The 57,183-nt window shown below is 38.2% G+C and overlaps 2 protein-coding genes across 4 annotated transcripts; both read right to left on the reverse strand.

The window, feature by feature from the left end:
* Positions 1-6,780: 6,780 nt before the first annotated feature.
* LOC106890997 (chromosome unknown open reading frame, human C3orf38) lies at positions 6,781-13,777 on the reverse strand. Its single transcript, XM_014947146.1, has 3 exons — positions 13,572-13,777; positions 11,163-11,377; positions 6,781-7,542 (listed from the first exon to the last, which is right to left on the reverse strand). The coding sequence occupies exons 1-3, from the start codon at positions 13,711-13,713 to the stop codon at positions 6,967-6,969; spliced, it is 933 nt and encodes a 310-aa protein (XP_014802632.1). The 5' UTR covers positions 13,714-13,777; the 3' UTR covers positions 6,781-6,966.
* Positions 13,778-22,181: 8,404 nt separating this feature from the next.
* ZNF654 (zinc finger protein 654) lies at positions 22,182-45,933 on the reverse strand. 3 transcript variants are annotated; one of them, XM_014947392.1, is made up of 8 exons: positions 45,792-45,933; positions 41,069-41,150; positions 38,329-38,464; positions 34,031-34,233; positions 33,109-33,248; positions 28,266-28,407; positions 24,246-26,559; positions 22,182-23,881 (listed from the first exon to the last, which is right to left on the reverse strand). In XM_014947392.1, the coding sequence occupies exons 3-8, from the start codon at positions 38,429-38,431 to the stop codon at positions 23,874-23,876; spliced, it is 2,910 nt and encodes a 969-aa protein (XP_014802878.1). In that variant the 5' UTR covers positions 38,432-38,464; positions 41,069-41,150; positions 45,792-45,933; the 3' UTR covers positions 22,182-23,873. The 3 variants fall into 3 exon arrangements, with proteins under 3 accessions (XP_014802878.1, XP_014802876.1, XP_014802877.1); XM_014947390.1 differs by having other exon boundaries at positions 34,022-34,233; positions 45,792-45,931; XM_014947391.1 differs by lacking the exon at positions 41,069-41,150 and having other exon boundaries at positions 34,022-34,233; positions 45,792-45,931.
* Between the last annotated feature and the right edge of the window lie 11,250 nt (positions 45,934-57,183).

Genomic DNA, 57,183 nt, shown 5'->3' on the forward strand with positions numbered 1-57,183 from the left:
GCCAGCGGGAATTAGAAGCCCGAGGGAGTTGTTTTTTTTTTTAAAAAAGGACATTGGATGCTTTTATTAAAGGATCCTTTTTAACAAGAACAAAATAAAAAAAAAAAAAAAAAAAAAAAGAGGATTCTTTGCAATCGACCGGTATCACTGCGCATTCCAGGTTTACTTACATGGCATGCAGGCTAATTTAAACTCTCCAGAGAAAGGCTTAATTTAACTGAAACTCAAAATCTCAGATTAAGGATTTTAACACCGGTGGAAATGTTGCCTGTATACATAAAATTCTGCTCTTTAACGTCTTTGCCTCCTTGATTACCGAGGCACTCCAGCAACCGCTGCTGTGGTCACAGCTATCAGCTCCAACTGCTTGTCCTCCAACCTTCTCGCACATGAGCCCACATAAATTGCCTTACTTACCCATTTTTCATTAGCCTTTACTGACGGGCAGACTAAATGAATCTATCTCTTTCCTGTCTCTGGCTACGTTGCTGCTAGTACTGCTGTCTGCATTGCCAGCTGCACTGTGAGTATGTCAGCATTGTACAGAGGGTAGGAGAGCCTGATGTTTTGTATCGGCGAATACGTCAGACTCTAACCAGAGCCTGAGGGTTTATAATGAAATACATCTGGAAAAATAGTTGTTGCCACCAAACCCTGTTAATTCCAAGCTGTGGGAAAAATATCACATTTAATTCAATATTTATACTTTGTTTCCTGAAAAAAGAAACTTTCAATCTGCGTAAGTCTTTCCTAACAAAATCCTTTGAACACTGAAGAACACTGCATGAGCTAAGGGCCAAATCCTATGATTTTTGCTCTCTTTATTGAAGGCCTGTATTTACCTTTTTACAGAACTTGATCACCTTGCAGAATTTATCCTTCTCAAACACTTAGGGGAAAAAGAACAAGTTATCAAGATAGATAAGGGATTGCAAGAAACAGCAAGCAATACAAAAAGCAGCGGAAATATCTCATGACAAGGGAACATGGAAAATATCCTGACATAATGAAGACAATTAGAACAGGAAAAAAATAAAAGCAGAACAATAAAGAAATACTAAAGTTCGTGACCTAGAATGCCTTATTTAGCTGCTTATGTCATTCACAGTCTTGGAAGTGCTTCAACGCTGAATTTCAAATATGGGCATGCAGTAAACAACTAACAAGAATGGGACATCACTTATCTGTCTTTAGACTCTAATAAATATCTGTAACTCTAAAACCAATTTGTCAAAAGTATGTGACATTTACCCAAAACAACTGGGAACTAGAGAAAAATCAGTATTTCAAGCAAACATTCTTCTCCTCCAGTTCTTCACACGTAACAGTTAAACCTGTTGAGTTCTCTTGGTTTAGTTTGAAGAGATCAAGAAATCAGTCACAAGCTAAAAAAATAATATTGCAGCAGGTGGTGCTTGAAGACTGGTACAAGAAAGCACTGCAGTTCCAAGTAATGTCATGCTGGCAAAGTAGCTGCATTTGCACATTTTATGTAATATTAGATCTTCACATTAAATAAAACACACAGAGAGGATAAAGATACAGTACCCTGCAATGATACAGTCCTGTTACGATCAGCTTTCACATTTTCTGACAATAGGATTTCTTCTGCCACCAGTTACTGCACACCATCACTCTGTAGGATGAACTTACTGTACCCATTCCATCTTTAGATCTGTTGCTCACTTTAAACAATTATATAACTCATCACAGAATCAAAGAATAGCTTGGGTTGGAAGGGACCTTAAAAGATCATCTAGGTCCAACCCCCTACCATGGGGTACAGGGACACTTCCCTCTAGACCAGGTTGCTCAAAGCCCCATCCAGGCTGGCCTTGAACACTCCTCACCACCCTCACAGCAGAGAATTTCTTCCTAATATCTAATCTAAATCTACCCTCTTTCAGTTGAAAACCATTACCCCTTGTCCTATCACTCCACTCTCTCACAAAGAGTCCCTCCCCATCTTTCCTGTAGGCCCCGTGGAAGTACTGGAAGGGGCTATAAGGTGTCGCTGGAGCCTTCTGTTCTCCAGACTGAACTCCAACTCTCTCAGCCTGTCTTCAGAGAAGTGGTGCTCCAGCCCTCTGATCATCTTTGTGGGCCTCCTCTGGACCTGCTCCAACAGGTCCATATACTTCTGATGTTGGGGGCCCCAGAGCTGGACACAGTACTCCAGGTGGGGGTCTCATGACAGCAGAGGGACAGAATCACCTCCCTCGGCCTGCTGCCCACGCTTCTTTTGGTGCAGCTGGCTTTCTGGGGGATAAAGTTGGCTTTCTGGTAACGAATCAAGTTTTCAGCCACAGGCCACAAAAAGCTTTTGACTTATGCAAATTAATACAACTGCAAAAACAAGTTAGTAAAGATTTTACAAATAAAGTAAAATTATTACTATTTGAAAAGCACATAAAATCCACACCTACGAGGTGTACCACATTAAGACAGTTTCCTACAGCCTGTTCTGAAAAAAACCCAGCACACACCTGCTCAAACAAGGGAACTGATTCTCCTGCAGGCATCTGCCTGCTCCTGCCTCCTACAGCAGGCTTAATTCGGATCTGCAATGCCAGTATGACCCTCAGCTTGAAGAAGTGTCCTTAGCAGCATTTAGTTTCCAATGTACTGTTAGCTTCCCATTTCAAAATAACAAGTACTGATCAGGAGATCTATATGCTTCTGAAGGCACCCAGACTCTCTACAGAACTAAGAGCCTGCACTTTCACAGAGTGCTTGGCAGGGAAAGTGCCATTTCTAACCTGTCTAACGTCTATTAAGACAGGTGAAGAGGGCTGTTGGTACTCTGCAGCCAGCGGGAGACACACTATTGCTTGGAAGCATTTCAGGTGAGAAAACCGTCACAATTGCAAACAAATTGCTTTCCTCAATCCAGTGGTTTAACAGCTGAGCTACTTCTGCAGCCACCACCGGAGCACATTACAACAAATCTGTGAAATAAAATCACAGCTAATCTGAGATCTGAAGTAGTACCTGAAATAAGCTTTGGGGGTTTTAAGTTCAGGGAACTGGATGTAGGAAAGAGAGTCAAACTAACATCTTGCTTAACGGCACATGCATTATGAAACATTGAGAAAAAGATGCTGCAAAGGAAACATTCATCTACCTTGGCAATTTATGAGGGGAAAAAAATACAAGCTATCAAGTGTTTTGATGAAGTCAAGTCATCAACCTTAAGATTTCCTCCTCTGATTATTAAGCAAGCATGACATACGTGAAGAATATTTAACAGCTTTTACAAGTTCCTAAATACATTTTAAAAGCATCCAAAAGAAAAAACATTTTTTTCACTACTATTACAAGCTCGATAAAATAACATGTGATTGAGCACTGCTGGATATTTAGACCGCAGCCACAAGTCAGAATTCGTGTAATCCTCTGTGGAAGGTCTCCTTGCAGTTAAGTTTCCTGTTCCACGTAAGGCAAGTAAGCACAGCCAAAGCAACACAGCATAACCTGCAGTAAGGTACCTGGCTTGCATGATCACAGAGGTTCTGCTCATATATTGCTTTAAGACATTCAAGCTTCCTACTTCAGAGATAAAAACATTAAATACGTCTGATGTGGCTGATCAGAACACAGGGCTATGATTTCCACCCTTTAACATTTACACAGTTCAGCAGGTTCCAGACACCTTGTTGCAAGTCACCGTTTTGCTTACTATCAAATTGCTTTCCAGAGACAGCATTTCAGCTTAAGTAGTAGCAATACACATAAGAAATTGTTAGTCAAAGCTCAAGACAAATATTTTCAGTAAACAGTGCTATGAAGGAAAATTGATGAAAATAGTTTTAAAGAAGTTTCATTTAATTTTTCTGAATCTCCTAAATGCCATTGTTTCCTAAGGTAAACCAACTAGAAGTTACTTCAGCTCTGCACAGCAGCATCTAGAGGAAGTGATTATAATAAATATATACTTTGTATATAATATAGTAAGGTGTTTTGGCTGTACTCCATTTAAACAAGTCCTAACTTTTTCCTTAAAGTCAGGGTTAAACTAAAAGTACCTTCTCAAATTTACTCTGCAGTTATTGCTTTTCTACTCTTAAAAAAATCTGAAGGTAATAATGATTTGAAAATTGAATTCTAAACTCCCAGTTAGGATCTATATTACAAACAATAATCAGAACACAGGAAAAATACCTGTGACATCCTGTGGAATAGTACTACAAATACAACCTCACGACTCTCACATGGCACAAAACAAGCATGCTTCTACATACGTGAAATGTCAAAGAGCAGAGGCCTCACCACCTTCTCTGCCTCCCCTACAACTGATTGCAAACAGGCAGCAGCTTTCAAAAGCCAGTTCTGCCTCCTTGCAAGACAGAGAGCTGGAAGAACCATTATAAAACTGGAATCCTTTCTCCCAAGTGGAAATAAAAGGCATTTAGGAGGGCTAAGTATGCTTTTGAAAGAGGGAATGCCTGCCTCTCAGAAAAAGGAAAAGGTGTATCATGGGATAAAAAGTCATACCAGTTAATAACTGCAAAACCACAGTTAGTCAGCATTAGCTGACTGTCAGAGCCTACCAAATATGCAGGTGCTGAGACTGTAAAAAGCAAATACTGTATGTTTCCTGCATTTTGCAGCAGCACCTTCTCATCAGCAGCCACCAATTGCTGATACCAGCTGCGCCTTGGTAACTACAATTTTAAGGAACCCACAAGCAAACACCAAAATTAGCTGCTGCAAAAATCAGTTATCATTCAGCAGCTGAAGAGCACAGACTAATGTATACAAATTCTTTACAGCCTGATCAACAATGCAAGAGCAGCAACTGCACCATCATACAGAACCTACTCACCCTGGAAGACAACGGATTTACACAGAGGTCACAAGGCTGTGACAATTGAACATTTTCTTGCATACTTTGTGTAGGAGAACTGAAGGAGTAAGAAAAGTTCATTAGCTACCTACCTTAGTAAAAAGATGATATACCACAAGGCTCCTTACATTCAGTATTGTGAGGTTATCAAGCATAAACATATGAATGTAAAAGCTGATCACTTGCTTAATCTCACAGAACTTCAGGTTGTCACTAAACAAGCAAAGTCTCGTGTTGGTCCCTCAAGCTGCCCCTAGTACTTGTATGGCCAGCCTTCTTACAGAGCTAATCGCCTGAAGGGTTTCTGGCAATGAGTTAGTTTCCACTGGGGTCAGTCCCCACTCCCTCTTGTTCAGAGTTAGCAACAAGCATCGCTGCTGATGCAAGAAAGAAGCAAGGACAGGTACCCCAATGGAGGAAGGGGAACACCTGCACCACAACAGCTTAAAGCAGCAATGAAAACTACACCATTACTCATGTTTAGATGTAACATACTACAGTAATAGCTATGCTCCACTTAAAAAGCACAGTTCTGCAAACCACAAAATATGTAGTTCAATTACACACTGTCATATTGAATGTTGAAAAGGTACCTGTTAAACCTTTAGGTAGGCTTTTGTCCTCACGTGAGGAGGAATGCAATTCCCAACACACATGAGGAAACTGCTTCTCCTGAACTTTAAGTTCAGGTTGATTTTTATTTAGTATACATCAGTAGCTGAAGAAGCCACAACTTAACTGTTCGTTGGAAAAGCTCATTCCAACACAGCGTTTGACTTTTTCATTAGAAAAGACATAATTTTAGACATTCTTAAAGTGAACTCAAGATTCAGACTGTTCATAAAAATCAGTTCTGTGCATACCCTAATCTTCTTGTTTCCCCTCACCCAGCAATAATTCCACGATTTGTCATCTTTGACAAGCACATCAAAACCAGAAGAACTGTTCCCATGCCATGGGGAGTGTTTCCATTTTGACAACTTGTATTGGTGAAGCTATAAAATGAAAACAAAACTCACAAGCAATGCAAACAAGCTGTGGAAAAAGAACTTTTCATCTCTTTTCACCTCTAATAACTTATAAATTAAAAAAAAAAAGAAAAAATAAAGTTCTACAATGGCAATAATTTCAGTTAAGTAGTAACTGGATTATTTATTTATATAATTTGTCATTTTAACTGCCCAGAGTTAACAAACTGACTTGTAGTCAATGTAATAAAGCAGCTCAGCATAGACAAAATTCTTTTCGAGAAAACATACAAAAATCACAACTTTTATATTAAAAACTCTGCCATAAGTATATACAAAATAATTATCAAAGCATTTGGCTCATACAGCGCTGCTGCAAGTCATTAAATCAACTACGTGATCCAAGGGTCAGTGCTAGAAATGGATGCCTGGGCAACCATCTCAAATTTGTCTGCTTTGGGACACAGGACAACAGAAAGCTTGTATTCATTACAAAGTTGGAACCATAAGGTACCCGTAAAAAGAAAGGAAGCTATTAACCCAGAGAGAAAAAGACTTACACCATGTCAAGTTCCCTGCATTGGCCCATTAAACTACTTCTATTGTTCAGTAGCAAAATATAATTCAGAATATAAATGGCAGCAGTCTCTATTCACATTATTTTGTCTCTTCTCTCCAAAAACTCCTGAAGTGGCAGACAGTTTTCTTATGAGTTAGATGTGCATTTACACATTCACCCATCCCAGTTTCAAAAAGCCAGAAGCAATAACTTCCTGTTACAATTCAGAGAAGAGTTTGAACTGATGTCCTGAAGAGAAGTAACCTGAAGTTTGTGAACCTCAAGTCATCTAGCTTATTTATACTGCCAACCTATATTTAAATGTAACCATGTTTTGTAACCAACAACTAAACTAACTCCATTTCTAACTACAGTACAAAATGTGAAGTAATACTCTGAAATAGTTGTTAGCTCTTGGAAAAGTGCCTAAAAGCATCACCTTTATTAATATTTCAGACTCTGTATCTCAGTTCATCATCCAGCAAATTTGACTCAAAAAAGAGACAACATCACGTGGCTGCAGCCATTTCAGTATTCAGCTGTGCACTACAAGGGTGTATGTTCTCCCCCTCACTCAGTTGTGAAAGAATTGCTCAGAATTTCTGAGGTTCAAACACAGTCAGTTCTTTCCCATCATACAACTCTTGCAGCTGGTTTGACTCATATCTTAGGGAGGGTTTTTCAACTTGCATCCCAGGCTCCAGAGCGTTCTGTCCAACAATTTTAAGATTCACGACTTTTATTTTCCATGTATTCTCTCTAAGAGGACAGCTAATGAGTCCAAAAATTTGTTCAAAGATGCCCAAACAAGCGTTGTCTCTATGCACTGTGCCAGCTACTCCTACCAGTACTAACCCGTGTCGAGACATGGTACATTTCAGTCCACTAGAATGCAAATTAGGATTGAACAGAAGATACTCTTCTTTAACCAACGAGAGCAGACGAAGGCTCACCATTTCTGCACCGACGTATTCTTCCATGTTTTTTTCTAATGTGTTGTAAGAGAACTTCATTTTAGCATCCTCCCAAAAATGCTGTGGTCCCCAACTCTCTTCAGATTTTACTCCCAAGGGATGTTGTGAATTCAGGAGTTCAAAGAACCATTGACAGAATTCTTCTCCTAGATCACGAATGGCATCTTGTGACGACTTTTGACCCCCTCCACGACTCTGCAATCAAGCACAAGCACATTTTTTTCTTAGAACTATTTAGCCTTAACATGCAAGATTACCACCTAGAAGAACATATAATCACGTAAATACTTATTTTAAACATTCTAAGTCTTCTTCAAGTGAGACAGAATGCCTGAAGAAAAACATCAAAGTAAAATCTCATTTGTTTTTAAGATCATGATTATTTTACCTAGAGAATCAGAGTAGGTTCTTTGACTTAGAGTTGGAATAGTCCTTCAGTTTTGTCTGGGTCTACAATTTATAAACAAAGAAGAAAATCCTGGTTCTACTAAAAAAGAGCAGGGAATGATTTTTTAACAACTTCCACGAGACCACGATTCTCACACTGAGAGACAACATTTTGCTGAGTAAAAAGTATCTGGGTTAGTAACTTTTCACTGCCGTTTACATTACATCACATAAAGACTCAACCTGAGAAGGTATTCCAATATTAAGGCATATCAATTTACTGAAAAGCGCTTGTAAATAAGCAATTATGTTGACATGTTCTTCCTGTTTCCTTTCACGTTGCCTTCAGTCTCTTTGGTACCTTTTAATTTGGTGAATTGTGGCAGTCTTTGCATCTTCGTATAGCTGATAAGAACAAGTAGGACTTATTGGGAAGCCACCTTTTGAATATGCACATCCTAATACCTGAAGCTGACAGAATATTTCTGGTTTATGAGGGTATATCAGTAGAATACGCTAGCAAAATGCACAACTAATCCAAGAAGAACTGCAACTCAAAGAATTAATGTGTTCCAGAATTAATTCCAGATCACGTGCCTGAATTGAGCCCTGTTTGGCAGTAAGACTGCCAAAAATAATCCAAAAGATGTTTGGGCATTTTCTTGAGTGATGTTTGTAGTCTTCACCATATTTCTAATAGGAAAATAGCCCAATCAAAAAAACCCCCATAAGTTATGTTATCTTTGCTCCTCCAAAATATACAAAAGTCTTGAGGAATCTCAGTTACTTTTCTAATTGTAAAACTGATCACTTTAAACAGACTGAGACAATATGACACCAGGACAGGAGGACTGCAGGGACTTTCACATAGCAGCACGGGATTATTCTGGGAATAAAGGCAACTCCTTTAAGGCTGTCATAAAATCCTTCCATCAGACTGTCATAAAATCCTTTGCTCAATACTGAATCTGCTAAGAAAGTATTTTTAAGTGGTGAGACAAAGTCAACGCTGCTAACAGACAGCCAAACTTTCAAAGAATAATTTGAGAAGGCTCAGTCAAAGATTCCTGTCTTGTCTAGAAGCCTTAGAAACTGCTCAAAACACATCTTCCACTAGTTCCTCATAGGTTATGAAGGCGGCACTTGTGCCTTTTTTTTTAACTTATTTTACAGAAAATGACAAAAACACACTCCTAATATACATCTAAAATGTAGAGGTATAAAAAATATTGTAAAAAATGCTTATGTTTAATGATGGATTGCTGAGACTGACAACAGAGTGGTGGGTATAAAGTATTGAAGCCAAATTCACCATAAGTAGAAAAAGCAAGTATCAGTGAGGAGCCAAGGGTCACATTATTAAAAGCGTATCAGAAGACGGTGACAGACCACTCCATGTGTTGTTATCACTAAACAGGTGCTGCAACAAAGTAAGCAGTAAAAGCAGTGAGATATTTTTAAGCACTATTATGGGTCAAGCTAAGAAAAAAATAAAATCTATTCCTTGCAGTTGAATTCTTGGTACGTCTACAACTGTGTAAAAAGATAGCAAAATTTAAGCACAAACATTGAGGAAACAAGTTGCTTAGCAATTAAAGACAGATTTTTCAGTTGATTATAAAACCACATTTGGTTTAGAGGACACTTCTTTCTAAAGGAAGCATCACTGTAAAAGCAACAGTTTGTTGCTGAAGTAACAGTGCTGTGAGCCTATTTGAATGTACGTAGCTTGTTTATCCTCTCCTTTCTCTTAGAATAGGTAAATTTTTTTTACTTACGAATAATCATCCAAACTTTACACTGGAAAGATACATGACCTCCAACTGCAAGGTGATGCGTTCTTTGAAGAAGAACTAAATGTACAGTTATTTTGTAGGGCTTCTCAGTATTTGCAACTTCAAAGCAAGACTTCTAAAAGTACAGCAAGTGTCAATTTTGCTAACATTAAAGTCTACTTAAAACATACTTAATTGAATACTTACTAATTATCAAGTAATAAAGTACTACAAGTTTGGAAACTCCTATATAGATATGCTGTGTTTGTTTCACAATAAACTGTAATTAATTTATAATTCTGTTATGTAGGTCCATGTTAACTATTTCTTCAAAACAGTGAGGGCCACAAGAAATAGAAGAAAACAAAGGCAAAGAAAGATGCATGTGATAAACAAACCAGATTAATTTCTCATCCTTTGTGAATGTGTTTTAAGTATGTTGGAGAATTGAATTTACTTATCTTCAGTCATAAAACTTTGCTATGGGGTAACACTTGGGAAGTGATCTTGCAAGGGTAACTTTTTTTTTTTTCCAAAGTATGCACACAAAAATCTGTTTTGAAACAGTCTCAGCTAAATCATAATTCTCATCAATTAATCCCTGACAGAAAGTTCAACCCAGTAGATTATCAACAGCTACAGAGCTCCGACAGTCCAGCTGGTGGGGCTGTTGCCCATTAGGTCTCAGAAGTACAACACTTGAATGAGCAAGGTGGCTATTTAGAGCTACATGATAAAGATCCTAGACAAATAAACCACTGAAAGCTCATTACACCACGAGGATTTGCTAAATGTCAAAACTTCAAAATAGCCTGTATTTGCCAAAACACATTTAGTTGCATTAAGTGTTACTACTAATAATATCAAGGGGAAAAATGACGCTGACCTGGCGCTGCTACAAACTTTACATTTCAGCAATACAAAAATTTGCTAAAATCCATTCTGTGCTCTAACGGCAAGAAGTAACAAGAAAACCAGTTTAGAGACAGTGCTCCTTTGACTGCACTGTAGTCTGCACTGACTACAAGCAGATCAAGGCCACACAAAAAGGCAGTTTTCTCTCCATGCTCTCCCTCACCCACAACATTTTAGACCACAGTCTGACAGACATTTTTTGCCCGATGATCTACTATCAACAGCATCTCTACCAACGGTATCGCTAGTGCCTGGTGTGGCTGGAGGATGACCAGAAATCCTGGATCTATACCAAAAGTTTAAGAAGATCCACCACATTAAAAAATGACAAGGGGCTCTGCAGGGTTTCTGTACCATTAACGCTGGTTTTAGTTGTCCTCGAATCCACAGAATTTTTTGTGAATACCCTCTATTTTAGCTTACAATACAACTTAAAAATTAAAAGCATGGTAAAGATCCCACACAGAGCTCAAATGCACTAATATACTTTGCAAGACAGAGGAGAAGACTGTGCTCTGCAAGTGATATGCTGGCACACCTTTAAGTGATATCATTAAAAAAAGCCCAAAAAACCAAACCAAAACACCCAACTAAAACCAAACAAGAGTTAAAGAGAATCAGTACCTTCCTAAATACAGGTAAAGAGACACATTTTGGATGCACATTCAAACATTTACACTGGTTATCCTGCAAAAGCAATGCTAAGCATTCTCAGGTCTTTCAGAAAGCAGCACTCACCTCTGCGTGTGGTTTTCTTCCCTCTGACTCTACGGTTCCAAGCTGCTCACTCCAATACTGCTTTACACGATCAATAAGTAGTTGTTTCTCAGAAGAAGGAGGCACTGGAATTCCTTGTGCTGCCAAATACTTAAAAATTATTTCTCGATAGACTTTTCTGCGTCTCAAAAGTTCTTCTACGCTTTGGCTGTAAACCAAAATGGCATGAATGGCCTCTGCAAGTAAAGAAATTTAAATTAGCAGTTGCTTCTTTCACAATTAAACTCCAAACATACACCATTTCTTAAAGTCCTCCAAACACAGTACAAGCCTAAATGAAATGCAAACTGAAATCTGACCTAATCATATAAGACACAGAAGATACCCAAAGATTTAGGAACACGTTTTAAAAATGGTGCCGTTTTTATTGAAGACCTTGCTACCTTGCAATACTTCCAGTATCGATGACTGCTTAGAACTTATTACGTGTTATTTGAACTCGATGAAAGGGATGCAACTTTTTCTTCCAAATGAAATCACTAATATTCTTCAAGTATTTTCAAGCTGTTTAGAAACTTCAAGTGCTTCACAAAGTATAAACATTCTTGCATGGAATGCATTTCACCTATACTTCCCAAGATGCAGCTAGTCTTAACTTCAAAATAAGTCCATTGAACATGAAATAATTTAGGGCTTCCTGCTTCAAGACACCATACAGCACCTTCACTTAGCAAAAGCTGAGCTTGGTTTCATTCTCCATTTGAAAAGCTCTGGGTTATTTCAAAATAAGCCATCCGCCTGTCTTCTTGGAAACAAGATTACACAGAGAAAGAACCAGACAAATCTCTTATGGTTCTTCTGAATATGGAACACGAATCTTAATTTCTGCATCAAATGGGTAGTTCAGGTGAGCTCTGAATGAGTCAGAGAACACGTTGCTATTTTGAAGAACATGCAAGTTTTCAAACATTTCCTGTGAAGAGAAAATTGACAGAAATGCAGACAGAAAGATAATTGAGGTAATTTCCGATTCCTCATATGCTGAACAAGAATTCTACTACCAGAAATTTGTGGTTTTTCAGACAATACACAGTACGTTGTGAAAGTGAGGTTTCACCTAGGTTTCTGAAGACTGATGGAAATGGAATTAATTCCGTTTTATTTGCACGCTAATTTTCTATAAGAAAACACCACGCATCGTAGCACAGTGACAGTACATTGAAATGTAACATTCAAAAAAACTCGGCTACAAGGCTCTGTGGCAAAATTAGGAAACAGGAAAACTGAAATACATTTTTAAAGTAGTTGTAGCCAGTTCTCACCTGAACTGAGGCTGGGTACTTAACGTGTTACCTGTAAAAACTGTTAAGTTTAAACATAAAGAGATAATAGCTGAAGTAAAAAAACCAAACAACCTAGAAGCATAGGATCATCTAGGTTGGAAGGGACCTTTAATATCTTTTAATCTAACTGACAACAAATGCAAAAAGTAAATAAAAAAAGCAAGAAGAAAAACTACAGGCATAAGGCCTTTTTAAAGAATGTGTTTGGCAAATCTTACAGGTCAGAGTTATAACAAATGAACACATTCAAGGTTTTTGGATGTGTATATTTCAGGGCAATATGCTGAGTGGCCTCGGTTAACTCACATACAAAATTAAGTTGTACGAAACAAAGCTCAACATCTAAAAGTGATAGAAGATGGTCACACCTGGAACAGCTCCACTCTAAGAAATAAGTTGAACATTTGATTTGTGTTTTTCCCTTTTAAAACCTGAAAGCAAATGTCATTAACACAAACAGCAAGAGCCACTTGAGTTCTAAACACTTTTCCAAACCCTACCAGGGCACAGCAGGGGCACAGCAGTGCATGAAGCTCATCAGGCTGGGAGAGGTGGAGGGGGTGGTCTACATGAGAAAAGGAAGTGCTTGAGATCTGAAAACCTGCCACAAGCAACGAGCAGCTGCAAGTTTCTTGGCCACAGCAAACCGCAAGCCCCCGGCAGCCAGACCGGGCGTACATGGGCCCACGGGAGCAGAAGGCTGGATGGGGCCTTGAGCAACCTGCTCTAGCGGGAGGTGCCCCTGCCCAGGTCAGGGGGCGTTGGAACTCCATGATCGTTAAGGTCCCTTCCAACTCTAACCGTTCTGTGATTCTAAGGCTCCCAACCGCTACACCCGCACATGTCGAGCCCAGCCCTGAACCGGGCAGGGCACTGACAACACCCCCGACCAGCTCCAGCACACCGGCCCGGCCCGGCCCGGCCTCAAACCGGGGGCGGCGGAGCAGGGACACGCCCGTAGCCCCCGGCCTCGCCTCCACAGCCGGCCCGACTGCACGGGCCCACCCCTACCACCGGCCGGGGAAGGGGAGGCCGGCTGCAGCACCCCCGCCGCAGGGCCCGGAAGGCGGCCGCAGTCTCCGCGCACCTTGGCGGTTCTCCGGATGCACCAGGCGGTTGGTGACGGTGTCGGTCAGCGCCATCAACTCCTCGGTCTCCAGAAGCTCCAGCAGCTGGCGGCACCCGGCCTGCTCCCGCTCGTTCAGCCCCACCGACGCCACCGACGCCATCGCCCGGCCCGGCCCGGCGGGACCGGAGCGGGAGACGCTGCGGCTTCCCCCAGCGCAGCCCCTAGCAACGGCAACTTCCCGTGCGGCTCTCCAAACGCCCGCCACCGCCCACAGGCACCGGGTGGAAACAGCGGCCGGCACTGAGGTTCCGACCCGGAGCCGGCAGGAGCGGCGAGGCCGGGCCGCCGGTATCTGCCCGACAGCGAGAGGGAGAGCGGCCCCGGGTTGCGGGCCCGGGCCCCGGCCCCGGGCGGCTGTCCCGCCGCCCTCCGTGGAGAGCAAGAGCCAGGCGGGGGAGGACCCGACGGCTGCAGCCCGGTCCATGGTGGGGGAAACCCACCAGAGAGTGAACTTGAATCATAGGAGGTTGGAAGGGACCTCTGGAGATCATCAAGTCCAACCCCCCCGACTGGAGCGGGTCTACCTAGAGCAGGTTGCACAGGATCTTGTCCAGGCGGTTTTTGAATGTCTCCGGAGAAGGCGGCTCCACCACCTCTCTGGGCAGCCTCTTCCAGTGCTCTGCCACCCTCACAGTAAAGAAGTTCCTCCTCATGTTTAGGTGGAACTTCTTATACTCAAGTTTGTGCCCATTTCCTCTTGTCCTGTCACTGGGCACCATTGAGAAAAGACCAGCCCCGTCCTCCTGACTCCCTCACTTTAAGTATTTATAAGCATTGATCAGATCCAAATGTATATATTTGTATATATATATTTGTACCAAATGTATATATTCCATGTATGATAAGTTTATAATTATCACCCTTCTCTTCCATCAGATGGGGAGTTTGGCCCATTAATTCTCCTCCCCCGTCCCCTCAGTGCAGGGTTGACACAAGGTGTAGGGGCTGTGTAGGCCACCCCCGCTCCCTCCCCCGCCTCAGCAGCAGAGGAGAGCAGAAACCAACCCCACCCCCGAATCTCCCCCAACTGTTTAACGAGGGGCGCTCACGGTTGACGAAGCGCCGAGGAGATCCAGACACAGCATTCCCCAGCCACCCCCCAGGAGCACAGTCTGCCTGCAGGGATAGGCCCCTCACAGCGGCCACCCTGGGGTCATGGTGAAGGGCTGAGGGCTCCTGCTGAGGTCAGGCAGACGCGCTCGGTGCTAAGAGCCTTTGGAAGTCTACTGACGGGCCTCAAGCTGCGGTAAGGTCTACGGTGGTCACCTCAGCTGGACAGTCGGATCTGTGGGTATCTGAGGTGCAGGCAGCATGCTACCTTCCATTTGCAAGCGAGGGAGCTGCCAAGCAAGTTGCACGTGTCCATCCACAAGAGTGGGAAAGTTCCTTCTTACAAGCCAAAGCTGCATTTCTATTAAATGCATGTCTTGAACCTTGTGCTGCTCCTCCACGTGGCAGCGTTTTCTCAGTCAAGGGCAGAAAAACCAACGATGATCACTTTGTGGTTTAGGGAGAGAAAAAAAGGAAGAAAGGTGAACAAAAAAGGAAAAAAGACAACAGCAGAAGTTTCAGTTGGGCTAAGGACCATAAGCTCCATGCGGGCTGGTGCTGAGAAAAATACAGGTGCAATGAGCTCTTGACCTCACTGTGGCAGAAAAAGCAGGCACTCTCATCAAAGTCATGCTTTAATAGCAGCAGCACAAGGTCATAGAATCATAGAATTGTCCAGGCTGGAAGGGACCTCCAAAGGTCATCTAGTCCAACCTCACCGCAGTCAGCAGGGACACCCCCAACTAGACCAGGTTGCCCAGGGCCTCATCGAGCCTCTCCTTGAATATCTCCAGGGAAGGGGCCTCAACAACCTGTTCCAGTGTTCCACCACCCTCACAGTAAAGAGCTTTCTCCTAATCTCCAATCTAAATCTGCTGCCCTCTATCTTAAAGCCATTGCCCCTCGTCCTGTCACTGCAGGCCTTTGTAAACAGGCTCTCCCCAGCTCTCCTGTAGGCCCCCTTAGGGAGTATAGGAAGGCTGCCATGAGGTCTCCCCAGAGCCTCCTCTTCTTCAGGCTGAACAACCCCAGCTCCCTCAGCCTGTCCTCATAGCAGAGGTGCTCCAAACCACTGATCATCCTTGTGGCCCTCCTCTGGACCCGCTCCATCAGGTCCTAAAGCTGCCTGCGATTTCCAAAACAGGAAAACTTAGATTCTGAAGGGATCCACAGAATATTGCATGAAGACAGGAGTTAAAATTACTGGTGATGCTTTTGCGCCAAGAGATGACAAAACTGAACACTTCTTTATGGTAGACTCTGCTCAGACCTGTAGTAATGAATGCCTGCCCTCAAGATCTCATAAACGAAGAGTATGTACATGAACACAGAACACACAACTATCCGCCATGTCACACATGTATTTGTTTTAGATGATTGGTTTAGATTTCCTCTTTGAGGAAAAAAAACACCCTGTCCATGCAGATGTTTCTGGTTCATCAGAAGGAACACCAACACACATTCACATCTAGAGTAATAGCTGTTCTCTCTATACCAATGAACGCAAAGTAATCCAGAAACAGCTGAACCAGTTTTGTTGATGGATTTTAAGTCTAACTTCCAGATAAAAATTCAGTCCTATAGTAGCTGGAAAGGCTCAACACAATAAGGCTTACTGTCTGCTGTGCCAAATTTCCCCTCACGTGTACATTGATTTAATATTCTTTCCGCAGTTAGAGCAGCCTGTAGCAGCTTCTACTGACAAGATCAGCCTCATGTATAATATACGTGTCCTTGCCATAGAGCTATTACGCATTCTGTAAGATCAGTTACTTGCGTGCTCTTTGTATAAAAGAAAGACCTCCCACCACAATATGCAGTGCAGAATTCTGCATATCCGTATTAGAGTTTACAAAGCAAAACTGGTTCTTGAAATATGGGACAATCTACATGCCACCAAGGTAATTTTGCTGATCTTGAATTTCGTAAAATGAATCCTGAAAGCTTAAAATTAGAAAATGAATCTGAGAAATATACATGACCTTTCACTTCATTTTGCTTACCTTTAAATAAACCTATTTAGACATAGAATTTTAGAATTCAGGAAAAGAAAAATCAAGATGCCGTTTCTAAAATTAATTGTTTTTACACGTTCACTGTGTTTTGAGTGAATAACAATTTTTTGGCAGGTTGCTATAGAATGATCATATTCCCATTAATCCAGAGAGAATAAAAGTGCATTGTCATCACAGAAACTGGAAAGCCTCTTTAAATATTCAGAGCTGATTTTTTTTTTTCTTTTTTGTCCTTTCTTATTTTAAATGAAGGCCACCACTTCTAGGGGATTTATACTTTGTAAGTGCTTCCCCTTTGGAGGTGGGGGAAGGGGGAAAAGGGAAAATCTCAGTAATAGATTTTATTGTTTCCCATAGCTCAGAATTCCCTATAGAGTTTTTATTCAAACTTTCAAAATTCACTTTGATCATCGACAAGGAATGCAAATTGGCATTCCTAAAGGGGAAGAAACAGGAAAATTATTAGCCTATATAAACAATAGGTGACTAGAACTCTTGTAACATTAAACTGCAGTCATAATTCAAGGAGTCACTACAATTGAACCTCTCCTCCCATTCCTGTCCCCCCGGCCCTATTCAGAATTTTATTTACTGCAAATTATATCCCTAAAAAGTCAACCGTCCTCTCATTTTTATGAGCACAGTGCAGAAGTCGGGCACTGAGACAGAAAATACTGGATTTAATGATACTGATCCATAGGAATACAGCTTCGGGCAGTGCTAGATACTGCTCTACGTGTCATAGGCACTGCTCTGACACTAGTTAAGGACTTTTTTTTCCCCCTTCCTTTGAAAGCTAAGGAAAATACATGAGAAATTATTGACTACGACAAAAGCAAAGAGATATAAATTTTACAGTCATCTGTAGAAGTAGCTGTTTTATAGGTGGGCAGAGTCATAAACTATAATAACTTAAGGATATGTACATACATACTTAAATGATGCTGGCCATTGCATTAACTCTTTCTCCCACTGCTATGCTACACTAAATTTTCTAGCAAGTTAGCTTATTTAGTGTTGATTATGCCAAGACACAAAGGTGACACGTATGGCCTGAAAAAATATGTAAAAATGGAGAACAGTAGCTAGTTACCATATGAAGCCTATGCAGTTTAACTGTATCTCCCACCGAATTTCATTTCATAATCATGAATTAATAATTTCCACACCTCCTACCTGCCATCATTCATATTTTTCTTACATAAGGATCAGAAAAAAATGGTTCCCAATATGACCTTCCCAACTTTCAACATACAAAATTCAAGTGGTTAAAGTTATCTATATACTAAACAACCTCAAAGCCAGCATTTGTCTTAAACTTTATATAGACTTTCAAGCACACTTGAGGACCTCTTTGGGCAACCCAGCTGCTTTAATTGTTAGGTGCTTCATTCATCCAGGCACCCCAACCTCCCCCTGGGCCCAAGGCTCGCTATTTAGTCCTCACTACCCAGATGTTTAACGCTGGACACCAAACTTTTCCTGTGCTGTTTACCAGCCACGTTAATCTGATATGAAGCGGGCCACTGATGGGAAGACTTACAATGCTGCATTTGGCTACCAGCTTTGGGTACAGTTCTACCAAGAAACCGTTACTTCTGCCTGAAATGTTAGCGTGTCAAAGGAATTAAAACAATAACCAGAGCATAAAAGTTTACACTTGGTACGTTACTATATTTTGCAATGAATTTAACAAATGGCTTATGTATAACTTGCCATTTTGATAAATATTTTGCTTGCAAATGCCATAGGACCAGAGATTTGAGAACCCTCACCCTTATGTTCAACCTTTGGAACTTTCTCAGGCAAGGACTGTGCCAACATTATAGAAAATAGAAAATAAAGGTAAGTTTTAAGTCAAAAGTTACAGGGGAAAAAAAAATAATCACCATTCGGAATTTTGCAGAAGACAGTAAAAATCTGTGCTCAAAGAACACTGGAAATTTACAGGACTGTGAATAATAAATCTAAATAATCCATCATTTTCAGATGACTTTGTGAAGCAAAAGAAAAAAGCAATTACACTGTCTTTATCTCCGGACTACAGCAATCAATCAGGGGGACTAAACCCAGCAATGCAAACAAGTGCATCGCACTAGAGGTTACTCTCTCTCTTGGCTGCAGGACCAGAGACAAACCTACGCTCACACAGCGCAACAACTGAGGCTCAGCGCGCTCCATTAATGCCAACCAATCTTCCTCACAGGTTTAGCCCAGCACTTCGTACCCGTAACGCAGGGCCGCCAGAGGACTTCCACAATTTTATGCTGAAGAAAGACAAACAAGTAGAAGCAGAGGTCTCTTACAACTGCTGCACCCAGACCCATTTGTGGTGCCAGGTTTGGCTTTGGAGCCCTACACAATAGCTTCAGAGAGGTTAACATCCGCCATGTCTTTCAAGTCATTGTCCCTCAGGGGTAAACACCATACGAGCCATTAAAAAGAACGTGGGTCTGTAGGTTTCTTCAAATATTATATACAACTTTCCCTTGTAAGCTTTAATACAGTCCTTCCAACCACTATCAACTCCATCTCTGCCCTCCCAGCCTCATACTGTTCCCTGTATGCTTATTTAAAAAAAATTACACGAGGCCTCCATTACCGGGTCAGGAACTTCACAGACCTGTCCTGCCCCAAGAGCTGAGCTCATCACTGAGCAGATTCCCCTTTCCCCCCAGTGTTTGGATTGATTTGCTTTATGGGAATACACCATGTTTGTAAATTACACCAGTATATGCACTAATTACAAAGTCTGGTTCACAGTGCACACGGCTGACTAGTTAAAGAAATGATCCTTAGGTTGCCAGGGTTTTGAAGATGGTTAGAGCCAGGCAGACGCGAGGAGGGGATCGCTGGCTGTCTCAGGTTCAAATGCTGACTTTTCCACAGTAGGTGTGTTCTTCAAATGCCTTGGACTGATGGCCAAAAAAGCTAATTCCTTTCCCTCACACACAGGCAATGCTGCTCTCTTCAGCAGTTATCTATTTGTAAAGAATTTGTAATAATACTATGACTTTTTGAGGACTGACTTAGCCAAGAGGTCCCAAATGTACCAGAGCGGGTAGTTTAAGTAGCTAAAAGGAAGGGCTGGGGTGGGGAAGAGACAGGAGTTGTTTTATGTCCCCGGTAATCCTGGGTATTCTTGGATATACTTGAACAGATTTTGTCTATTCAAATCCACGTTTCCACACACCTGGAACACCAAGACGTGGCAGCTTTTACACAGGTCTGTGCTGCAATCACATACCAAACACAGCATGGCAACTATAAACATCACAGCAGCTTTTTCAGAGCGATTCCCCAAAAGACAAGATCGATTTCTATCAACAACAAAGACAATGTTTTATTGAACAAATCTATGTACAGTACAAAAAAGTTTTTAAAATGAAACACTACTGTTGATTTATTGCAGTTTGATGGCTCAGTTTTAATTTGTACTCTTATATAAAATGCAAAGTAAAATAATTTAACATTCAACAAGGAAGCACAAATTTCCTTTCTTGCTGAACCTGTAACAGCTTTTACAAATTAACAGAGTCCCAAAATGCATACACTGCATTTAACCAGAAAGGTGTTATACAGTACCAAATAAATTAAGAAAATAGTAACACTACCACCCCCTTTGAGTCTTTTGTCCATACCACTGGTGTTAAACAATAAAAGAAATGAGTACAGCTGAACCTTCAGTGTGATATTAAAATCACAAAGTTTAATGTTATAAATTATCCAAACTATACAATTTATATAGTTTTAATGAATATGGCTAAATAACCAAAGTACCAGTGACCTTTCCCCACAGATACGACCATTTTCAACCTACTTTCAGTATTTCAATTTCTTTTGTGAAAGGTGCCTACCAAGTGGCAACTCTTGGAAAATGAGAACTTACATGACCTTTCCAGTGAACTGCGATCGGGTTAGAGTAGACAGTCTTAAAAGGAAAGTCTAAATCCAAGTTAGAGCCACCCGAAGGGATGTTATCAGAACACGACTATCAGCAATGAAATGCAGAAACTTTGATCCAACAAAGCTCCAAAGCTCATGTATAATTTCAGGCAGCTTTAAGGTATTTGCATGCTAACATTACACATGTACTTCAGTATTTATTGAATCAAAGAAGTACTTCCAATTATAGTATACAATGTTTAATGCCTGGGGAAAACAACAACTTTCAATTCTAGATTTGGAACCTTTTTCAGCCCTAGAAATTGCAGGCTTAGCATAGGATAACACTCAACATACTAAAGAATCCTTAAAAAGCATGTGGAATTATCCCCCATGTTACAAGCATCTTTTTGTTCCTAATTAACGTTGCTTAATACTGCAACTATCTGAGAATACCAACAGGTATCAGAGGAGTTTAAAGAAAATGCAATGACTTTTGAAGTAAAAATCATTACTTAAAACAAAAACGTTACCACCCACTTGCTACTTCAAGTCAATTTAGCATTTCTGATACATGTTAGGTGATGCTAATGTTCACCTACATTAGAATTCCATTTTCCAATTCTGCAAAGCGTATATACTGAACACATGGTATTAAATGGTGGTGTCCAAGAAAAACATCTTTCAACAAAAACAAGTTTAATGAAGGTACAAAAAATTATGGTCACAGTTTATGCATGTACATAGATGCATTTATCTACACACTTAAACCAAAGGAAATACAAGTCTCAATCATGTTTTAAAGCATCTTCAAACACATGAAGCTCCAGGAAAAGGCAAAAAAGCACCAAAGATTAAAGGTACATTTAAAAGACTTTACACAAACATTTTTGTCATATCTACTGAGTTTTCAGATTTTTAAAACTGTAATACTTTAAAATTAACCTTTTCTTTTTTTCCCCAAATATATTTAAGCAAATTCAACTAGATTAACTATGGTAAGCAACAAAAGGGGAACCTAGGAACAATCATGATGATAAACGGGGTCCTTAAAGATTAGTTGGTAACTTGAAAGCAAGAAACGTGAAAGTGCATTTGGCTGGTAAGGTCCCCATCAAATTTATGTTTAAAAACTTTTAATGTATTTATATATGTAAATATATATATAGTGTGTGTATATATGAATATATAATGAATGATGCATTTAAAATCAGTTTTTTTGCAACTGCAAAAAAAATTCTTTGGTGCCTCAAATGTCATACAAAGCTCTGAAAGTGGGCTAGTCATCAGTAATGTAGTGCACACATACCTGTGATCATAATTTTATAACCTTTTACGTTAATCCAACTCAAAGTTAAGGCAAAAATTTTCCAGAAGTCAAAAGAGCATGATTTTGAATTTGTGTTCTTTTTACCTCCCAGGAGGGGAAAAGGAAGCAGAATTAATGCAAATATCTGTTTAATTTCACAGAGGATTATTAGCAGAGGCATTACTGATCTAAGTTTAAGTTCCAGAACTACTGAACAGCCTATTTTACAATGAAACCCTTAGGTTTGCAAGTGTGAGCCATTGCTAACAATGAACAGATCTTTTTTTGTACCTCTTGACTTTTTTACTCTTTTTTTTTTTTTACGTATCTGTTGATTTAAGCAAGTTGATCATCTTATTATGCCATACAAGCATTGTGATGAACTATTCGGTAAGCAAACTAGCTGAGCAGGAATGGCTGGTCTTCGCTGTCCTACGTTTCGGTGATGACTCCATCTGTACATAGCAGTTTTTCACCACTATACCCTCCATGCCTACAATCACATGAACTTTTTCAGCTACAATGAACAGGATCCCAAATAAAATATTTTTAGGTGGCAAGACAGTATAAGATAAATTAGAGGATAAATTAACACAGTAATTAGACAATGTGCATTTGCCACACTTCTGTTTCGGGTGGGAAGACCAAAAACTACAACAGCATCTTTTTGGTTTCCGAATGTCCTGTATTTCAATGTTACATATAGAGCTGAATGACTCAAATTTCCCATCTTCACATTTTGATTGTTTCTATGAACAGGGAATTTTGGATAAAGTGCTTAACATTTAAGTCTAAATCCTTCACTAACTTCTGGGAAAGGCTATCTTTTCAAGAGATGCTACTAGATAGGGTCGTAATGTGTTTTAAGGTTGAGTTGACAGATATTTTCTCCCTTCCTCTAGAACGTAAGTAGTTACAGTACTGAGTTGTGACCTACTACCATTAAGCAGTATCACCTATGTGAAACGGGCTCTTCCTGATCTTTTTTTTCCCCAACTTGACACATGCTCTGCTTTTGTCTACCTTTTTTTTTTTTAAAACAGGAAGCCTTCTCAAGTTTTTTCAGTCATTCCAACAGCTGAAGGACCTCTGTATTGCCAGAAAATTAGTTTAACTCTACCCTGTAATGCAAGCTAAACCCCCTTCACATTCTGTATGTGTTTCAATCTGCTTCAATCTTAGTCTTCCCGCACGCGCAGCAGATGTTTTCCAGGACACTCTCAACATACACATCTACCACAGCCTTGAAAAGGGCTTCTCTTGCATGCCTCTGATTTCCACTGTGCATAACTGTCACACTTGGGATCACATCAACTCACGTTTCCTTGCATGCTCTGTACTTCAAGTTTTTGGCTATTCAAGCGTTCCATCCATCTTAGATTTCTTTCTACATTCCTCTTTTTGGATTCTGAGTGTAAGCTGATGAAATGAGCTCCATGCTTTAGAGCAGATAATGGAATCATATATTCAAACTTTGCAAAAAAGAACACATGTTCCTCTATACATTTCTTATCCATATTATAGTAACATAGCACCTTCTTGAATGACTCCTTCCCAGCTGTGTGGATGGATACCCTTTAACCACACGTTTTCCAACTAAAGCAGCTTTGAGAATTAGCTGGTTTTATTTCCATAAGGCAATTAATACCTCTGCTTTCTCTACCTGCTCAACTGTATGCCTTATTTTCCTTAAACCTTCACGCTTGAAAGACTGTGCCGCTAAGCTTCAATCACACATTTGGAATGAATGTGGCTTTTTCGGATAACTGGTACTTTGGGGATTTTGTAGCAACCTTTCTGGACTCAAGACCTGCAGAGCTCCTATTATTCCTCTGTGAGTTTTGTCTAGAAAATGTGCTTTGTCTTTATCAAGGTCATGTTTTACTTTAGTAATTCGAGACTGCTTTATGATTAAGGCCAACTGGGAAACGAACTGATGCTTCTTCATGTAGTGTTTTCTTACACCACTCCTCGTTTGATACTTTTTCCCACAACATTAAATCAGGCACCTGTAAAAGAGAACGCACTGGGATCAAATTTTCTTTAATCTAGAACATGTTTTTTCAACATGTTTAATTTCAAGCATGCAAGGAAACACACACAGAATTACCCCCTTCTGTTTTATGAGGTCTTTTCTATTAGATTTGCCTACCAATTCTGACAACCTCATTCGTACTCTAAACAAGATGTCCAGTATAAACTTCCAATTTAGCACAATATTGTGATTTAACTGTCTTAAGATCTGGCATACTACAATTGCTTAGAAGTTGTGTCTGCCTTACCTATTCCATCAAGTTGCCTGTTTTCAAAGACCATTTCCTAGTTGGCATTTACCTCCAAACAAACCAACCCAGAAGGACTGTTAAGACTTACTTTCATCATCTGAATCGAATCCAAAGAGCGTCTGACACTTCTTTTGTGCAAGGTGAGCCTCAAGTGCTTCTGAATTACAGTAGATGGTCAAGCATTTGCCACATCTAAATCTTTCAGTTGTTTTGCTACAAAATTTATCTTGTTCAGAATGTGCATCTACTTCATCAGTCAAAAGTTTTCTACGTTTTGGCATGCTAATGTATCGTTCATCAAGATAACTTGGAGGCAATGGTCTAACATACGGTTTTGTTAAGATGACACCATACGAAGTATTCTCTGTCTGATTTGGTTTAGAAGGTAATTGCGAGGCAGCAGCATTATTTTGTGGTATATCATGACAATTCTGTAAAACCGGTAACACCGACCCATTTTCTGTCCTTGTTTCATCTGCCACTCTGTCCAAAGGTATTTCTGAGGACTTTGATGATGTCTGATCTAGGTCACTGTGCCCATTGACTAGTTGGTCACTAACAACATTACAGTTTTCAGAATTTGGCTGTATCACAGGTGTCTTTTGGTCTATCAAACTTAAAACTGTAGCGTTACCCTCAGACGAACTTTCATTTCCGTTGTGAATTACATTATTTGCTTTCTTCTCAACACTTTGAATATAAGTCTTTGGTTCTGTAGAATCCTTCCTTGACTTCCAAGTTGGAATTGGTAAATCTACAGTTTCTTTTTCATTAATAGATTCATCATCATCTTGGTAACTACAAAGTTCTGAAGGATCATCTGAAGAATCTTTTTCACTTGCGTCTTCTGAACATTCTGGTGTTTTATTTAAATAATGCTGAGCCTCATGTTCATAAAGCAAAGGGAGCTCCTCAAATAGCTCACAGCACTCTGCAAAATTGCATCGAGCTTTAAAAACACTATGACTTTTTGTATGTTCTGCAAGCTCAGTTGACAGCTTAAATCTCTGATTACAATTAAAGTGTAAACAAAAGTAAACATTTGGATACACATGTCTCTTCAGGTGGTCTATAAAATGTTGGGAATCAGCAAACTTTCTCTGGCAGAACCGACATTTTCCTTTATTCCATTTCATTATATGCTGCTGCACCTTCAAATCAGTTGGATGTGTTTTTCTTGCGTGTTTATTGAGGCATCTTATCTTTTTAAACACTCTAGCACAACCATTAGCAGGGCACTTAAAGCTTCCTTCCTCGTCCATTGCATTAATGTCTTTTTGAGGGCAAAAGGCTCCATTCACTTTATGCAGAATAGGCGAGTCTTTACTGGAGTTCTCATCATCTTCAGGCAAACTTTCTGTACTTAGAGCGTCAGGAACATTATTGAAACAGCTGTCACTACTATTCTCAGTAGCATCGTCCTGGTCACTTAGATGGTTTTCGACTGCATCAAATACCTGTTCTGCATTCTCCTCCTCCTCTTGGACCACTTGGTCAGCACTTGGAACTATTGCAGTCTCTGGTTCATTATCTTTGGAACCATCAGAATTCCCATTTTCAAGAGACACAGAAACATCAGAACATTCTAGTTCATTAACAGCAGGAGCCTGCTGACCAGCCTCAAGAAGTGCAGCAAGATGTTGCCTTTCTATCTTCCTGACATGATTCCTTAAGTGCTTCAGCATAAGTCCTTTTTGCCTGAACTTTCTGGTGCAAAGTACACAGGAAAAACTGCCCTTTTTTTGGTGAGCTTGTGCATGTTTCACAATGTGACCACCAAGAAATTCCTTGTTGCATATCACACAGCGGTGCCTTGGTACAGTTTGATCTAACATTTTAGATGCCTCAAGAGCTTCATGGTTCTTTTTGGCATTACCTTTGGACTGGGCTTCAGAGAGGTCTTCAGGGTCAAACTCCCCATTGCTTACATCTGTTGAACAGACACGTTCCTCACTCAGAGCCCTATGCTCTGCTGTCTTCTCTGTATTTGCAGTAGAGTTTTCCAGTGTACTTTCACTTAAGCCAACAAAGGCTTTATCCCCCAGTAATGCTAAACAATTCTGCTTGATCATCAAGAAATTCCAAAACTCAGGATCAAAAAACAAACCTTTTTTCAAAATTGGAAGCAATTCAAAACGGACACGGTTTTGAACAGAACTAGTGCACTCATTGTATTCTTCATCTGCACATTTATATAAGTGTTCAACAGTGTAGTAAGATTCCAAGGTGCGCTCAAGAAAAAAGATTGAAAGAGCACATATTCTGAGGATCTCCAAGTCATTTGGCAGAAAATGAGCAATTGCTTTATAAATAAGACTTTTCATGTTGGGATCTTCATGGAGGTCCAACTGTAGGGCACATCCACATATCTCAACACATATCTGAAGACCATCTTCACCAACCTGCAGAAAGAAAATTACAGTGTAGATAATTATAGAGTATGCATAACGGTATTTTCCGTATGAGCTTATAGAATTCTGCAGCTTGAAAGTAAAATAAAAGAACAATAGACCCACAGGAAAAAAAAAAACCAAACTGGTATAAACAATGCCTGAACATCAATATCCAATGTATTTATATTAATCTACTTGCAAAATAATAGTTAAGAGTTCAGAAAGCATCCTGCTAGCAAACTTCATCTAAAGGCATCTACATTTTAAAGTAATGCTCAAACAAGACTATAAAATACAGATACAAAAATGCTCAAAAATATCATCTGGTTCACACTGAAAGGTATACAGCTACTGTCAACAAAGCTTCAGATACTTTTGCCACGTGCAGTTCTACAGTTAAGTCCAATTCATTATCTGGGGATATAAAACAGGACTGCAGCAAATCCCATCTGATCTAGCAGTAGCCTATGTAATGGACATGCAGACAGAAGATGTTTCATACTATAATTGGATAGTTACTCTATTTTGTCCCTGTTCTAACAGATTTAACTTGCATTGCATAAAAATACAAGCTATAGAATATTGCCCTCAGTTTTGAACAATGATCACCAGAGAAACCATAACAAGCCATAGCTAAGTATTTTACAAGGATTGAATTTTAGAATTGACAAGCTATCCTTCCAACAAACTGAACTCCTATTCCACACTTTGGGCCGTGAACATGTAGCTCTGAGAGATGATCAGAGACATACAGCCCAACATGTAGCAGATTAGTGTAAAAAGAATTTCAGGAAGTTTAGAAATAATTAATACCTACCTATATTTAAATGTGTGTTAACAAATACATACAATGCTCCATATGTAGTGGTTAATAAAGAAAAAAATAACATTCAGATGTTCTTTCAGAAAAGAACAAAGAGAAGTTATTCACGTCACCACAAGTATTTTAGAATACATACTGAGATAAAAATCTTGAACAGCAGCAAATCATTGCATTTAGAACTGTACAGCAGCACCCATGACAAACTAATTTATAATTTATTTGGGGCACAAAATACAAAGGAGGTCTGTTCAGTCAGGTCAAAGATAACAAACATTTGTTTGGAAACAACTCGCACTCCGGTGTACAAAGTATTGCACGTTACCATCTTTTGCAGATGTTTGCATGGAATGGTATAAAACAAACAAGTGAAGCATAAAATACAGTGCAGTTTTCCGAAGCAAAAATATTTCTTCTCCTATCTTAGTCTAGCTTTTCCTTTATGTTACATTAAGCACCTCTTCAGATTTGACTAGAACCGATGAAAGGATCCAGAACCTAACAAGGATTAAAGGCAAATACAATAGCATTACACAAGTCCTATTTCCTTAAAGGAGTCAGGCTGGGAAAAAAAAAACTTGCTTCCTGTATTTTAGTATTAATTTTCCCGTTTACTTGTAGAGGATGACATTCCTCAAACTTACTGCAGACAGAAAGAAAAATTCAGGATTCAGTAAAAAAAAAATAATCTTAAACATACACAACAGATCAAGGGCAATCATAACAGTAAAGCATGTTCTGGAAGCTGACAGATTTTTTACATTAGTATGGTGGCCTTCCCTACCGCTTCTTAACTTTCCACAAAAAGTAGCCATTACACAATATAAACATCACTTCTCTTTAACTAGTGACAAAAAGAATGCAGGGGGGGGTAAAACAAATGAATAAAACTTACTTCATCCTTAATGACTTTCATGAAAGGGAAAATTACTCTGACATTTGTAGCAATTCTTAAAAGCTGGTAGCACTGGTCAACAAATACTTGTTTTGATGGGTTAGATTTAAGCTGCAGTTTACTCCAAATGAAGATCAGGTCCCTATAAGAACAGAACAAAATATTTCAGTTAGATTGAGTTTTAGAACTCTTATCACTAAGCATGATGCATTACTAAGAACAATTATTTGCATATACTGTAGCTAAAATCATATTTGAGGGTGTAATACCAATCTAATTAATACCACGAATGTACACTACATGCACAATGGAAACTGCAACTTAATTACTTTGTTAAAGCACTCAGGGTATCTCCTATCACTGAGCCAATTAAATATTCAACAAAATATTAATGTATTCAGCTTAGTATCGGAGAACTGCATAATAAAATCAGATGCTACAGTATTTAGCCCTTAACACCACAGGCAATAAAACATCAGGCTGAACAGCAAGCTCTGTGCTCTTGGGATTTTGACTTTCAGTGCAAGAATGAGGAGTCCTTCAGGAAAAGAAGTGTTTGAATGTGGAGAATGTGAGCATTGTAGAAAGCTAGCTTCTGATACAGCCCACTGACAGGAAATATTGATGTTCTCCAGCTACACATATTACAACACAATTTTCTGTTTTTACTGCTGTCATCACTGGTCTTTCTAGCCAACATGCAGCTACATCAAAGTATCAGGCTCTACAGCTATTCATACATTTCTATGATCTTCAGCCAAATAACATTTAACTGATACAAGGAGACAACAGAATAGATTGCTAGACCCTGCAGCAAAGCTCTTACACAGGTAATATGTTTAGTCTATAAAATATAGCATATAGCTCATTGAAATTTACAGTCCATAAGTTCTATACACTATTAATTGAGAGACTTGGAAAGGCAACTGGACTTAACTTTTAGTTATAAGAAAATTTGCCAGCACAAAGATTTTACACAGGAGTCAATGTAGGCAGAACCAGGCAGATGTCCCACCAAAACACTACAATGAAAACAGGGGACCAATCGACTTTCACTTTTCTGAAGGAAGACACTTCTTTATTCCACCAGCCTCCTCCCTCAGAAAACACAAACCCAGTTAGTGATAAAATATTTGGCTGATCTTGCAGAGTCTCTAGTCTGTGCCAGATACAAATCAGACAAACCTGAGATTACGCTTGTCTAGTAAGGTCAGCGCCTGCATGAAGGGAAGTGACAGAACTGCCTATGACAAAACATCAACTTCACTTTTAAAGTTAGGACAGCTCTACAATTCTGCTTAACATTTTAAGAGCTAGACAAGAGAGCTTGATTGTTTTCTTCCAGAAACCCAAGAAAACTGAGGTTGAAAGAAAGATCAAACATACATGGGGGAAACTGTGAAAAGAGTCCTATAAGCAGCTCTGCCCACAAAAAAATTAGTCTTACAGGTTTTCTAAAGATAGAAGCTGTTCACCTTTGGCTTTATTAGGCTGGATTTCTAAATTCTTTAAGTCTTTGCAAGCTTCACGTACAAGTTTGAAATTAACGCACCAAACCATTCATTAAAAAAAAAAAGATCAGTAAAAATCTCAACCTGAGGTATGAAAGAAAGAACTGAATGTTTTTGCTGTTAAGAGATACAGCAGTTAAATAACACAACTTACTCTCTGCTTTGTCTCATACTATTCCAGAGCAAGCCATTTCTACACTAATCCCAGAGAACCTGAAAAAAACTCAAATTATTCTTCTGAGAGATTAGTGCTTAAAGTGGCTTGCCATGTGTTCAGACAAGTGTGATGGCTGGCACAAGGAAAGAACTGAAAAAGGAATGGAGAAAACTGAAAGTAGAAGGAACAGCTCCATGGGTGAAAAGCAAGCTGGTAAACCATTTTAACCACCATGATGTAAAACCACCCTGATGTAAAATAGAGTTTTAGTCTTAGCCTATGTTGACACAAAAGCTTCTCTCCTCCTCAAGCACATTTCTGACTTTGATAATCATTAAGGATTAAAGCATTCTTGAAAAGCTGATTGGCCTCTATTTCAACCACTTATATGCTTTAATGCTTTTAATGCTGGTTAGCAGCACTTGAGATATTTCTGTGCCACTAACCACAACACAAATGACAAACTTGAGATAATGTAGGCAGGGGTAGTTTTCCATTTGCTTGATTATTAATGGCATAGCAGTATAGCACTCAATGACACTTAATTCTAGGATAGTATAACTTAGTTCACACTAAGGCCTGTGCTTATACAATTATAGATATGTGTTGGGGCAGCTTAAATTGCTACTATGAGGTCACAGAACTTGGTACCTCTTTACCAGAGGCAACCGGGTATTCCAGCTTGTTAATGGCCCACAAAATACCAAAACCATTGCATGTCTCCATCAGCAACTTAAGAGAATGGCTAAGCTCACTCTACTTTAGCTAGATACGAATCCTTTCCTATTGTTAAGTAGAAAGTCCTACCTTCCCTTGGGTACAGATAGCACACTTTATCAAAATGTTATCCAATTCACAAAAGTTACCTAATGGCCAAAGACTGATCAAGCACAGGAAAAAAATATCTTTGACTTACTGAATTTACTGCATAGGAACTACTTGAAAAAAAAAAACACAACAGCATTTAAAAATTGCCTGGCTATGCCTGTTCCATCAAAATTTTGGCTCTCTTCCTGAAGAGATACCACTTTTTGATACTAGAAAGTCATTAATAACATCATTATGGACTGATCTCTTACCAATACCTTGGACAGAAATATTTCTAGTAAGACAAGCACAGTTTGCTTTGAGATTAGTTTGTAAGTGGGCTTTTGTTTCAGAAAAATAATTCAGATCACCTAAATCTAGGGTATATTCTTAATATCAGTGAAAACAATAGGAGTTTTGTGACAGAGCTGCTTAAAGTCCATTTTCCTCTGAGATAATGAGAGCTAATAGCTTCAGCTTGAAGATTTTATATAGGTTGCTTCACATGAAGCGGTAGCAAGTATCTATTTACAGTTTTCTAATCTATTTTGATATCTTTACTAGTAGTGTTTGATGCTAGATCTGGAAGGTCCTCAATTCCAAACAAGGCAAGATAATTTATGTTGTGCTGAAGATGTTTAAATCTTCTCTATGGAAAAAATACACAATATAGGTTAATTTAACCAGGCTCCTACTTCTTCAGTAATTTGAGTTACAGTAGAGTCATGCCTTCACAAACTTTGTTCCAGTTTAAGTTATCTATTTTGCAGATTTCTCTTGTTGGGTACACAAGTGTTAAGGCTCAGGATCTGTAAAGAACAAAACAGCTATTCTACCTGCACAGACATAACTGCTTTGAACTCTTTCAAATATCCTCAAGTTCTATATTCTGAACAGAAGATTAAAAATACTAAGAGATGCCAAAAAGGTTTCTTTGATAAACAGGTATCAAACAGTACTTTAGTCTCTTCTGGCACTTCATTTTTCACATCCACTTTGCCAGAACATAAGGACAGAGATCTTGTTTTGAATAGCAATTTTCAAAACGGACTATGCAAAATTTATTGATGAACTGGATAACAGCAAGGTTAACATGTTACTACAGCAAAAGGTATAAAAAGTAGGTTTAATTCCAATATTTGAAAATAATTTCTTAAAAGACTGACTCCCTGAAACAGAAAGCACTAGCCACATAACTGACGTACAGGTTATGTAAATATGCAAATTTCCTGATAAGTAAGAAGTCAAAAGGTGCAGCATTTGGGCAAGAATCGGTCACACTGGATTCCATTCCAAAGCTGGTCACTGGGCTCACACAAATTATGTACCCTTTTTGTTGAATTTCTTTATCAGTCCTACGGGGACAGTCATGCCCTCCTTTTTCTGGACAGACTGAATGAAAAATGCCACTAGGTACTGCCAATACATTGCATTGTGAATATACGTCATAATCATAATTCCAAAGGGCGTGATTCATTGCAATCAATTACCCAATAGTTAAGGAAAAATTTATGAACAAACTAAGCATTGTCATGTTTGTCCTTTATTACTTTCCCAAAAACAAAGGCATCTTACATTTCAATTCCCAGAAATCGGGGAGCAGGGAAATCCTACATATATTCTCAACTCCATATTAAAATTAGTTACACAGATTAATAAGAAAACAAAATCAATCAAATCCTTGCTGACCAAGCCTTTTCGCTTCAACTACATAATGAAAGAAAGAAATAAAGCATAGTTTATCAAAGAATGCAAATGTTACTTTAGGTACAGAAATTATACAGGCTAAACAGAAGAATTATCTTCCTTAGCCATCTTTTAGTCCTCAGAATGATGAAATTTGACAACTCTTTAGAAAATGTTTTCTAGAGAACCACCATTTATGCTATGGCTCTGTTACTGAAGTAAAAGTTTGCATAACTCATAGCACATTTTCACAATCATATATTCTCTTTTTAGACACATTGGTGACATAGTACAGCTTGGTTATTATAAGCAGTGTCATTTAACTAGCAGGACAGCAAATGACCTGCATTGCCAGAAAGTCTACAGACTGCATATTGTTACACATTGCTAATAATAAATGCCATATTTATAGGTATTTACACCCTTAAGTATGTAAAGGCTCACCCTTCTGTTACTTTGAAACAGTTAATAAGTGTTATGTACTATGTAGGCTACCACCTACATGATTGCATGTAAAAAGGCAACAGGCATAACAGACGTACTAAGAATGTTTAAAAATCATGTTAGAATGTTTTTATCTGGTATTTTAAACTTGAGCTACACTTCAAAGTTAGATGGGTTTCATTTTGGCAATAAGCATTTATTATCTGCTAAGCTGCTTCACCAGAAATAAAGTATTTACCATATACAATACATGTCCCCATTTTGAAGCTGTGGGACTAGGAACGATTCACATAGCTGTAAGGCTAAGGTAGTCTTCCCTTCTTTTTCAGTGTTGCAGATGATCTCAATTCCACTCTTGCAATCAGTCCTCAACAAGTGCTATACAATTAAAATAAAAATCATTTTAGATAAGTTTGCTAACACAAAATAAAAACCTATCAGACCTTGCTTTATTAAAGAAGCAACCAAAAACTTCGGGAGTTGCTATTGACAAAGGATTTCTTTGGAACAGCTTTTGTGCAGGTCTGTAAGTAAATATTTTGGAGACACTTAGAGCTCACTGATATTTCTTAGAGTAATGACAATCAGAATAATTGCTTGAGAAATTAAAGACTACACAAAAGCACTTTTTTCCATGACAGAAGCTTGCTCTTAAAACAAGGTTAAGAAAAGCATTGTTATCTAGTAAGTACTCTCAGTGGTAAAAAGTAGGGTCACATGCAGCTAGAGTGTCATTTTACATACGGGGGCACTATTAAAAAAAGCTTTAAGGCTAACAAAACTATATAACGTACAAAACACTGGATCGACATCAACCAGGCTCAAGTGCTTTTGCTAAAATAATAGTCAATAGTAAAACAGTCAAAACACTCAAGTTACAAAATATTAATGACTCAACCTATTTAGGGAATATATCTGCACATAAACTTGACCAAAAAAAATTGCATTTAGGTCAACTAGATTTGTAGGCTCTTAACACTTAGTGCTGGCTTAAGCTTTGCATAGTTAAGTTAAGCAACACTGCTGCGGTTCCCTGATTTTATGACATTTGGTTCTACAAAAACAGAGTTCCATATGCTCCACTTGACAACTTGTATATACAGTAAGTATAATGTACCACTTCATTAAAAAAAAAAAAAAGGTATACTAACAAACAATACCTCCTGGAATAGCTGATCTTCTAATGGTGACATATAAAGACAGGTGAAAAGAGCTTGATGGAAATACAGATCTTTACTGATATCTGGATGATTTATGCAAGATTTGATAAGAGCCATTGCCTCAGGGATGCGTTCACAGGCAATAAGGTATCTGGCACGTAGTTCAAAGAACAGTGGATTTTCAGAGCTTAAATATTTGTTAACTGTATAGAAAAGAAAGATTTAAAGGCAATTAGAATATGAAGTCCAAACAACAAATCTATTTAAATGTAATGTTGTTTTTACTAGTGCAAGGTCAACAAATAATATTTTTAAAAGGGTCTGCTAAAGAATCTATCAAATATGAATTTAAATACCATCAATAATCTGTCCTTCTGCTTGGAAACAGAAATTGTTATTTTTCTTATACCAGTAATCTAATTCAGTATTTTGTTTCTAACAGATAAAAACAAGTGCTGCAAAGGATTAGTAAAATATACACTATATAAAAGCAGATACGAACATTTTCAAGAAAGAAAAATTCCTCCTTTCTCAGCACTGGAATCTGGGTGGTACAGGACTGACAACACTTCCAACGTTATAACTGTTAACATTTAAAACAACTTAGGATACTCATTACCCATTAAAATGGAAGAGCTCGGAGTGGTGAAAAAGTTTAATACATTACACATGCTGTTGCTTTAAGTAACTTTGAACACCTTGATTTTACTTAAGTGGAAAATATGCTTTTTCTTCCTCTAAAAGTGCTACTGGGCACAATTCTTACATCTAAATCCCTAAATACCTTTACAATCTAACGCTGGATTTCTGGAAATCTCTTTTTCAGATCAAAAAGCTAATCTTAAAGCTAACATTCAAATGAAATAATTTGACATCTGAGATACTCAAAATACTTAAGTATTTAATGAACTATGATGTACATAGAAGACATGCCTCAGGATCTGTATTATAAAAGATCATACGATTCTAGTATCTCTTAGGATTAAAAGTTAAAATATCACTCAAGGCTACAAAAAACAATAATGCTGCTTTTATTTTGAGAATTGTTTGCATCTTGTCAAGTAAGTGCACACTCTGAGGTGTCAATAGTCTGTTAACATTTATGTAATGTATTCAACAATATGGCCTGATCTTCCTCTTATATTCTCAACAGCTACCTTAAGAGAAAGAGTAAAAACTCCACAGTTTCTAGTGTGTACTGTACAGTGTTTCATATTTTAAAAAAGAAAAAAAGAAAACAGATTGTCAATTTAAAGACAGTGAAGGTAAGAAGTGCGCATGGGAAGTTTATACCTTAGAAGGAACCTGTATTGTATATTATAAGCCATTTAAAGTGACACTTAAAAGGATTAAAAAAAGATAAAAGTGGTTATTGAAAACCACAACCTGAACAGCCAAGAGAAAATTTTTTCCCAAAACAAAGATCACTTGTATAACAAGCTCTCACTTAAACTTTTTTTTTTTAAGAGGACACCTGGTTTGAAAGATATTCTTTAAGCTCAGAAACAGATTTCTCTACCATCTTTATTTTTACACAAGCTAATGGATTATTTGTTAATGAACACTTAAGGAATATTATCCAAGGTGATAAAAGCTTTAAGGTCCACTACAAGAGAAGATCTCATTCTCACCATCCATTAGCACTTCTGGGTACAAACATAGTGAAAACGAGGACTGAAAGAAAAGCCAGTGTCTAACAGTGGTCATTAACTGCAGGAAAAAGTGATCATACAGAACAATCCTTAGAAGTAAAGGTGCCTCTTTTTTTGGAATTAACATACTCTACGATAACAAACCCCATCATCAGTGTCAGATACAAGCGTTACCCAACAGAATACTGAATATTCACATTGAAAAACTAGGCTAGAAATAGTTAGCTTTTGTTACGTGCTAACGTTAAGAAAATGTTGCATGTCTAAGAACTGTCTGTAACAACATTTTCCCTTAAATGAGTGAAGATTGCAGCTCACAATACAGGTTAACTTGTTACATCATTCCCACTTTCTATGTGGAGAACTCTTCGGTCAGTACGGCCCTCTGCTCCGTAACTAAGAATCCCACCTCTGACAGCACAAGCTCCCAGGGAAGGGGAGGGGGTCTCTTACATTCTCCAACACTGTTTTTAAACAGCCTGTGAGCTCCAGCTACACCACTGGCAGGATTGTGCTCCCTCCCTGTAGTAGAACGTCCTCCTTACCCCCTCTCTCCTAACCCCTCAAGCAAAGGACAACTGCTAACTATAGCAGCATTTAGCCAAGTCTGTGATACATTAAAGAAGGCTTGGGAAAAACAACATCTATTCTTGTCCAGGCAGCGTGTGCGGTGCTTTGCTTTAGGGCGACACATGCCAACCATCAGCTTAGAAACTAATTGACTGCTTACATCTGAGTGTACCTCTACAATATTCTCCTCTAAATGTTCACAGTAGGCCGCCTTATTCTCCCTAATCTATTACAAATTTACTGCTCCTACCTTCCAACCCTGCTGTTTTTCTTTAAACCCAAAGGCTGCCTTCCTTTTCAGTCATCTTGAAATAGACTGCAGCATCTCAAATTATACTACAATTCATGTAAAGACAGAGACAGCAAGGTTTGTCTTGGCCTAAGCTTCTACATGTAATTAATGAAGCCAAGACAGGATTATGTAGTTCACACAGTACGTATTTATCAAACTGACTTTTGCAAGTAATGGTTGGTGAATCAGCAATAATAGCAGTTTTACTCATTCAAAATTGCGATCCCTGAGGGAACTATATGGCCAACTTTCAAAATACACACCAAGTACTGCCAGCCTGTAAAGCAGCACAGAATATTTGCCTTGCTTAAACGCCACAAGAATCAGATTTTAAAGGAAGTGAGACAAGAAAGAAAAAGCTTCCAAAAGATATTATCTAAAATAAAATGTTTGCCATTGCAAACGTGATATGTCAAGGGGGTGCATGGGGTCATCAGAAGATAAAAGGAGGAAGAACACCTCCACAGAGGGAAAGGAGATGTGGCCTGCAATAAAAGGAAACAAAATGTTCACCTAGTGACATCAGGCAGCCTTCACTCCTACTCTTCAAGGTTAAAAGTAAAAATCTTTAATCTGTTGCCCATCATATAGAGGCTTCATGATGATCAAGGGAATAATTAAGGCAAAGGAATAAACTAATTCTTTGCTGGAGAGATGGAGATTGAGACCTAACTTCAGACCATGACCATCAAAATTTCTAGAGTTCGGCATGTGATACATAGCAAATCAAGGACAACCTTTGTTTTCACTTAATTTCTGTAGGTATTTGACTAGAAGTTTATCAGAGATTTAATAAAAATAATGGGTAAACTATGTTGCTCAAGTCCTTGCTTCACAAAAGAGAGACAAAACAACTAAGACTATGTAACTAATGTAACTTAGTTATTTTAATGTGCTATCAGAATACTTTCTCTGGTTAAGGAGGTAGCTCACCAAGCTGTTCTGACTTTATCGTCGTCTTCCTCTCTATACAGAATGACCAGAGTGTCATAAACACAGTGATGAATTTGGATCATGCATTACACCATAGTAACTACAGAAGAAATAGGATTTTCTATCCCTATCAAATAGAAACAACTTTTAAGAGCTCCTCTATGAACACTGCTAGCAAATGCCTCACATAAGATATTAGTAAAGACTTTGCTGTACATTAGATATTTTCCCCTTATGAACTTTTCATTGACATTCTGGTACTGTTTGTTTCCACGCACTGTTAAAAATGCTGTTTTAGTTTGCAGCCTGAACAGAAGTCTTTCTCCTACTCCCAAGTCTAGGAATTACATAAACAGAAAGCAGCTAAGAAGCGTAGTTGCAGGCCTCATTCTAAACAGGGACAAGGAACACCATAAGGCCAAGTATTTACAATTTAAAAGAAAAATTAAATGAGTCAGAGTACCATGATACAGAAATAGCTATCAGGACCTCCCCTGATCATGTTACTTCAGTGGCCTACAGGAAGTCAAGTCCATGCTCTTTCAGGGGTTGAACACCTGGATTTGGTAAACTCATTTTATAAGCAGCTGCTCAGCGGCCCTTCTACCTAAATAATCTGATCTCTGCACTACAGAAGTAGACTTAAACTACTAACGAAGACATTGAGTGGCCTATTTTCAAGCACAAAAAGGGACCAGAACATTTTACTACAGAAAAATAGTTAAAATATGTGCAATGCCAGCTGACAACACCTGACTCCAATATCCAAAAAAAGCATATAAATAACACATTTTTCAGTACTCTAAAAAAATAATAATAATAAAAAAAAATAAATGCGGTAAATGAAGTACCCAAGTCCTGTGATACAGGCTTTGCTTTAAGAATTGCTTGTAATACTGGATCCTCCCATGGTCCACCATCTCGAATGATGCGAGTCACTAGTTCCAGGTTCATATTTCTGTATCTATTTAGAAGGTTCTGACATTCCTACATATAAAAAGAAAAACAATTAGAAAGAAGGAAAAAAAATCTTGTCTATAAACAAAATTAGGCCATCCTGAAATATGAAAACCTACACATGTTTAAATATCTCCTCAGTCAACAATTCAAGCTACAAATTCCTTTATTGACCGGGCCTACACAAAGCCCTAAAGCAACAACTTATATTCTCTAAAAACAGTAACAGAACTGTGGAAGCCAGAATGCTCATATCTTCTACAGGAACATAGCAAGAGTCTGTCATTTGCATGTAACAATGCAAAAACATCCTTCCTTGAATTAGAGACATTACTGGCATATTGTCTGGGAGGAGTCTTCACCTCATGCTATTCTGCACAGATTTAGACATGCTGACGCTGGATTTGTGATCCAGTCACGGTGTCTGAGTTCTAAGAGGGAAAATCTGAATTAAGGTATGTGAGTCACCAGCCCTCAAGCAACCATTTTTCACCAAATCTCTACAAAACAGAAATTATGCTTGCCTAAAGTAATCTGGAGTGGTTTGGCCACCCATGATTTACACATATGCCAGGTTTCGCGCACCTCCCCCCCCGCCCTGTTACTTGCTGGTAAAAGTATCAACATTAATATTCACCAACAGTACAATTTTAATTACAAGGAAAAGGTATCTAATTTTGAAACAAAGAAAAAGTGCAGCTGAAGAATGGCTTCTGCACACATAATCAACTTCACATGTTTTTTGCTGTAAATTCTTTTAGTTTCAATTTTTTTTTTTTTTTTTTTTTTTTAAGAAAATTTTTTTTTGTTAAAAACCAACACCACAAAACAGAAACAATTAAGTGCTTACAGTATTCAAAAACAATAACATTAGGACTTGCAGAATTATTGACAGAGTAAATAGGTTTTGAATTGGTAGGTAGTTCAGTCCTTTTAATTAGAATTTTGCAATTAAGTGAGGGCTATTTATAAAGCATAGGCAACTACTGTGTAGTAGTTTTCTGTCATTCTTTCTGGTGCAAATACCAGTAGCTGTCGTTCTCCCAGTAAATAATCAACCCCAAAATATACAGAAGAGATATCTGAAATATTGACTCCAATTATCGAGTTTTTAAAGAAGTATTTTACAGACAATTAAGTATGACTACCAGTAATTTTTGAAGTATTATGTTGTTTTGACTGCATACCTAATGGTGTTTTAAAAGGTGTCAACTCTTATGGCAATAGAAGAATTAGAGTCGAGGGTGGATTTTTCAACAGCACAAAGGATAATTGGGTGTCTGACTCATATCAAATCAATACAAGTTGAGTGCCAAGCCCTTTTTGTGCCTTCACTTATCTTCCTTCAGAAAACTAACTAGTTAATGCTCCCACTACAAGACCCAGTTGCAGCTCTGTGTACATTTAATATTAATTTCTTTTTTTTTTTTTTTTTTTTTTTTTTTTTTTTTATGTTCAGATGAATATGCTTTATGGTAAAAACCATATAAGCAACTGAAACAATCCTTTTCACTGCCAGTTTGGTTATACAACTGATTCAGAAAATCTTTATCTACAAAATTAAGATATTTTTTAATACATTAATTGTTTAAAAGTCAAGACAAATGAGAACCGTAATACAAAAGCACAGAAAAAAATATTATACATCACATTTTTTCCTAAATTCTTTCATGCTCATGGACTGTTTTGAAAAAGTACTTATTGCCAGATTGCCAAAACGTCCCATTACTCTTATACAAGAGGACATAACCGTTCCTGAGGCTGCTAACGCACTCCTTGACCGCCTTCTTCCACCAGTTCTAGTCAAGCATGTAACTGCTGCCGATTTGGTAACTAAGTAGTGCTGACATTAATTGTAGCAGCAGTAACAAACAGGTATGAACATAAAAATAACGAGATAGCTATTTCTCCAACTGCAGTTCCATGATCAGTATTAACTGAAGCAACAACCCTGTTTTTCATCCTTTCTTTCCCTACAACAAAGTTTCCTCTCATGCTGGCACAAATGCTTGTGTACGCATGCAGTGAACTCAACTCTCAACAACCAGTTCAGGTCAAAAAGACTTATCTGGCAAAAAAGGTCAATTTTTTAAATCCAGGATCATTTATCTTACGCAGTTGTATACAGCTGTACAAAACCTTGCCTCAGTCTAGCCAACAGTACAACAGTTTTAAACAGTACAAATTTATGCTGACCTGAAGAGTTCATTGAGACTAAGCTTCAATTTCAAATTAACTCTTTAAAAATGCAGAGGGAAACTTGAGGTTTCATGTCATGAACTGGTACACAACACTGGATGCCATTAAGTTCTTGCAAGATATAAACAAGCAAAGATTCTCTCTTTTATACAGGAAAAGCACAGAGTATGTCTTTAAGAAGACTGGCACTATAAACAAAGTTAAGTACGTTTTACTTAGTCTAAGTAGATTAAAATAGCAATACTGGTGATAAATGTACCAATAAATGGTCTTCCCTTCAAACACCCATTTTTTTTTTACCTTTGGGTAGAAATGTAAGTAAAGCAGCTACCTCCTTTCACTGTAATGTTCACTGTTTCCTCCAGGTTATATATTCACAAAAACTGTCTTTATATGTACTAAAATAAAGGTTTATACGAAAGTAGGCAACACTACCTGGATTGAACCTAAAATATCTTTCAAAGGATCTTCATAGAACTCATCTTTTCCAAAGAACAGCAGCAATTCAAAAAAACTCCTAAAAAACAGAAGTAGTGATAAGTCAACCAAACTGAAAATGCTCATTCAAAAAATGAAACTACTATAAGTCTTTCCACAGCAGTAAAACCAAAATTAGGACTGTCATAAGTTCTAGACCCATGCCCATGCCAGAGTCACTCTAAAAAGTCTGGCTAGTGCCAACACTCTCTAAATACATATTTCAAAAACTTTATGTTAGTCTGACATTTTGTGCTGGATTTTTGCAGTTAGACTTTCTCATACCCCCCCCAAACACAGTTTTCATCAGGCATCAAGTCGCAAATACAATACAGCTATAGATAAGCTAACAGGACCAAATCAGCAACAAGACAGATTATACATAAACACAATTTAAAATCCCTTCTGCCACACCTTTTTTCATAAATTCAGGATGTTTAGACTCACAGTACCTGCCTGATCTTCTCCCTCAAGAACTCTCATGTCCTCCATACTGCTGCTCCCCATTCACCATTATAAAAGGGAATCTTCCTCAAAAGCCAAAGCATTTGTCAGATATACAGTAATTTTGAGGAAGAAAGAGGATAACTGTAAAATTACTATAGCATATAAGGAGTTACGTTCAAGAAATAGTAACTTCACATGAATGTAGATTCCCAACAATTCCTATTTTTCAAGTATGATAAGCTCTTTCTACTACTAAAACAACATTTTATTCCATTTCAGTCTGTCTTGCTGTAGACCCACTGAAGTCTCTCCATGAAGATGCAGGTTGAAAGGTAATATTAATTTCATATTTCCAAATAAAAGCCTTTTGCTATTAATTTCATAAATCCAAAAAGACTTTGAAGATTATTTTCAGAGAGCTTTTGCACAAATATGCAAATGGAACTGCATTTACCTTCTTCATGGCATTCAAATGAATTCATTAAACTTCCATTTTACCACCATCAAGTTTTTAAGCAAATCAGGTCTACGTGCAGCAACATGAATTCACATGTGTTATCTCAAAAGAGGTGGTAGATAAGGGAAGAGGCAGGACTAATCCTTTCAACAGCAGCCTAGATTCAAACTGACCTCTGGCCTCCGTGTTTTCCATCATCTTAAAAGACTTGTCTATCATTTTATTTATTTTTAATACAGTGACTGAGACAAAAAATCCTGATAGCAGAATCAGAGAGGCTGGTAAAAAGCTTTCCAGAGCTCAAGTCAATTTAGATCTTCACTTACAGAAGCATACTTTCAGATAATACCTGCAACTCAGTCAATTCAATCAAAAACTAGGTAGTTGGATTTCATGGATCTCCACCCATTTCCAGTGCACCTGCTATTGCTTTGCCTTTAGATTATGAGATATTTAACTGCTATTTGAGAAAATTAACTATCAAGTACTGCACTAACAAAATCTGCGATTTCTAGTTGAGAAAAGTCATGAGAAGCAGGCAATAACTGAGCGATTCTCAGAGGGAAAGATAGTACTAAAAAAGTACTAACTAAAAAAGTACTTTCAGTACTACTAAAAAAGAACTGTGCATCTAGGGTGCTTAAGAAACAGGACTGAACAGCAAAGGCTTTGGTCTTGTAACAGAAGAAAATATGTATAATTTTCTTTAAGATTATTCTAGGCATTTTTCCCAAATGAACAGGGAAAATAAGGAGGCAGAAAGCAAGAAGGTGGAAAATTACTCCTGAAAGAGGTTCCAACACTCTTCCAACCTACAGGTTTTTGACTCAAGATCTTGCTGATGGCAATTTCTCTCCTGAATGCAGCATTTAGGCTTTTGTTGCAAGCTCTTAAAACAAAAGACAGATATTCACAAACAGCTGGACAAGAAACTCTTTTGCAGATCAATTAAATTCACTGCCATTATCCCCAAACATAAAATCAATCCTCAATACATTTGCAGATAACACACGAAGTATTCCTACAAGCCGTTTCATTTTTAATAACAGCAGTTCAAAAGAAGTTAAAGAACAGACCTAAGGCAATTTTTCCTCTCAGTAACATTTTCAGAAATATTGTGCATTGAAAGTTTTTAATACTCACAAAAACAAAATGAAGTTTTGTCTAGGAATAATGCAAAAGTATCATAAAATCAGCTTTCCTTTAGATTATGCTACAGTAATTTTTTTCCTAACCAGTAATAAGCTATGCCAAAAAAAGACCTAGAAAATTTAAGATACACATTCACTATGTTCAATGACATAATTTTTCTCCAGATTAGGTCTTAGAATCTCAAATATGGAACGAAAAAACAACTATTACCCACGTAAGTACTTTGTTTTGAAAAAACATTATCTCATTTTATGTTGATAAACAAAATTTTGCACCATACTTGACTCTCAGGAAAGGTCAGGCATGAGTCATGTCATGATCTGGAAAGCAGTCAAACTGGAACTTCAATAGTAAGACAAAACTAGTTATAGCAAGCAATGCATAAACCCACTTTTATTTGCTTTGACTGATTTAAGGAGAATAGGATCTCAAAAAAAACAAACCTAGAAATTTATAGTGGACAAGCGTAAACTACAGTTTTCTTCCCAATCAATTTACCTGCTCCACATTCTTATCAGACTAATAAAGGAAACTATCAAAATATTTATGTTTCCTCACCACCAGTCTCCATTCAGTTAAAGTTACAATAGTCAATTCCAGCTCGGCTCTGTTACCTTAAAACAGTCTGCAGCATTGCCCATCCACATTTACAGTCATCCATTTATAATATGATATTGCTAGATTTATCACATCACTACTTTGATATTAATGGCATCAGAAGATCACCTAAGACCACTAGTATGCTGGCACCATTATTAAAATTCCCCAATCTAAATGGTAGTCCAGATGCTACTTCATTTGGGATGACTAAAAAGGCTACTAAGTATAGGAAAAGCCAACAGTCACTACTGTTAACAGTTTATTGTCTGGTTACCAAGGAAATCTTACTCAAGCATGACAATACTGTCAGGCAGATTTTTGCTCTCCAAGAACTAAGACTTAATATATAACAAATTTTCAAAAAAGCATTCAAAAAAGATTCGAGCAAGGTTTCCCAGGTAACTGAAACTACTGTGTCCCAGGATCCCTTTATGATATCACGTACAAAACTATGCCAGTCAAACAGAGCCAGAAATAAAAAATAAGGTGGCATTCTAGAATGGAAGAAAATCTCCATGAGTAAACCCAGCTCCAAAACCCAAGACAGACAAGGGTGACAGGAACTCAGCGATCAATTAACTTCTAGATTATTAGCAAGTGACCACCCTACATACAACAAATACCCACATTTCTACTTTTGTTCCTCCCAAGCTTTGATATTTAAAAATAACAAAAATTTAAAAAGTGTGGTTTGAACTTAATGAGGTTTTTTGTTCCTAAAAACTGGGGGGGGGAGGGGAGGGAGGTGGAGGAGAAGGGGGAAAGAGGTCACCATGTTTTGATGTAACTGCTAGTCATTCTGATACCCAAGCATTCCAGTTTTAAAAATCCTGATCTCCCGATTCTGTAAGTAGTCCCATGTCAAATAGTTTCACACACACATGAAACAGTAAATCTGTTTGGTGAAATTTCACCAACACTTAAAGATAACAGATACTCTGCAATTGTGCAGATAAAGCCTTGACTCCTATTAACACTAATAGTTCAAGAACAGAAGAAAGGATAAGCAACTCAGTCCTCCTGACCAAGTAAATTAAGAGAGGAAGACTATGAGAATGTTTACTTAAATGACTAGATGAGGCAGGAGTGAGACATTTCCACACAAAACTCTGAACTGAGTAATCAAGTTGTATTTGAAAGCAACATTCAACAAGACAGCAGTTTAACCAGCTGGACAAATAAATCCAATGTACTCAAACCGAACTTGCAATAAAGCCAGCTTTTAGGTTTTGTCTCATCCACTGAGAGAAGATCAAGTACACTGCATCTCAGCTAAGCATATCTAACTCAAAAAATATATTTTTTTCTTCCATTCAACATTGAGGTTTTGAAACCTGAAAAGTAGGATTTTAGAGCAAGAAAAAAAAATAATGGGACTTCTACTTATCTACCGCTTATTACCATGACACTGTCAGCCTTCATGTGGGAAAACCACCAACGCATCAAGAAATTCAAGATTATAGCAAGATACATAACCTAACATATTGCAGTTCTTTGTTAAGTTGAATATGACTTTTGGTCAGTTAACTGTATAATAAGTCATCTCCATAACCATTTTGATGACTCAAACACACAAATCCATTTTAAAATGGACTCACTTATTAAACACTACACTAAATCTATCTTAACAAACACTTAGCTTATTACATCACTAGAGGTAGAACAGTAAAGACTTTAAATAACCTTAATTTACAATTATGTGCTGTCAAAGGCTGGTTTTCAAATGCTCTAAAATAAGATTTCCCAAAAACAAGTCTGTATGGTGATCACTTATTGCTTTAGACTATTCATTTTGCCAGAAAATCCTTATGACACAACATTGTAATATCCAACAAGGACATAAAAAGACTAAACTAAATTCTTCTTTTTGTATCCTCAGTTAGCAGTTCTTGGTTCCACATAGTTAAATCACCTGGTAAAACCACTTTTGAAAGCTCTGAGGATCTCCGAGACCCTAGTGCAATTATAGAAGTAACACAGAGTCTATATTGTAAAGGAAGTAATAAGAAAATAAGATGTACTTACAAAGCTAGGCTACTCAATACATATTGTACGTGCTCACATTCAGCTGGGAATGATACACAGGCAGACGTGAAACAACAGAGCGCCGTCTGAAGCACCTGAAGCTGAGGCAAAGGAACCTGCCATCTTCCAGCATAGTCTTCAACAACCTAATAACAAAACCATTGAAATACATATTACAATGGAAAACATCCTCTTTAGTCAGAAATAAGTAGTTAATACTGTACGTGCTTTATCTCCCTCAGAATTAGGGTTTATACCAAAAAACTTGACCATTTCGTGTCCAAAAAAAAAAAAACCAGATATACCACAAAGGACCTTCAACTGCTGTTCTCATAGGGTAAGGCAGGAAATACTTCCTTTTTACGTAGTATCACAGAAGATATTACACTCTATATTTAAACACAAGTTTTTATCCTGCAAGAAGATACAAATTAGTCTATAACAATATCCAGACATTCCATTCTAAAGCTTTCAAAGAGTGGAATGACTAGCCTGTGGTCTTCTAGCCTTTATGTCAGCAGAGAAGGGCACAAATACACAGTCACCCATTCTTATCTGATCAAATAAATAATTTTGGCCTTTTTTATCTACATGACAGAACTAAGGCTAGTTATGCCCCGATCTACAGTTACAGAACTGCATCACTATTTATAGAGAAACATGAAAGTGAAATATAGATGTTTTAATAGAGAAAATTGAGAAAAAAAACCTTGCCTGATCATCCAGCCACTCCTGTTTGTATTAATAAATGCAAATTTCTGGCACTGCCTTTTGTTCACATTGGGGGACTTGGTAACCCAGCAGCGGCCAATATGTCTACATGGGTATACCTACACTGAAGTCCTCTGAAAAGCCTGGTCCATTTAGAGCACTCCATGTATAAAGCACACAGCACCAAGTCAGCAAAAAGCACAGCAATAAACAGATGTAAGGGCACCCACCAGTTCTGTGAAAAACTAGTCATTATGCTGCAGTCCCCCAGCAAGTAGAAGGCCAAGGGCTTTGGGTCATCTCTCCTCCTTTAATCAACGGCTAAGACATGACTTATAGCGAGCATTCTAAGCAGAGACTGAATACTCTATTTCTTGCATCCTCTGGCACATAGCTTAGCTCACTGCACTACAGTCAGGCTCCCTTTACTCACTTACTCTTGACTTATTTTCTTCCATTATAACAGCACAGTTTCAATATAAGCAGAAGAGTGGACTTGCTGCACTTCAGGGCCTAGGGTACTCACTCCTCTCCAGCTGAGGAAACCTAACTGAGACCTCCTACATCCTGAGAAAGTGAGAAGCTGGTGGGGAAACACAATGCCATCAGCCATGCCGTAAAGAGAAAGATAAAGCATTCCATAGCATGTAGAAGGAACAAATAACTGACTTCAAGAAAGCTGTGAAGTGACAATCCTGGTTACACCTGGGCACCCATCTCAAGAACCAGGCTGGCCCACGAAGCATAGATTAAACCAAAAATCAGATTAAAATCAAAAAGAAATCCTGAAGAGGGTTGTAAGTCTGAATCCCACTTAGATTTGTCTAATTCCCTGTGACCTAAATAAAGGACTTAGAAGTCAGGTTCAGTGGACTACATTTTTAGTTCCAAAGCTGCGCACCTAACTTTGTTTAAGGCTCTGCAACACCAACAGGCCAGTTCTGCCCCATGAAATGTCCCATTTCTGACAGTTTGGTTATAGCTGCTCCAAAGTAAAGCAGTTACTGATAACAGGACTGGATTTTTTTTTTCTCCTCATCAAGAATAGCTGACACTAACTGATATTTTGGAAGCAGATTTTGCCTTCCCACCAAATTTATTTTAATAATTTGTGTTTGAAAATCTGTTAGCTCAATGCAACAAATACCTAGGTCAACTGAAAGAGAAAGAGCAGACTTGTAGATACTCTTCTTCTTACAAGGAAAAATAATCACTTTGTAAAACAGTACTGCCTCACACCTAATGCAAATTCTCTGAAATACTTTTAACAAGGTCTTTGCCATCAGAAATCACAAAAAGCCTTAAGAGAAACCAAATGGTCCAACAAAAAAACTAAAACGTCAGTTCCCACCATGGTGTTTCACAACACTTTGATCTGAGAGGCACAGTATAGATATGTTGATAAATCATTTCAAGCAATGAGATAACAACACTTAGTTATGATACTGATTTTTTTTTCCTTGGTGGTATAAAGTGCTAACTGTCAAGAACAATCAAAAGGATTTATGACAGTGAGTGATGAAATTCAGCACAGACAAGTGTGCAGTAGTACTGGGGAACAAAACATTCCAAACATTTAATATGGTGGCCTTCAAACTGACAATTACCACCAAAGAGCAAGCCTGTGTTAGTACGGTAGACCTTTTTAAAGAAAAATCACCTTGATGCTTATCGTAATGGCCAAGAAAGCGATTTAAATATTAGGAGAGTAGTAAGATAAAACAAAGCACAGTGCTACCTGCTCATATCCCCACACCTATAGAATTGCATGCTGTTTTGCTACCTACCCATCCCTATTTTGAAAGGGGATGCAGAGGCCTAAAAAGAAAAAGCTTCAAAGGATGGCAAGAAATGCTATGCCAAGTAGTGAAATAAATTTCACATAAGAATCAATGCAGTTAACTAGGACACTTTAGGATGAAATTACAAGTACAGGGGACACACACCAAACAAGGTTTGCAAGCAGGATCAAAATAAATTACAGGAGGTAGTTCTTCACATAGCATGAAATTAAGTTGAGGAGCTCCTTACGAAAGGGACACACGAGTTAAAAGAAGCCATGTGAAAACAGTAAGAGGTACTGAACCAGATATCCACTAAAAGTTACTAACTACAGTAAATTAGCTGAACTGAAAATAGTTAAGAGAGGGCAAAGTTACTTTATTTGCTCATCTCATTCTTTGTGTTAGGCATACATGCACTTTTGGTAAGATTCTGCTCCTAATGCCAGTGTACTGCTACTGCAAATTCATCAGCACTCAAAAGGCATACAACAAAGGCTTATTTCGAGTATAATAGTTAGACATTGTAGTCTCCGAAATGCACAGTCCTACTGCCCACACTTCATAAAGGTTTATACAGTCCTACTACTTGCCCTTGCTGCACCTACAGCCCTCATCTAAGCCCAAAGCAAGCTAGTTCAGGAACTAACTGGTAGAGAACAGCCGCCTTTAACAAAAAAAGCCATCAGTCACTGCCTGCATCAGCTCTCCAAACTGGCCCACCACCCTGCCCCAGAAACACCAGAGGTGGCACAGAGATGAAGATAGCACAACAGCAACATTGCCTTAGTTAAGCAGTTAGTCTCCAACTCAAATGTATCCACAAAAGATTTACAGCAACAGCCGGTCACATCCCCTGCAACTAGTTAGGAAGAATACTCTTTTTCTGAGTATGGATACATGAAACCATGTATTTGTCAATCCCAGCAGAAAAAAAAAAAAAAAGCCTAAAATTGGTCACTTCTCAGCAGACTTGCAACAATCACCAGTAAAAGATGGAAAGGGAGTCAGGGGGAGTAAAGGCTAAACTAAGTATGAAATAAATTCTAAACTATGCTGCACACACATTCTATACAGAAGGGGAATTGTTTGTTTTACAATTCTATGTATACTTCAATGTCTGTGTTCTCATGGAATAGGTTTTTCTATAATAGAAACAAACACCTTTGCTGTTCAAAATATTCAACATGCCATCCTTTAAAATAGGACTGCAAAACAGAACATAGGTAAAGGTTTATGCCAAAAAGAACCCCCAAAGGAAAAGAAAAAAAAAAAACCCACAAAACCCAAAACTTTATGACTTCTGATATTTTACAATGAAAACTAAAGTCAAAGAGACATGCGTACATTCACCCTCATGTTACCAAGTTGTGTCATCAGAGCACTTGAGAAAAATCTGAGTATGCTGCTTGAGTACTAGATGCTTTATTTAAAGTTTATGCTTATCAGCACATTTTTAACAAGCACATTAATTTCAATATAATGAAGCCAGCCAAAAAAGAAGCATATAACATTGTCAAAACAAAGTGGCCTGTTTCTTGTCCAACATATAGTGCAGAAAATCAGAAGGTAGGTGACATTTTATTGTGACTTTCTGAAATGATTCCCCTTCAAGAATTCTGTTAGGGTGCAATTTTTATATACTTAAAGACTCTCCACGCATCATTCCCCCGTCTATCTTTCCCTTTTAAATCACTACCATCCATTGATGAGAGAAGAGATTGTGGGGGCCTTTCCTGCCTTCCCTTTCTCATTCAGTACAGATACTGAAAGGTCGACTGTAGCATCTTTCTGACAAGCCCCCTTCCTGGGGTGGAGTTCTGACAAACTCCACCTTCCTCCCATATCAATACACTACTTCCCTTTCTTTAATGTTCAAGTAACTGTCCTGTCGAGTGCAAAATCAAGACCAGACTTATCAGTCACCTATAAGTTTCCAAGCAGGCAACTAAAGCAACTGTCCCTCAAAATAACAAGGTAGCAACCAAAGACCTGAACCAACCTAAAAACTCATTTTCCCTGAAATTTTGTGTTTAAACTGATTTAATGTACACATATATTTTAAGTAATTAAATATATAAAGTGATTTGACTATATTCCAGACACTCAAGAGAAGCAATATTGCAAGTAAGTAGATTTGCAAATATGTAGGACACAAAAAAATTAATGTTTTATGTAGTGCTAGGCCTGAAGTTGCTACAGCTTTTCCTGTCCTGCCTCACAACAAAAAAGAACAAATCCCACCAATTTTAAAGTTTTGTCATTAGTTGGATTTTACATAAGTTACTTCTCTAATTTTTTTGCGAGATTTAACAGTAAAGGAAGTCCCCATAGGATTAAAACCACAACAGTTTTGTGAGTACTGCTGTTTATAGTTTCCAGAAAAAGAAAGCTAGTTGGCAAATACAGTGCCCATCATTTGTTATAATAAGCAAATATAGTGGTTGTCACGAAAAAGAATGAAGAAAAAAGGATTTAAAATGTGAGGCAAAAAAGGGGCCTGTTAAAAAAAAAAAATTCCTAAAAACTAAAGACCATAATTAAAAGGAACACCTACTACGGTTGCCTGTTCAGCAGAAGTACCAGAGCAGCTTGGATACCAGTGTTTAGTTCTAGAAGAAAACTTGAGTAACACTGAATTTACTCTACCTGGAAACATCAGAAGAAATAATCACACCTTTTTTGCCCCTTTTTTTTTTTAACCTAGTGGGTGACAAGCATTTTGGTTTGTTTCTGCGTACAATCAAGGTAACTGTGTCCTTGCAAAAATGGATTCCTTTATCCAATTCGAGAGTGGAAAAGGACCTAAGATAACATAAGACATTATTTAACAGTTACAATTTTAAAGTGGTTTTATACGGTGTATCAAAAAAAAAGTAAGCAATGGCTTTACTGCAATTCACATGTGAATATTACATAAGGAGATAAGGAGTAACCAAACATAATCACACTTCTGGCAAAAGAAAAAACATCACCCAGAAACAGAATGACACATCCCATGAGACAAGTTTCTGCCAAAGCTCTTCTACCCTTAAAGCTAAATGCTTGCCCCCACCCTTAATCATCGAAATCTCATCCATTTCCTCAGCCTGCTTGAGGCAAGAAAATATCTAAGGCTGGGTTCCATATATTCTTTACATTCAGCTACCCAAAGGGCCAGTTTCCACACATATTTACAGTCTGTCACTTGCACAACAGTGAAAACAATATATTAATTCTAGAAAAGCAGTTTCATCTACCTGTAGCACTGGTAAATGTGCCTGTATAAAAAAGATGAATATTTATATTGAAAAGAAGTAATATTCCTTGTCACCTTTTGATTAGTACCCCCTAGTGCGAGTCAACTAATTTAAGGAATTGTTTTCATTATATAGGGGAGAAATTACACTCTTATGAACACACACAGGAATACGTATGTCCAGATTACCAGCGATACTAGTAAAACAAAACTTAAGATGTGTTTGAAGTATAAAGTACAATAAATTCTTTCCCTCATGTGAACAACTGCTACCCAAAAGGACTTAACTTTTTGATTTTTGCATTACCTACTGCAGTGAGTGTGCCTCTTCTAACTTGAAAAAGCTGTCACACTATGCTACAGAAGCATCATTCAATGAAGATGCTTCATTTTACATACAAAAACCCACAATTCCTTTATAAGATGCAATCTTGATGTGTTTTTCCTAGCAAAACTCAAAAGCTTATTTTCATACAAAAGCTAAACCTTTAGGCAAGACGTTAAAAACTAGAGAAGCAGCAATACCATTAAGTTTGAGAGTGTGAAACAGAAAAATTGCAAAGTGGAAGGAGAAAAACATTAGCAAGATGAAGAAAAGTACACAATTATTCACACATGTGCACAATTGTTTCCTTTTTTAACACATTAACTCCTTAATTCCACTTTTAAAACAGGGAGATAATTCCTCAGGGTAAAGTTAAAAGGACAGCAGGCACAAAAGCTGATGAAGAGCCAGTACAAAGAAAGTATTGAGTATGTGAACAGGAAAGCCTTTAGCATGTTAACGACAAGCACTGAAGACCTTCAGCCTATCCATCTGCAAATGAAGAGGTTGAGATTCAGCTACTATTGTGAATTATGTCAAGGGTTGCATGATAACAGTCAAATGCACTACATATACCACACCCCGGTCTTGCATGATAGTGGCTTATCAGGTTTCCCATCAAGTGTCAAAGGAAAGAGTGCCACCACCTCACCCAGGACATCCTTCTCTGCAGACAGGTAAACTCCCAACAGAACTGGGCGCTCACACTTGGCATTCAGCTTGGGAGTAAACACGACCTGGTGCTTGCCACAGCTATTTTCTAAGGATTTCCTTTTAAACCTGAATTTAACTTGAATCTCAAGCAGCACAATACTGAACCGTTACCTAGCAAATTGAATATGCTTGTTTTCACCAGCCAAGCACGGAAAAAAAGACTCAGTAAATACAGAACACAACTGACAAGTCAATTTTTAATTTAAACTGTTTCAAGCAGTTGTGATATTCTTTGATACACAGGTAAATTTAGTTACTGCAATGTATGATATGTTCTTCACAAGCTTTCACGTAACTAGCAATGTCACACATTTGAAAACCCGAAAAATGTCAATCAAATAAGGAAAAAAATGTGACTTTCAACAGCACTCTCAAAATTTGAGCCATTAACCAGCATAAAGCAGATTTATTCAGGAAGCTACCACACAAAAAAAAAAAGGAAAACAAAAAACAAATCAACCAACAGAAAAAAAAAAAGCAGCAACCCCCTCCCCCCTCAAACAAAAACCTAGAATACCACAAATCATTAGGAGAGAAAATAGGGGCTACAAAATTACAAACTATAACTTTGCAAAGAAATAAGCTTCAAGAGACTGAAGAGATCACTTTCCACTACTCATACTCATGCGAGCAATATTTCTGTAGCCAAACTTTAAAACAGTGTACGGAGATCACATATGGATCCCAAAGATCCAAAAAGTAGTAAAATAAAAGGCTGGCATAACCTAAAGGGTTGGCAAGTTTTTTTGGTAAAAAATATAAAAGCAACTTAACAACCATGGACTTGAAATTCAAAGTAAGAGTCAAAAGCAACTACTTTCAAATTTAAAGACATATTTTTCTACCTTCATTCCCACAAAGCAAGACAGACAACAGTTGAGTCATACACCCTTGCAATTTTATTTGTCTACTAAAATAAATCCAGGAAACACTATCTTCTCTAGTGTCTTACTAAATTTTAGTTCTTGGCTTTTGAGCTAATAAACCCAAGAATTATTTTTCTAGCAGTGACTCCAGGTACCACCAAGTACTGTAAGCAAACCAGATAATCTTTATTTCAGGAAGCCAGATCATACTGGAAGGTGGAAAGCTGATGCCACAGTAAGCAGATCAAGCAGTGTTTAGCCCTCACAGTAGTACCTTCTTCAGATCACTCACCTTGTGCTTATTTCAGTCAGTACTGCACAATGTAAGATAACATCTAGTACAGTTATGCAGCCATGTGGACAACTACAGAAATGCTGGAAGTAACTTGTAGTAGTTTGATAGTACTTGATGTTATGAGAAAAATTCTGAAGAGAAAATATAATTTTCTCCTCAAAAGCAAGCAAGCTTGTTGATAAAACTATACCTACTTCAAGTGCAATGAAACAAGCTATAGCCATTTTCCAACTCAAAGTTAAGGTCTGTTTTCAAATCAAGTAAATTTAGAAATTCATCCTTCTAATTATGAAAGTACTCTCTCCACCCTCATACCAACAAGTAACCATCTACATTACCTTCTCTGCCCTTCATCACCTGCATTTCGCTCACACAGGAACCTCTCAGTGGCTCCGGTTCCGAGAAATCTCATGAAAGAATTTCAAGTTCTGTGTACACTATAAACTGAAATTCATTAATTAAGCTCTTCCAGATGGGGGTTTCTGAAGGGGTTTCTGCTAGATACCACCTTTCAAATTTCTTTAAGCCTACAAGGGAGTTACAGACACCTTGTTCTTTTGCTTGTCCAAGTTGGGAACAGTAGACTCGCTTTTCCCAGCATCTAAGTGGTTTCAGTACACAGTGAACTTCACAAACAGCAAGAAATGCCAGATCAGTATTTTTTAGAAAGTAACATAGAAACAGCTGGTGAGATGCGTAAGCTGGGCATTTATCTCATCATCCAACTGTCTCTTCTTGTTCCCAATCACAGATATCTTGATTTCCCCCCCCCCCATGTCATCAGTCTCAAATAACAACTGAAGAAAACATTATCTACTTCGTCTTGGAAGATACAGGCTGTAATGACTCTGTGTGACCATGCACACTTACAATACAGAGACCCCAGAAACTACACATGGGTTTAGAGATTCGACATTGTGACTTCACCTTGTATCATTAAATTGTGATTACACATATATTTAAGGAAAACGCTCTGATAACCCAGTCATCATTTGTAACTTTTAACTTAATCTATCTGAAAATGAAGTTCAGCTGGTATACTGCAGGCACCAAGAGCACTGAACCTGGCTGGTGACAGCAATTCTTTACCTTTCTAACTTATTTCAAGGATTAAAGATGTGCACACCAATGCTTTTCAAGGTCTAAGTTTAAGCCACTTTATTACCCTTTTAAGATCAATCAAGGGGTCTTTGCTTCTATCTACAGAAAATGGATCTACAGACCAAAAAGGCTTTACACCTTGCTCCCTTTTTCCTGTAGCTTCTATCAAGAAACATGGATGTGCACATACTTCACACAGCAGCATAACGATAAGCAATCTAAACAATACTCTTTTCAGCTGACACCAAGCTTCATCACTATGATCAAAACCAAGCCATATATTTTAACAGGTTATTATTCTGAAAATACTTCTTTTGGGTAGTTCAAACTCATGGTATTATCGCTAAGCAACTATCTCTACAACTGCTGTTCAACTTTTGACACAAAACCAGGAACGCAGGAGGCAAGCTAGGACCAAATGACCATTAAGACAAGCAAAATTGTGTTATCAGTGCAGCATAGATTCAAGTGGAGAGGCTTGATCTGCACGACAACCAGATGTGACCTTCGCAAGATCTGGATAGAGAAGTATAAAGCAACAAGCTCTGAAAAAAACTAGAGCCAAAGGGGAAAACTGCACTAAAAGAGACACATCTTGGGGAGCCGGAGGAGGAAATTCAATCTAATAAAGTGACACGGTATTTAAGAGAGAAATTTTGTTTTGCAACAAATGTTATGAGAAAGAGGTAACCAAAACTTCATGATACTTTCTGGAGAAGAAAGATAAATATGCTTCATCACTTATTAAATAGGCCGAGGGCCTATCAGCCCTCTGTATGTACAGGTATATATAGACCCGTATCATTACACCACTGTCAGTCTAGATGAGCTAATGTGGGGCAAGCACAACTTCATTTGTTGTCAAACCACAAATGTCACAGAGCTACCAGCTTTTCACACCAGTGCGCTACAGCAGTTAACACCTTGTGTTCATATAGCTAAATGAGCAGATGAATCCATTACTAAAAACATGCTTAAACAAAACATGGAAGATTTTGAGTGAGCACATGACCACTGACCACACCAGGCCAAATGTAAACAATAAAACCCAAATCCCTGGAGACAAAGTGTTAATATATTAACTCACTTTCATCAGGCTTATTTAAACCATGCTTTGTTCAAGAGAAAATTTAAGAGAAAAGAAACAGAATCCTTTATATACTCAGAACATTAGCTGTCCATGTGGAGAGTTCATAAACTCAAAACAAAGTAGGGGAGAGGGCTTGGCAATTTTTCTACACAAAAGAAACTGCGGGAGAAGTCAAGGTCAAATGCTTTAGATCTCTATCATTAATAACTGTGATAGAAGTATTTTATAGGAAAATTCCTCTCCTGGTCTTGTCCCTTTCTGTTCCCTACTAATTCCTAGCTTTGTCTGGGAAACAGGATTGGCATTAGCACATGGACCTATCACCCTGCCTGCACTTCCTCCGTAACACAATGAATTCAAGACACAGCAAGTATAGCTAGAAAAATCTATAATAAAACTCTCCACGTTTAGCAGAAGCAAATGTCTTTCCGACCTGCCAACTTAATTAAATATGGTTGTGATTTCTTACAATTGTAGTTTACGCCATACTTTCAAAAACTTTAATTTCTCCTTTTACTGCATTCACAGTTTTTCCCCCACATACTAAGTTTGGAGAAATCACTAAAGAGAAGTAAATATAAAAGGATCGATAAAACCAAAAGACAACCTGTGGACTTACTTAGCAGTATGCTACCTGTGATGATTTTAAACACATCCTAAGGCGAACAATATTGCAAATAGATGTTATACTGAATGTTAAGACAGGAAAAATAAAATAAGAACACAGAAGCACATTTATTAAAACGGAAAGAAACGATCATAATAGTGAGATAAGCAGCCAAAAAGTCGATGAAATAATCCCATACAAAAAAACCCTCTAGACTATGTTTCTGAAAACAGCAAATAGTGTAGCTGAAATACCCAGCATAACTAATGTTTCATCAACACCTGCTGATGAAAGCAACTAGGAAAAGCAACCTGTTGTTGCTTGCTACTTTGCAAGGCATGCAGAAAGAGGTTGCAAAGAGCACAAGAATTCTGGGCCCGCATGAAGAAACGCTGCTTTCCAAATAAAAAACAAACAAAAAAATTAATTTCCCTGGTGTAATGGAGCTGCCGTTACGGAGACTGTTTCCGAAGCCCTTTCTCCCCCCTCCCCCCGCCTCTGCCACCCGCCCAGCTCCCCAGCCCAGGCAGAGCCACCCGGAATTGTTTTGCCCGCAGCACCACCGCTGCCGCCAGCGCCACACGTGTCCCGGGTCGCCGGGCCCAGACGAGGCAGCAGCTCCCAGCGGCCTCACTCCCTCCGCCGCTCCCGGCTCTCCCCCACC

Source organism: Calidris pugnax, unplaced genomic scaffold (genome assembly GCF_001431845.1).
Source record: "Calidris pugnax isolate Ruff unplaced genomic scaffold, ASM143184v1 scaffold95, whole genome shotgun sequence".
Taxonomy (NCBI): Eukaryota; Metazoa; Chordata; class Aves; order Charadriiformes; family Scolopacidae; genus Calidris; species Calidris pugnax.

Excerpts from the sequence above, each read along its gene's own strand:
- ZNF654 (XM_014947391.1), bottom strand. The coding sequence starts at position 38,431 with ATGAACCTGGAACTAGTGACTCGCATCATTCGAGATGGTGGACCATGG. Across the intron at positions 33,249-34,021 it reads TATTCCAGGAGGTATTGTTT|CACTTGTTGAGGACTGATTG; the intron begins GTTAGTATACCT and ends TTAATTGTATAG. Across the intron at positions 26,560-28,265 it reads TGAAAGTCATTAAGGATGAA|GTTGGTGAAGATGGTCTTCA; the intron begins GTAAGTTTTATT and ends TTCTTTCTGCAG.
- LOC106890997 (XM_014947146.1), bottom strand. The coding sequence starts at position 13,713 with ATGGCGTCGGTGGCGTCGGTGGGGCTGAACGAGCGGGAGCAGGCCGGG. Across the intron at positions 11,378-13,571 it reads GCATCCGGAGAACCGCCAAG|AGGCCATTCATGCCATTTTG; the intron begins GTGCGCGGAGAC and ends CTTTACTTGCAG. Across the intron at positions 7,543-11,162 it reads GAAGAAAACCACACGCAGAG|AGTCGTGGAGGGGGTCAAAA; the intron begins GTGAGTGCTGCT and ends GCTTGATTGCAG.